The following is a 72,089-nucleotide window of genomic DNA, read 5'->3' as shown; positions in this document are numbered from 1 at the left end:
AGAAGAGCTTGTCTCTTTTATGTAAGCTGAGTGTCATTCAATAGAATTCAGCAGCCAGGCTACAGGGGAGTTGGAAAGCTCCAAATTACTCTTGCCCTTCCATGGGGCATTCCAGTCATTTTTACTTCTCTCTTTCCACTCCCATCCTTTCTGCTCATCTAGCACCAGCCTTGTCTCTCTGCCTTCACACATGTTGACCACTCGGTGCAAAAGCCACCTCCTCTGATGCTGCCATATATGGAATTGACTTTCTTTGTCTTTCTCCATGTCTTCCACTCCCCTTCTCATTTGAAATATTGGCTCAAATACAGAACTTCTCATTCTAATCCTTCTCCTCCTTGCTCTTCCTTCTTATTTAACTTGGCAACAGTAAATAACATGGTTACACAGAGCCTTATGATTCAGTTTGTCTGAAAGCAGCTACAGCCTCAATAACATTCTGTTGCACTCTCTCATAGGATACATCCAATGCCATACTATTCCCAGTAATAGAGCCTCAGTTTTGCAACTTTCAGACTCCATGAGGGTTTACTTGGCTAGGGGAATGGAGATTCAATTCCTATCTTTAAGAAAAACATTCCCACCCAAACATACACCATGGCTGCATGTGATTATAAAAGGCTGTGGATAAATCTTCTAAAGCAGAACCATTCGAAAGGAGGAACTGGCATATACACAGACAGAGGGGAGCAAATTTAAATGGCCACAATGTTACAAACAGACAGTGTGATGGGGGCATCTGCTCCACACTGGCCCATAAGGGGTTAATAGAGCTCTAGGCAGGCTGCACGGAAGGCAGCCAATTAGAGAGGGGCTGCAAGGAGCAGACTATCATGGCTCAGCCGGCTCATATAAGCGCAGAGTTCAGTAGCTGACTGGAGCTTGAGCGGAGAAGGACAGGCACCTAGCAGGAGGAAGGAGCGCCAGCACCTGGGACAAAGCAGTGCTGCAAGCAGGGACCGGGGGAGCTAGAGAGAGCTCCTGGCTGGCTGCTAGGGCCTGCAGGCTGAGGCCCTGAGGTAAGGGCAGAAGAGGGTGCTGGAACTGCGTGGGAAGTGGCCTCGGGACAATGGACTACAGTTGCCACAGAGGGAAGTGGCTGGCCAGGGATTGCAGGTCCCCTGGAATGGGGGAACACAATGTGTGGCATAGCTGGAGGGCAGTGTGACTGAAGAGGACCCTGCAGTCTTGGGCGTGGTGAGGGTCCTGGAACGGAAATGACGACAGCGAGGCACCATCAGAGGAGGGCACACTGGCGAACAGAGCTAATCCCCAGGACAGCCAGCAGGAGGCACCAAGGTGGCGAGTGAACCCTGTCACAGAAGGTTTTAAAAAATATCTGTCTATCTAGGTACCTATATAGCCCCCCATCACCTTAAAATCTAAGCACCTCCAAGTACAAAAGCTGAAATAAATATTAATAATAATAAAAGCATAAGGCACTCGTTAATGGGTCTCTTTCCTTGAGTGATAAACAGCACAAAGCCTGGAGCTGTTGTGCTATGAAGATGAAATGGACCATATGATCCTATTGCAATAGAACATGTGTGGAAAGTGAGGGAGCATAGCAAAAGATCATGAGCTTCTTCAGAGGTCAACCCAATTAGAGTCTCTGAATCTGTAACGCGAATTACCAATCTGTTTTGAATGGCTACAATTACATAAAATGAACGCTGATCCCCCTAAGGGCTGGCAGGGGTTCTTTCTTCTTTATCGCATTGAGGAAAGGTCTTGTTGTCAGCCTCAGAATAGCTTGACTCCAGTCCTCCTGCTTCTCTTTAGTGTCCTAGATACGGTTCTGTAGGCGGAAGCTTGGATGTGCTGTGGAACAGAATGTTGACGCGCAAACTCAAGCCGATGATAAAAGTCATGCTAGCTTCATGTGTTTCATTGTGAAATCAACAGACCCGTGAATGAACTCCCTTTCCCTGCATGCTCAGGGAAGAGAAAAAGGGGCATAGTAAGATCAGTACGAACAACCCATTTGAGATGGTAAAGAAATCATTTCAGCAGTTCAAGCAGCATGATATAATACCAGTGGGGGGTGAAAAGTCACAAAGTGCTGGAGTCACTTGATGAACCGGGAAATACCCACAATACCAGCAGAGCAACCAAGGCAAAGGTTCCTGTCTTGCAACAGATACATATGGATGCTAACAGCGTTTTCTTTTAAAAGAAGTAACCGAAGTCCCGGTCCATGTTTTGGTTTTCTGTCATAAAGGTAACAATGTACACTCCTGAACTTATCATCATTTTTACAAATACTATTTATTAGATCGCTACCGGGGAGCTTTTGATGATTGTCAGTTGTATGGATTTTATGAAAACCAAAACCTGTTGTGCTAATACACCATTAAGCTACAATAGTTTCTTTAAAAAGGACAACCCCAGCAAATATACACACCGCTCAGCGTGTGCGATACGTTCCCCTCTGTGTCCTAGCCACACAGGATATAACCCTGCTCCTTTGTTGGAAGCTGTTTGCTTTAGTGGAAGCTGTAGATGCTCATACTTTCAGCTCTGGAGAGTCCAGGTTCGGTTCCCAATGCTGACCATGATGCTGGTTCTTATACAAATGCTGATGTTTCAATAACAGCATTGAAGTCAGTCACGGCTTTGGAGCTGTGCTCCGGCTCCGCTCCCGCTCCAGGCAAAAACCTGCAGCTCCACTGCTCCGGAGCTGCTCCGCGGGCTCCACTCCAAAGCCCTGGTCAGTCTAGTCTCCTTCTGGCTTTCTGGTTAATGTGTCGTTTACGATAGGGCTGTTCCTACAATCAAACAAATGCCATTAAATGTACAGCAGGATATCCATTGTGCTCATGGTAAAGTTGCTACAAGAACTTTGATTTTCACTGATCTTGACTTTGTAAAGTGCAACGGTGCAAATCTTAATGTTGCATTAACACAGGGTTAGCCTGTGCAGAGCGTTACCATGACTCTGCAGGAGAATAAGGACTCCCTCCCCCAGGAGCGGCTCTGCCAATTTTGCCGCCCCAAGCAGTCGCTGCCGAATCGCCCCGTTCTGAATGCCGCCCCAAGCACCTGCTTGGAAAGCACACAAATAGATGGCATGCAATTGGGCTGCCTCAATCACGTCTCACAGAGGCTGGGCCTGTGTTACTTTCCTTAGGTGTGAGTAGGGAGCAGTGGTAAGTAGATGGAGTCAGAGCGCCATCCCCTCAGACACCGTTGTTGGCTGGACCTGGGAAAAGGAGTATGATGCACCCCATGAAGGAGGATCACAAATTTCCCCCCAGCCCCATGGAAAGAAGGGAGACCCAGGAAAGACTGGTTTCAGAGTACCAGCCGGGTTAGTCTGTAGCCGCAAAAAGAAAAGGAGGACTTGTGGCACCTTAGAGACTAACCAATTTATTTGAGCATAAGCTTTCGTGAGCTACAGCTCACTTCATGTGCCTCTGAGGCGTGTCTCTAAGCATGCACCGACAAACGTCCCCTGACTCAGCTGAACCTAATCAACCAGTCTAGCTCATAGTTTTCCATGGAAGACGTATTTTTTTTTTAAAAGGGCAGGCCTGTGGTTAATTATGTCAGTATTTCAATGGTTCCAGTTAGATTCTGATGCCCTGCGAACTCCCTATGAACTTCGCTGACTTCAGTGAGGTGGTATTGGAAAAGGAGAGAGTTTTGACCTGGCCCCATTTGTCTCCAGCAGAGGAGCTGCCCCAGGTGGATCTGCAGCACTAAGGTCTGGGGTCCATGGTAGTCAGAACTCTGATCCACAGCTCAGTGGCAAACATGCTTCATCTGCTCTGAAGATGTTACAATGGTGCCCCTCTCCCCCGCCTGGGAAATTTCTTCATAGGGCAGCCTGAACCTGGTAGACTTGCCAGTAAGAGTAAGTGCTTTTCTCCGAAGAGACATGTCAGTTCCTCTTTGCCGCTGGAGTTCAAGCACTGACCAGGCACTGCTGAGTCATTTCTGAAGAACATTTCATCAGAGTTGCAAGAAAGCAACTGGGAGATTCCCTGAGGACACAGTGAGTTTATAACTGACTTCATCGCCAAAGTGTTCAAACCAATCAGACTGTATGACCACATTCTGCTCAGTCAATCACATCCTTTGTCTCATCGCATGAACATGTGTGATGCCAACCACAATGGCAATTGACCCTGTGTGGGTCTGTAAGGGAACTCAGCTGGGGCTCGTCCCTCGGCGGGGTGGTGGGGTACCACACCACCTCACTACACTCTTGGCTGAGTTGGGGATTACCCAGTCTATGGCCCAGACCTTCAGGCTGGGCCCCGCAAGCTGTTCAGTATAAACCCAGGCCCTGGGTCAGGGCGGGGCAGCAAACAAACAGCCAAGGGCTCAGGCCCTCAGGCAGGGGCTGAGCAAAGTAGTTCCACAACAAACCCCAGGCTCCTAACTTTAGCAACCAGGGGGAGGGGGAGACGGCCACCCGCGAGGTGGGTGGCGGGTGGGACGCAGGCCCACCCACTCCACTGCGTCCCAGCCCGGGGCCCTAGCAGCGGCCAAAGTGGGGATCCTGGCCGCAACTCTGGCTCTGGCGGTGCTGCAGCCAGACTAGGGTCGGCTGCCCCCGGGTTATTTCCGGACTCCCCCTCGTAGGGTACCTCTGTCAGGGTGGCATCCTCAGGGGGTTCCAGCACCATGAGTTCCTCTGGGGAGCTGGTGAGGGGTAGGCTTGGCCGCTCCTCTGGGGAGCTGGTGAGGGGTAGGCTTGGCAGCTCCTCTGTGCATCGGTCAGCATCAGGCATTGGCCAGTCCTCGGGTTGGCTGCAGCTTGCCGGGGTCTCCCTAACTGGAGCCAGGCCATGGGCATCTAGCCTCTCCAACTGCTGCCACCCAATTGAGCTCCAGGGTTGGACTTTTCTACTTCCTGTCCTGCGCCTTGACCTCTGGGGGGCGGGCGCAGGATCCACTGGCTCCGCCCACTTTGATGTCTGGGGAGGTTCTTCCCTCGGCGGGGTGGTGGGGTACCACACCGCCTCACTACAGGGTCATTTTATATTTCCAGAAAGCACACAGCCTGAATCAACATCTGCTTTCCTGAATTAGTGGTGAGCCTACAACTCATGACAGCGGCGTATTATTCTACAGGGTTTTGTAGGTATTTGGTCATTGGTAACTTTTTAAAGAGACTTTTTATACCCAAAGGATTGGAGTGGTCAGATGGGGCCTGACTGACAGACAGGCAAGAGGCTGTTTTTTAAATTCATATAAAAAAACAAATGCATGACCCTGGTCTTATAGCGACACAACGGATTAGGTTGAGAGAACATGTTTCAAACCCTATGGACTAGATTCACCGAGGAATTTTTAGGGGTCTAGAAAATCACTGGGCTTCAAAAAGCCTGTGTTCAGTGCCTAGACTCTCTATACAATAAATGGAGAGAGAGAGAAGGAGACACACCTTAAAATGGGACTCAGAAAAGTCAGCATGCTTCTTGCTCAAGGTAGCCAATGGGAGATGGCAAGGTGTGTGCATGATAAGCCTGGCCCTTCTCTGGGGGACAGATGCCTAAATGCACACTGCAGGGAGCTGCCTTCCTCCTGCTGCTTGGGATTCCCCGGTGCAGATCCTCTCTTGGTCTTAGGTGCCGATGCCACTTTTGCTGCTGCTGCTGGGCAGTGACAGTTAGCCTAATGGTTAGCCCAGCGGTTAAGGTACTAATTGGGATGGGGGGGGGAACCCTCCTGTGCAAGGGCCCCTTCCTACTGAGGGGGAGAAGGGATCTGAATGGGGATCTGCAATCTCTCCGGTGAGTGGGCTGAGAGATAGTCTGATGTGGCGCTTCCTCGGTTCTCCTGTTGACGCTGTTCCACTGCGGGTAAATAATGAAAGAATCATTGGGTGAGTAAGAGAACAAGTGTGATAATGACTCTGCAGCCTGGTGCTTACAGCCTCTTGTGGGAGACACATGATCCAATTCCCCTGCTCCACTGGCTTTGTTTATCATTAGTTGTTATCCACGTTGGAGCAGCCTCACCAGCAGAGATGGGAATTTGCCTGTGTGACATTGTGGACATTGTGAAGTGAATTCCTTTTGGCCTGGCCCCATTTGTCGCCAGCAGATGAGCTGCCCCAGATGGATCTGCAGCACTAAGGTCCCTGGTAGTCAGAACTCCGATCCACAGCACATCCCTCGGCCCACGCCGCTTCCCGCAGCCCCCATTGACCCGGAATGGCGAACCGCGACCAGTGGGAGCTGCGATTGGCCTAACCTGCGGACGCGGCAGGTAAACAAACCGGCCAGGCCTGCCAAGGGCTGACCCTGACGGGCTGCATGCCAAAGGTTGCCGATCCCAGTGATACACCAAGGAACAAAGGAACCCAGCTCATGCCTTCCACAGCTAGAGACAAGAGGCAGACGGTAGCACCATTTGTTTTTGTCATTAAGCTAGGAAGTGATCTTACTGAACGGAGAGACGTTAAGGCCTGAGTTTCAAAACTCCTTAAAAACCCTTAAACTCCTTCAAAACCCTTAAAATGCCTCCTGTAATTTTACGTGTCCAAGAGTTTGCATGTTTGAAGTTTGGATTGGCACATGCAGCTCACGTACACATCTGAAATGAATGGGAGTTTAGGCACCTAAATACCTTTAAAAAGCTGGGCCAAAGTTTCTTACATTATAATCTCACTCTGCAACTAAGTAAAGAATAATAACTAAGGCTAAGATTTTGTCATGGTTATTTTTAGTAAAATTCACTGACAGGTCACGGACAATAAACAAAAATTCACGGACGCCACAACCTGTCGGTGGCTTTTGCTGCTGCAGCTCCATGGTTTCCCTCCGCCACTGTGGTGGCTGGGAGCTGCAGGGCTGGCTCCCCCTCTGCCCATGGCAACTGTAAGCTGCAGGGAGGCCCCATCTCCTCCGCCCATGGTAGCTGGGAGCTCATTTCTAAAAGAGACAATGGGACACCCCCAAGCCGCTCACCTGAGATGGCCCCATCTCCCACTGCCCCCCCACGCAAGGCTGCCATCCCTTGCTGGAACATTGCAGGGGGCCCCCTGTTGCTGGAACCCTGCCGAGGCCCCCGCTGGCTGCCAGCTCCTGCAGAATGTTGTGGTGGTCTCTGGACGCCATGGATCTTGTGACTTCCCTGACCTCCGTGACATAAACGTAGCCTTAATAATAACACTGGTCTCATTTACCTGTCCTGTCTCAGCTGCCCAGGTGTAAAATGGCAGCCAATACTAACTTTTCCCATTAAAAGGGGTGATTCAAGGAGGATCAACTTGCTCAGGGCCTGGTAAATGAAGGCGTGACACTATGCTACCCATGTGTGGGGTATGGAAGTATCTAATCAATTTTAACAGCAGCAATCAGGCATGACTAATGCTACACTGCTCTATTAGAGTAATGCACAGGGCCAGCCCTACCCATACGCAAAGTACTCAGCGGTGTAGGGCATGAGGAAATTTGGGGCACCAAATTTCCTGGTGCCCTACACAGCTGCGTGCTGCTCCAGCCACCTCTTCCCCATGGCCCCCGCCCCTGCTCTGCCCCAGCCCCGCTGCCACCCCCACTGACGACTCCAGCGGGGATTGGGCCTGCACTCACTGGCAGCGGTAAGAGCGACCCAGCCCGGGCCCGTACCGCGCCTCCGGCTCCCAGCCGTGTTGCTGGCAAGTGCTGGGGGGGGGGGGCGGTTCCCCTCTGCCCCCCAAGGCTGGGAGCCAAGGGACCAGAGCGGAGCGGGCTGGGGGCCAGGTCACTCCACTTCCCACCGCCCCGTGAGTGCGGGGTTGGGCCTGGCTGCCTTGCACTTACGGGGCAGCAGAAATGGAGTGGTTTCCCCCCTGCCCCTCAGCCTCCCGCCCTCCCCCCCATGGAGGACTGGGGCCCCCCACAACCCCCACCACGGCGGGGGAGGGGTGCATAGGACACCAAAAATGGCTAGGGACAGCCCTGGTAGTGCAGACTCTACCCAGCATTTTCAGGCCACTGCCAGCTGTCAAGCAATTCTTAGTGATCCTACTGTACGGGCTCAATAATTGCAGAACATTGACGTTTTGGTCATTCAACATGGCCTCTCCTTATGGGCCTGAAAACAGGCACAGTGCAGCATGGCTTTCTATTGTTTTGCCGTGCCAGCAATTACGCGGGTTTGCCCCCTCAACCCGCACTCTTTCCTTCATTGTTTCTGATCTGCAGACTAACGCGGCGAGACAATAAGCTCTAGCTGCTGCTTTCCTTCATGCCCGCTGCACAGCATACCCAGCGGCGTAGACTTTCATTTAGCTCACTGGGACCTTGCGACTAGAAAAAGAGAATGCCCTGCTAGACTCATCTTGCTCAAGGTCAAAGCCGGCTCACCCTGCTCTTGCCCGGTTTTAGTATTGCTTCATTCCCCCATGGAATAGTGTCAGTAATCAGGGCTTTGGGTTAATAGTTACGTCAATATGGGAATGGTAGTTTTGCATCTCTGTGCTGGGGAAGGGGAACAGGAGTCTCACAAGCCCACACCCTGGTGGTTCCACTGGGGAGGGTGTCTTTAAAAGTCGGGCCAGACTAATATAGGTCAGGGATTTTGCCTGCAGTGACTGCCTGCTCATCATTTGGCTGGCCTGGTCACTATCCCTGCCTAAAATGGCTCCACCCTCTTTTGGCATTCCCTCCACCGCTTGGAGCTTGCAGGGGGCTTTCATAGTTCAGCCTTCCTCCGTATGCCTGGCAAATTTTCAGCCTTGAAATCACAACCAAAGGTGCAACTCACCTGCCCCCAATCTCACTGGCATTGTTTTAGCTACTGACTTTGTGTTTGCCTGAGGTGCATGGGTCCTGAGACCATGCCAGAAACCAGAACAGAAAAAGGAACCAGGAGACTCCACCCACTGTAAGGCAAGAAAAACTCTGATAGCACTTCCATGCAGACCTGGTTCATCACACGTTGCCGAGTGGCTTGAAGAGAGACACCAATGGCTGTCTCTTTGCCCAGAAAGCCTACAGGGGGATGTGTGCAAAAGGGCCCAGACCCTCCAGGGTGTTTAGTCACCTAACTCCCATTGATTGAAAAGGGAGTTAGGCAATTAATACATTTGAGGCTCTGGCCCAAGAGCTTACATCCCATTAAAGTTCAGTTAAAGGGAGTCAGTTAAAGGGGCCTATTGAAAGTCAGTGATTGGATTTGTGCTCCTAAATCATTAAGGAGCTTTTGAAAAATCCCCTCCCTCACAGCCAATTCAAAGGGTACCGGCTGGGTTGGTGGGAGGAGACTTCAGCCTAGCTGGATGGTTTGGCTTCAGAGTATTAGCATTCCGACGAGTGCTGAAGCAGTATGACCATCCCACTTTATGATCCATATGGCCTAGCGCCACACTCCCAGTCACAGGGCTGTTGTGATCACCATGAAGGCATATGGGAAACTGAAGCGCTTCAACCCTCGTGGCATTCTCTCCCTCCCCCCCCTCGCTCTGTTTGCGTAAGAGTCAGGAGAGTGCGCCAAAGACTGGCAAGATTTCTACTCTCAATCTTGTTAATTTCATTCACTGGCTGGCTCACAGGAACCAAGCTGGCAAGAAGAGTGGTCTGATGGCAAATCCCTCCACTTCACTCACAGCAATCCTTTTTCCTTGGGTTATTCTTCTGCTAGCTCACCCACCCTATAGGCTGGGATTTTAAAATTATTGCATTTCTTCGGTGGGAGGGAAGGAGGAGCAGACAGTTCCAGGGACTGGTAATGAGCTAGAGAGCCTTTCCCCTGCTGCTCACAGTTAAAATCCAGCCAAGGCTAACAAGGAGTGGCAGGTGTTCATCCTGGCCAAAAAGCACTCAGTTAAGGTGTAACTAAAGTAGTAGGCATGAGTCCCTATTGCCCTTGACCATGTACACCGGCGCCAAGTATGGATAAAAGACTATTAAGCCAAAATGGTCACAGTTTACACCCACTTTACACGTGCCCCCCCCCCCGGTAAATACATTCTATCTAAGAGGAGTAGTGTTCTTTGTGCAAGGCGTTCGTCCCAGTCCAATTCCTTGTGGAAGATTGCCCAGGCCAGAACTAGTGTTAACGAGCATGCTAAGAGGCGGGCCCTACCAACTGGGGGAAAAAAGGGCACTGATTAAGGACTTTTCTGTATGGGCTTATGTCTATACTTGTCTATATAGCCGCAAATAGCTAGTATGGAGTAGCTATTCCACATTAGTTCCCCTTGTGGACATGCTTATTCTGCATTAAGAATGCCTTCTTCTGATTTAGAGTAAGCCACTTGCAAGGGAGACAGGCCCTAAGAGGCTAAATTCTAGAATTGTGACTATTTTTATTATTATCATATGTAGTGCGAGAGTACCGAGACTCAGCAGTCAAAGCCAAGGTCCCCACGGCCGACACTAGGCACGGGTGGCTGTGTAGGCATGAATGGGACCGCTGAACAGATTCTTGAATTTCATTTTCCTGCCATACTTGGAATCAATGTGCTTGCCAGGTCTGTGTGCGGAAGGCTCAGCTGTGTTCAAGCTGAATAGGTAGACAGAAGGTGTGATGGTGAGGTATGTAAATTACAGCCATTGTTGGTGGTGGAAAAGGATACTCAGGACTACAGGCTGGCTTCTAATTGGCCAATAGGGTGAAAAGAGATATGCAAATGCTATTTCTGTAAATATTAGTGTGACAAATCTCAGGCTGCCAGTCACTTCCCACAGTTAGAGGCATTGGCTCAGACAGAGTCAGGAGCTAGAGAAAAGTGCCCTGGGGCATGGGCATACTTGGATTTTCTGTGGCAGGGTCTCATTTCATACACTAAATGACCTTGACTTATGGCAGCTAAGAGAATCTGTTATATAGCTGAGAGTTAAAACTCAATGCATGTAAACAGTTAACTCAATTTTATACAACTGAACTTTCACTTCCTGTTTTACATGTTAAACTATTAAACAAAAATCAACCAATATTTAATCAGCAGCCAGCAGAAGATGATGGCCAGTAGTCATACTGCACCACCTTCTGCCGACCACCCAGGAGATGACAATAGCTAGCAGTTGTACTGCACAGTCTGCTGCCAGTAAGATGTATAAAGATAGATGAAGTGGCTCAAAACAAGAAATAGACCAGATTTGTTTTGTATTCATTTTCTCCTCCCTCCCTCCATGAAATCAATGGCCTGCTAAACCCAGTTTTGAGTTCTATCCTTGAGGTTTTCAGTTCTATCCTTGAGGGGGCCAGTCAGTTTCTCGCAAAGCCACCCCCTTTGTTGATTTTAATTCCCTGTAAGCCAACCCTGTAAGCCATGTCATCAGTCGCCCCTCCCTCCGTCAGAGCAACGGCAGACAGTCGTTTCGCGCCTTTTTTCTGTGCAGACGCCATACCACGGCAAGCATGGAGCCTGCTCAGATCACCACATGCATTATCCAGCAGCATATGCAGCACCAGAACCTGGCAAAGCGAAACCGGGCGAGTAGGCGACGTCAGCGCAGTGACGAGAGTGATGAGGACATGGACACAGACTTCTCTCAAAGCACGGGCCCTGGCAATGTGGGCATCATGGTGCTAATGGGGCAGGTTCATGCGGTGGAACACCAATTCTGGGCTTGGGAAACAAGCACAGACTGGTGGGACCGCATAGTGTTGCGGGTCTGGGACGATTTCCAGTGGCTGTGAAACTTTCGCATGCATAAGGGCACTTTCATGGAACTTTGTGACTTGCTTTCCCCTGCCCTGAGGCACAAGAATACCAAGATGAGAGCAGCCCTCACAGTTGAGAGGCAAGTGGCAATAGCCCTGTGGAAGCTTGCAACTCCAGACAGCTACCGGTCAGTTGGGAATCAATTTTGAGTGAGCAAATCTAGTGTGGGGGCTGCTGTGATGCAAGTAGCCCACGCAATCAAAGATCTGCTGATATCAAGGGTAGTGATCCTGGGAAATGTGCAGGTCATAGTGGATGGCTTTGCTGTAATGGGATTCCCTAACTGTGGTGGGGCTATAGCTGGAACCCATATCCCTATCTTGGCACCAGAGCACCAAGCCGCCGAGTACATAAACTGCAAGGGGTACTTTTCAATAGTGCTGCAAGCACTGGTGGATCAGAAGGAATTTTTCACCAACATCAGCATGGGATGGCTGGGAAAGGTACAAGACGCTTGCATCTTCAGGAACTCTGGTCTGTTTCAAAAGCTGCAGGAAGGGACTTTATTCCCAGACCAGAAAATAACCGTTGGGGATGTTGAAATGCCAATAGTTATCCTTGGGGACCCAGCCTATCCCTTAATGCCATGGCTCATGAAGCCGTACACAGGCAGCTTGGACAGTAGTCAGGAGCTGTTCAACTACATTCTGCACTTGCTGAGTCTGGTGGTAGAATGTGCATTTGGACGTTGAAAAGCACGCTGGCGCAGTTTACTGACTCGGTTAGACCTCAGCGAAACCAATATTCCCACTGTTACGGCTTGCTGTGCGCTCCACAATATCTGTGAGAGTAAGGGGGAAGACGTTTATGGCAGGGTGGGAGGTTGAGGCAGATTGCCTGGCTGCTGCTTACGCACAGCCAGACACCAGGGTGGTTAGAAGAGCACAGGAGGGCACGGTGTGCATCAGAGAAGCTTTGAAAACCAGTTTCATGACTGGCCAGGCTATGGTGTGAAAGTTCTGTTTGTTTCTCCCTGATGAAACCCCCCGCCCCTTGGTTCACTCTACTTCCCTGTAAGCTAACCCCACTCCTCCCTTCGATCACCACTTGCAGAGGCAATAAAGTCATTGTTGCTTCACATTCATGCATCCTTTATTAATTCTATCACACAAATAGGGGGATAACTACCAAGGTAGCCCAGGATGGGTGGTGGAGGAGGGAAGGACAAGGGCACACAGCACTTTCAAAGTTTAAAGCTTTAAAACTTATTGAATGCCAGGCTTTTGTTGCTTGGGCAGTCCTCTGGGGTGGAGTGGCTGGGTGGCTGTTCTTGGGCATCTGGGTGAGGAGGCTATGGAACTTGGGGAGGAGGGCTGTTGGTTACACAGACCACCGCTACAGCCCCTGTGCTCCTGGTGCCTTTCCTGCAGCTCAATCATACGCTGGAGCGTATTAGTTTGATCCTCCAGCAGCCTCAGCATCACGCTGCCGCCACCTTTCAGCTTCAGCCCTCTCTTCAGGCCGCCCTTTACTCTCTTCAGCCCGCCACCTCTCCTCCCAATCATTTTGGGCTTTCCTGTACTCTGACATTATTTGCCTCCATGCATTTGTCTGTGCTCTGTCAGCGTGGGAGGACAGCATGAGCTCAGAGAACATTTCATCATGAGTGTGTTTTTTTTTTTTCTTTCTAATCTTCACTAGCCTTTGGGAAGGAGAAGATCCTGTGATCCTTGGAACACATGCAGCTGGTGGAGAAAAAAGGGACAGTGGTATATAAAAACACACATTTTATAGAACAATGGGTACACTCTTTCACGGTAAACCTTGCTGTTAACATTACATACATAGCACATGTGCTTTCGTTCCAAGGTCGCATTTTGCCTCCCCCCAGCGCATAGCTAGCACCTCCCCCTTCCCCGTGGCTAACAGCGGGGAACATTTCTGTTCAGTCACAGGCAAACAGCTCAGCAGGAATGGGCACCTCTGAATGTCCCCTTAAGAAAATCACCCGATTTCAACTAGGTGACCATGAATGATATCACTCTCCTGAGGATAACAGAGAGATAAAGAATGGATGTTGCTTGAATGCCAGCAAACATGCACTGCAATGCTTTGTTCTACAATGATTCCCAAGTACGTGCTACTGGCCCGGAGTGGTAAAGTGTCCTACCATGGTGGACAGAATAAGGCTGCCCTCCCCAGAAACCTTTTGCAAAGGCTTTGGGAGTACATCCAGGAGAGCCACGAATGCCAGGGAAAATTAATCATTAAACATGCTTGCTTTTAAACCATATATAGTATTTTAAAAAGGTACACTCACCAGAGGTCCCTTCTCTGCCTGGCGGGTCCAGAAGGCAGTGTTGGGGGGGTTGGGGGAGTACTGGCTCCAGGTCCAGGATGAGAAACAGTTCCTAGCTGTTGGGAAAACCAGTTTCTCCGCTTACTTGCTGTGAGCTATCAACCTTCTTCCGTGTTGCCTCCATCTCCATTGAAGGAGTCAAACAACACGGCTGGGGTAGTGGTGACTGAACCCCCTAAAATGGCATGCAGCTCATCATAGAAGCGGCATGTTTTGGGCTCTGACCCGGAGCGGCCGTTCGCCTCTCTGGTAGGCTTGCCTCAGCTCCTTAAGTTTCACACGGCACTGCTTCGGGTCCCTGTTATGGCCTCTGTCCTTCAGACCCTGGGAGATTTTGACAAAGGTTTTGGCATTTCGAAAACTGGAATGTAGTTCTGATGGCACGGATTCCTCTCCCCATACAGTGATCAGATCCCTTACCTCCAGTTTGGTCCATGCTGGAGCTCTTTTGCGATTCTGGGACTCCATCATGGTGACCTCTGCTGATGAGCTCTGCATGGTCACCTGCAGCTTGCCACGCTAGCCAAACAGGAAATTGAAATTCAAAAGTTTGCAGGCCTTTTCCGGTCTACCTGGCCAGTGCATCTGAGTTGAGACTGCTGTCCAGAGCGGTCACAATGGCGCACTCTGGGATAGCTCACGGAGGCCAGTACCCCACATTCGACCCAGCAAGGCCCAGTTCAGCGTTAATCCCCTTGTCAGGGGTGGAGTAAGGAAATCGATTTTAAGAGCCCTTTAAGTTAAAGAAAGGGCTTCGTTGTATGGACGGGTGCAGGGTTAAAATTGATTTAACGCTGCTAAATTCAACCTCAACTCCTAGTGTAGACGAGGGCTGACTGACATACGAGCAAGATGTGACATCAAACAGTACTATTTATATAGAACCTAGAAGTGTGCTAGGACCTTCACAGCTATCTGAGAACAAAGGGTCACTCAACTGAAGTGCTTATAGTCAAAACAGATGACAGATGAGGAGCACACAAGGATTAAAACATAAAAACACTTAAAAAAACCCCCTGCCCTTTTGTTTTCTGACCATTATCAATTTTGCATCTTTAACTCTCACCTACTTCCATTTTTTCCCTCTTTCAAAATTCCTGGCTATTTGGACAACAGTATTAAAGAAAAAGTGCTCCTACTTTCACCAAAACATATAACTATAGGGTTAGAAGGGAATTGCAAGGATCATCTAGTCTAACCCCCTGCCAAGAGGCAGGATTTGTTGTGTCTAAACCATCCAAGACCGATGGCTATCCAACCTCCTTTTGAAAACCTCCAGCGAAGGAGCTTCCACAACCTCCCTGCGCAGTCTGTTCCATTGTCCTACTGTTCTTAGGGTTTTTTCTGAGATTTAATCTAAATCTGCTATGCTGTAGTTTGAACCCATTGCCTCTTGTCCTACCCTCTGTGGCAAGAACGAACAACTTTCCTCCATATTAAACATGGAGTATCATTATTAGACATGTTTAGTAGAGGTCCAGATTTCATACTTTAGGACAGGGATCAGCAAACTTTGGCAGCAGCCAGCACATCCCTCGGCCCCTGCCGTTTCCCGCAGCCCCCATTGGCTTTGGACAGCGAACCCCAGCCTTGCCGAACCTGTGGACGGGGCAGGTAAACTAATTGGCCTGGCCCACCAAGGGCCTTACCCTGGCAGGCCACATACCGAAGGTTGCCGATCCCTGCTTTAGGATATAAAGACAGATGATCAGGTCTACTGTTGGCTATGTGATCTATTCGACAGCTGTGGAAAAAAGGCAGAAATTCATACTCAAAATCATGTCTCAAGTTTTTTTTTCTTTGCCTGGTATTACACAACCTGCTACTGATTTATGAATAAAAAAGCCTATTGTCCGTTTCAGAGTAGCAGCCGCATTTGTTTGTATTCGCAAAAAAGAAAAGGAGCACTTGTGAGTACTCTAAGGTGCCACAAGTACTCCTTTCCTTCTGTCTGTGAAAATCAAGTTTATAATTCGATTGTAATTTTTTTTTGGGTGGGAACGGTTTCTTTCTCTCTCTCTCTCTCTGTTTGTAGAGTGCCGTGCAAAACAGGACGATGATCCTCATGGGAACTTCTGCATTATGCTAATTAAATGATGTAAACGTTGAGCAGCCAAAACAAACATTAGCTTCATTTAAAATTGGAGATAAGTTGAACTTGGAACAAAACAGTAAACAACACTCAGTCCCTCTAAATCAGCTAATGCGCTTAGTTTACATGGTACAGATTTTTAAAATGTCATTTGGCTATTCTATTGGAAATTAGCAGTCTCTCTCTGAATCCAATATACACATACTTAACCCCCTGCCTGGCTAAGCAGCCATGTTAATGCAGCACACTTCCATTCCTTTTTGGTGGGACTTCTAAAAAACATATACACAAGTAGAGACTATCTAATGAGACTTACATTTGAGCATTTCAAATTACTGGCTGATGGGACAGAAGTGGAAAAATAGATGAGATTACAGCGTGTCTAGAAAAGCCAGACCATCTTGCTTTACAACCATAAAAAGTGACCATACAGAGTCTTCAAATGCACCTGGCAATATATTAAAACAGCAAGAGCCTCAATGGATGCAGTTGATAGTATAAGCAGAACTCTGTATCCTAATGTCTTATTTTTCTCTGCTATTGATCAAGTGCATGTATTGACCTGAGAATGTACCATTTGTAACCCAGTATGTTGCTTATGTTCATTGTTAAATGACATGAGAGGAAAACAGTGTTTCCCTGTGAGTCAGCAGGGAATGATATAAGAGGCGCAGTGTTCTGGATAAGGCATAGAACCAAGGAGCTAAGCAACCCCTGGCTCTTGTAGGTTCCGGTTTATTCCTTGATAGACTAGGGGTGGCAGTTGTCTTTTGGCAAATTGCGGCAACGTTGCACGTTACTTCTGCATGCTGCTGAACAGATGCTGCATTCAACCACCACCGTGACTACATCTCAGGGATATGTATAGACTGCATGATAATTTGTGGAGTGGTTTTTGATCACAGGTGTCCCATATTAAGAATACTTTACAAGTGTAGACAGATTCTGAATCAAAGCTTTGATTGGTGTAAAATTCAGCATACTCCCACTGAAGGCAATGTCAATTTATGCCAGTTGAGAAGCTGCCTCCTATGTGTTCTGCAACCTTGTTCTAGTTTTCCAGGCTCAGATTTCATTGTTTTTGAACATTAACATTATCCAGTTAGGTGGAATAAGTTATTCTATATTCCATTTATTATTTCTGAATGCATTTGATGAAGTGAGCTGTAGCTCACGAAAGCTTATGCTCAAATAAATTTGCTAGCCTCTAAGGTGCCACAAGTACTCCTATTATTTCTATGTATGTACTCTTCACTAGTCAACAATATGGTTATGGTATGGTTAACAGCTCAGCTCTAATTGTGCTGCTCAATGAGTTTTGATAAAAATCTTTAAAAAACACCCCCCCCAGAACAAAGAAACCCCCACTATTTTAGTTATCTCCATCCTAAAATTCTAGACTAGACTGACTGCTAGTTTGGTCTCTCTGCAATCATTCCCTATTTGTAACCAGAATTATGAAATCAACCAAATTACTTTAAATATTTGCTGAGATTCTGTAACTATCCACTTCCCAGTTTGACTCAGGAGATACTAATAGGTATATCAGAATCAGCAGTTTCTACTCTTGCCTTGTACGTTTGTTTTTCTTGCCATAAAAGATGTCCAACTGGCTGAACACAAGCCAAAGCTAAAGATTTCTTCTTGTTCTCTGAAGAGAAGGTTGCTGAGATGTATCAGTAAGTCATATTACAGTTGTAATCATGTGTCATTAAGAAGGCCCTCAGCATAAAGACTAAGGATCAAATTCACCCCTAGTATAAACAGCTACAACACTACTGAAGTCATGCTTGTGTCTGCAAAATTTGAGGGGTATAGTGAAGGCATAGTACATATTTCCTACCCTAAATTAGATCTGGATTTCTGTATTGCCATGCTGAACTGCAGATAGCAGCTCTTCTGTGCAATCTATACTTTTTTTAAAAAACAAAGAGATTAGAAGACACTTTATTATTAAAAATCAATAATGTTATTGAGTTTGTTTAAAGGGCACATTAAAATTAGAGATGTCAAATTTGTTTTTAAACCCATCTTCATTCCCGCCCTGTCAAGGGCTCGACAAAAAATTGGAGGCATTTTTGCCCAGAGGGAGCACAACTCTACTCAATGCAGTTGGGTGTTTTAGGATGATGGCCTCCGAGAGCTGTATAAAGGCTGAAAAGCAATAAAGCATCACTTATTCTTTGTCCAGTGAGTGCTACTAAAAAGAACATTCTCTCATTACTATATGTAATATATAGGACAGTGAAACCAGAATACAAGTATCTGCAACCAATTTAATCTTGCCCACTTACTGCGACTTTTCACTATCAGAAGTTCCATGGCACCAGTTCCTCTAAACACTATACAATGATGAGGCTGCACAGGTGCTACATTTATTTTCTTAACAAGATTTGCAGCACAACCAAACAAAAATAACTGCTGTTTTCCAGCTATTTAGCTTGTTTGCTTGCATTTTTAGGAGCTTCACAGCAGGTGAAGGGTATGACAAGACTTGGGAAGAAGGGGTTTAAGCTGTCTAGAACCTTATTTTTAGGATATTGGCATAGCAGACACTTTCCTAGTTGGAACAACTGGTAAGCTTCACCGAAACATAACTTTTGTGGCTTAGGAAGATAACATGACAGTTGCGCCTCTACACAATTCTTCACCCCCTTCTGATGATTCCTGTTCCGTACACCACAATCTCAGGAGCCACACTTCTATCTTTTGAGAGTCAGTTAAGCTTTGCCACATAATTCAGTGCAGCTCTGCTGCATTTATTTAGTTCTAACGAGCTGCTTAGTACAAGAGGCTTTGCATAAAGGCAATGTGTGGTAAAAACCACCACAGCAGACAGAAAAGCTAGTACCACTTCAGAGGTATTTCAAAATATGCTGGGAAAAGACCAACAAAATTCAAAACGTATCCTTCTACTTAAGTCATTATGGGTAAGAGATACAGGATTGAGTTGTTGCATTAATTGGCTGTACTAATATAGCTGTTCCAATTCTTAGAGACAATATATGGGTAGTTTTGGGAGATGGGAAATAGTGACAAGAATTCTCCAGTAATACACCATTGCATATTTAAGATTAAAGATCTATTCTTAAACATTGAGTATGTTGGAGTAGATATAGCTGTTCTAAAAGAGAGACTTCACAACCAGGTTTATGTTACTTAGTTCTAAAATACTAAACTCTAGTTTTCAGAGTAGCAGCCACATTTGTCTGTGGCTGCAAAAAGAAAAGGCGGACGTGTGGCACCTTAGAGTCTAACAAATTTATGTGAGCATAAGCTTTCATGAGCTACAAGCTCACTTCATACTATAGTTGTAATCAATTTCTATAAATAATCAGGACAACATAAGTTTTACATTTTTATTAACCAAAAGAACCCACAGGGCTCATAAATACAAAATACAATCATATCCTTGTATGTTAAAGTTTTGAATAGCAAGGTTTTTTTTTTTTAAACCTGTTTCACAGTTATTAAAAACTAACCACGTGCATGCTAAATTTGTTATCGTACAAAGGACCGGATTCTACCCTCTAAACCTGGTATTAGACAGCAGAACTGGACCTTCAAACTTTCATCGTTTCCTTAAAAGATCCTTGTGTGCTTAAAAAATCATCTTTTTGCGACAATGTAAGGCCACAGTTTTCCTGCAAACAAAAAGCAATCCAAGGATTTTGATTTTTTTTTTTTTTTTTTAATTAAACTAGAGATGCTTCTTTACCTTTCATTGACACATACTCTTGCTTGCATGATCAGGTTTGTACCAACATACTACCCAGATAACATATCAACCATTAGGTTTTATAGTCATTATAATCACCTCGTATTTTTTAGGCTAATATTCTGTATTACTAACATGAAAGTTAAACAATAGCCTGGCTATCAGTTTAGTTAGGACGGAAATGATATTTTCGTTGGGGGGATAGAGAGCGCGAGCGAGCGCGTGTTCGTTCCCTGTTAAGGTGCTGTAAATTAAAATACTGCATTGACTAAATGGAGCATGCCATCAAAAGGCAAGACAGCTATATTGAACTTGAGACTTTAAGACAACTCCAAGTGTCTTCTAAAAGATGGAGTCAAATTTTGGTTAAAGCTGCATTTGCTAGAGAAGACAATAGTTAAACTTGCAAATGAAAAAAACTGCAGTTTTAAAATATATGTATCTGCATCAGTACCACATCTATTATACAGAATGGTGAGTCAATAGTTAACTGAAGAGCTAGAAATTAAAGAAAAAAAGTGATAAAGGATGGAGACAAAGTGAAAATAAATATGCCTGCAGAAAAATCCCTGTTTCACTTAAAGATTTTTTTTTAAATAAAACCATTTAAACACTTAAAACTGTAGTTTGATAGAAGTTGCTATGACACTTACTTTTAATCACCAAAAAAATACAGTGTTCTACCATATGAAGCACTAGCATCTCTAACCCACAACCCTTTTGTCAGAGATACAAAGTGGTTTTAGCAGTTCAAAAAACCATATATCTAACACTACTGTAAACTGGACATTTGCACATTGAGAATGCCATTTTTCTGCTGCTTTTTTTCAAGTGAACTGCTGACAGTGTGGTCATCTGTTAGATTATCTACAAATTCATGCTTAGTAGGAAGCAAACATTCTACTCTAGACGAAGGCAGTAAGGGCAGGCAGCACCTTCATCCTTAGCAGCAAGAAAAATCTCACTGTTCTAAGTTACCTGAGGAAGAAAACAGTAAAATATTGCACCAAAGCAAAATTAGACAAGTAAAATACTAGAGTATGGATAACAATGAAGAGTACAGCCTCCGATGACAGACTAGGTCTTTGAACAAAATCACAGAAACCAGTGGAAAAAATGTGCGCCTTTACAGAAGAATGTTCCTTTGCTGGTTGATTGTGTCCAAATACATTTGCTTTCTGCTTTGTCTTCAGATCTAAACTAAATTTATACTCCTCCCCAAATCCCCTGCCTCTTTTTCATTTGTTAACCGCAGAAATTATTTAGGGTCCCTTTTAGAACCTTGCAGATTAGTGCGAGTCTTAGATGTTTTTGGATTCAGTCTGACCCTTAATAGATATCCAAAACAGAGGTAGGCTTAAAAGGCTTTTGAATAAATTCACTTTGATAAATATATCTGCTACTGGCAAGAAGTCATTCTCTGTTCCTTGCCTTGCATCCCATTATCATGCTATCCACAAGCTTAAGATACACACACAAATTATTATAGGAGCACAAGAGGCAAGAATAATTCCCTTGAGATCTCTTAAATCCCCCCCCCCCCACAAACCCCCACATAGTGCATAAGCTGTTATCGAAGTAGTTTATCTTTCACACAGTAAAGACTTGCCTTCATAATATTGCAGTAATAGCTATATTTTGCCATCCATGACAACTTTAAATTCAGCATGAATGATGAAATAGTACCACTTGACTGATGTTAGAAGGATATGTTCCCATGAAAAGTTTGTTTGTAGCTGGAGTTAGAGCTGGAACTCTAGTTTTTAGTTAGTGTTCCTTTTCTTGATTACAGACAGCGCAAAATGAAGTCCCTGCAACACAGGAGAATCTTTTGGAAATTCTATCCTACCTCTCATATTCTTGAGATACAAATGTACTTTAATTCAGATTCTTCCAAGCAGTTCTTAAGTGTAAGTACATTTTCATTCCTCTTTGATACATACTTAAAACTCTTGCTTGTACTTTATGTAGTATCTCTTCTTTATGAATATTCTCAAACACTTCCCACACCTCGAATCTTGGCTGCTCCCACTTAGCCACATACATTTGACACCCACATCTCCCATGCAGACTAATCCAAAAGGGATTCTTTTCACGCCAAACATGCTCAGATTTCCAACTCCAATTGCCTTTGCATTTTGTTTCTGAACTTAAGCTCTTAACGAGAAAGCAGTTTCCTTTTAGCTTTACTAACAGCTGAAGCATAAGGGTTTCCATTTAATCACAATACAGCTATTTCGAATATTGTTTAGAGCATGAATGAAACAGACTGGATCTCTTCTATATGAGTAGGATGTGGATCAATCTGTAGACAGAAAAAAAATCAAAATGTTTACTTCCTATACATTCATGTAATATTTAAACCTTTTATGTAGTTTGACATGAAACTTATTTACAAATCTAATAGCAGCATGTTGTTTTATTTACCTCTGAATAGAGAGGTGGAGGCTGAAACCGGAACTCCTGTATATAGGCAAACATGTGACCACATAATTGTTCTTCATAGTCAACTGGTTGTGAGTAAGCAGGAACATGTCTAGAGAACTCTTCTTGTGATACTATATCAGCATAATTTGGTGGTGCTTAAAAAAAGAGAGATGCCACTGTCAAATAATAAGTTCATTGAATGATTCACTTGTTTCTAGATTGTGTATGTATCACAATTCCTGATAACATTAAGAAATTTACATCCCAATAGAACAATGAAAAATTCTACAAATATTAGGTATTTTATTTTAATGACACTACATCTGGTGAACAGTAAATTCATAAAAAGAACGGAAGTACTTGTGGCACCTTAGAGACTAAAATTTATTAGAGCATAAGCTTTCGTGGACCACAGCCCACTTCATCGGATGTGTGCATGTGTGTTCGTACACACACACACACACGTTTGAAGTTACCATACAAACAGAGGCTAATTAGTTAAGATGAGCTATTATCAGCAGGAGAAAAAAAAACTTTTGTAGTGATAATCAAGATGGCCCATTTAGACAATTGATAAATTTGTTAGTCTCTAAGGTGCCACAAGTACATTGTCAACTGTCTAAATGGGTCATCTTGATTATCACTACGAAAGCTTTTTTTTCTCCTGCTGATAATAGCTCATCTTAACTAATTAGCCTCTCTCAGTTGGTATGGTAACTTCCAGCTTATCTATCTATATCTTCCATTCTATGCATCCGATATAGTGGACTGTAGTCCATGAAAGCTTATGCTCTAATAAATTTGTTAGTCTCTAAGGTGCTACAAATACTCATGTTCTTTTTGCAGATACTAACATGGCGTCTGCTCTGAAACCGGTCAGTAAATTTATAGGGTATGCCAATTTTATGGTATTAATAAACTGAAATGATTCAAAAGGCAAATTACAAGAATTGAAGCTTTAAACTGGCATAACAGTCCCTGCTTCTATTATAGATATCATGAATCCAGATGAGAAAAGTTCAAAATACATACCTTCAGGGTGTTCTGGCATGGTCAGTGCCAACCAACTCATGTCCACGCTGAACTGGCCGGCGCTGGAGTTTCTGCTTGAAAACCCAGTACATGGAATTGTGCCAATCACCAGTGGCAATTCAATCATCAACTTGTTAGCACCAGGAATATGGATATACACCTGTGTGACAAATCCCACCCCACCCACATACAAAAGAATGAGAGGAGTCATGAAGATACAATGGAACTGAAGTTTATAGAAGCAGACTTCCTTTATGTAAGTTATTAAAAAAACAACAAATTTAGTGATTCCAGATAAGAAAAGTATAGCTAGTACTTGATAAAGCATAGAAAAGATAATAGTTTTAAGGTTGTCTCTAGATGACCTTTTCCTCTTGTTCTGTAACAAGTTTTGACAGAATCTTGATGCAAATAACTTTCAGGTTTACCTTTCCACTTCTGACTTGTCTCCATCCATCTAATCACACATTTCAGACCCACATTTTTCCCTGATAAACTTTACACGTGTAAAGCCCAACTAATTATTCCCCCTAAATTCTCTGCACTTCCTCCATCACAATAATTCCTGTCATTCAGTTTCAATAACCCGGTAATAACTTCAATTCCTTTCTTTGCCCCTCATGCCTGCAGGCCATGCCCCATTCTTGCTATTTCCTTCTCCATAATATACTGGAGAGCTGTCTGCAAAGAGAAAACTCTTCCATACCCTGCTCACCTTCCATCTTGTTAATTGAAACTTCTTCCTCTCTGGTCTCCAATACTGACAGCAACCAGTCACTATAAATTATCTTCTTTACCTAATCTGACATTGTCTTCTTTGTTGGAAAGAGATTGTGCCCCATTCTTGCTGTTGTCTATGTGAAGTCACTGATATGTCTGTAGTCTGATACATCTGTAGTCTGTTTTCCACCTCTATACGAACGTTTATTTTACTTTAAAGTCTTAAGATGTAACATGAAACATTCACACAACTGCATAACTATTAAGCATATAATTTGAACTTGATTATTTTGAAGCACTAAGTTTATTGGTAACAAACCTGTACTTACAGCTAAAGAATACTCTACTCTGATGATACAACAGTTAAGAATGGAAGGGGTTACAGGTGGGATTTTCAGAGTTTTCCCATTCCAGGTATCTGTACTCCCAGAAGCAATAGGGTTTCCTCGTACATTGGCAAGCATCTGACGGAAAGTCTTTGTCTTCCCACTGGCTAGATAAGTCTGTGTCTGGAAAATGGCAGCTTTTGGAACAATCAAACGAGAGGAACAATTCTCAATTTCTGCATAGATCGGTATGGCTTCCTCTAAAAATAGAAAAGTCTTGTAAATAAATGTGCAGTTTTCTAGCATCTATTATTTGAGGACAACACACTTTACGAAGTCTGCAAGTCATATGAATGTAGGATATTAGTTTTGTTCATCCCGTTAATGTACTCTACCTTTGTAAACTGGTGTCCAGAGTTAACACCTTTTTTTTTTAAATTTATCAATGTTTATAAACTAGACATGTTGTAAAAGTTTGGTTTGCTAGATGTATTATAGTGTTTCTCTAAGAATATCAGCAAAATACTTGCACTTCGAGAAGGCCTGTGATAAGCACTTAGATACATTGGGACATATTAGTAAATATATAGTTCTACAGAAAAAAACTAAACATACCATCCTAATAGAACAGTCTGCCTGCCTAACAGATTTATTCTGTTGTCCTTTACACTCCTGGTATCTCAAATGTAGACCACCTTTGGAATAAGAACACTAGCTTTCAATTTGCATTACCAACAGATGTAATCTTTTAACCAAGTTTACACAGGTCTGATTTCACTAACTGCTAAATGAGAAGTATTCATTTAACTGTTGTTACAAACAAGCGTTGGTTTTGCACTGCTTCTGTGTTTGAAGACATGACCTAAAAGCTTGATTATTAGGATTACGGGAATATTCACAAGCTTACTTCAGAGTTGAAGAAAATTCTTACCATTACAATATCCCTTCCTCTCAATTTTGGCACTCAGAGAGACTGGACCAGAGGTGAAAAACCAACAGCCAACCATCTTCTCCTGGCTTCTCAAAACAGGTATCTACAAAAAACACAATAATAAAAGTTTTTAATTTCAAATGGCAAAAGTTTGCCAGCTATTTTCACTGTGAAATTAAAGTTAATGGATACAGAGTTTTGAAATCTAGCTCAGAACCATTTTGGGATGAAATCCTGGTAGTGCTATTGAAGACTGTAGGAGTTTTCCCATGGTCTTCAACCAGAATGTGGTCATTTCCAAGTTAAAAAAACTCATCCAAACTGAATCCAACATAAAAACTATTAAATGTAAAAGTTATTAAAGTGACCTACGTACATTTTCAATGAATTTGAATTTCATCTGTATGGAAAAAGTTTAATGCATGGAAGTTACAGCCAAGTTTTACAGTCACTGCCTTTAAAAGGGCCAAGAGAAAAATATCTTCCCCGAAGGGCAATCATTGTATTTGGTTGTTTACGTTAATATTTAATTTTTATGCAAGAAAATGAAAGTAATTAGTTTAGCTTTTATTTCACCCATTAGCCTGGAACCAGCAACTATTTGGCAGATAAAGAAAAAGTAAATTATATTTTACCTATCAATCAATCATAGTGAAGTGTGGGTGAGCACGTTTTGTGCCTGAGCTGGTCTATTTTCATAGTAATTTTGCAAGGGCTGAGTTAAACTACAAACAAACATTAAAATTCAGACCTAAGCGATGAAAGCAACAGCTCTCCCACAGCAGGACTGTCACGTTAGCTGAAATTCACATTACCTGTGCAAAGCTCCAAAAGATTGCTACAGTAAGCTTACTAAATGCAACTAAACTAAATGGGTGATTGACATTGAATCCCAGCTTACCATAACTCAAAGTCAGGATCCAAGGCATCTACCTATCTAGCTCACTGTCACTAATATAGTCCTAAAAAGATTTGCAGCAGCCAGTATTACTGCAGTCCATGAAACCGGAGCCACAACCCCGACACAGTCTTTGAGACACCTTGATGCACTGCTCCATGGCATTCAAAGTATTGCTCTCCCAGTTTTGGTGCACTATGGCAGCCTGTCCCCCATGTACTACAGAACAGTTGCAGCTATGAATAGAATGCAAAAAACAATTATATATTAGGGGTTCCCAAACTGTGGTACGCAAGCTTGATGTTCCATCCATTCACTTAACACTACATTTTTAAGATGGTGGTATGTGAATCAATGAAGTGTGGGAGCCACTGAAAGGCCCCAATCTTGTAACTTGTTGAGCACAAGCGGAGTCTCATTGACTTTCACCTGTGTGCAATGAGCTGTGGAATCTGGTCCTAAATATCCAAATTCCTGTTCTCTGTAATCAAAGTTGCATAGTATCATCAAATACCATCACGTCCTTAACCTCATACCACCATTATCAACACATAAACAGATACATTTTGGACAGTCACTATAAATTTCATTGAAAAGATACCTGATGCTCAAATCGGATTCTCTATTTTAGGCTATTGCTTAGAAGATGAACTGTGCTTTTCTTTACGATGTATGGATATGAGCGAAAATGTTTTTTTTTTAAATTAAAAAAATCTGCTTTTTTTAAAATTAGAAATTCAGGTTGCGACTTCAACATCACAAGTCACAAATGAAACGTCAATCAACTGAGATGTGATTTTTAGTTGGATTGTTTGAAATTTTAGTTTTAGATTGTTTGTAACTACTTATTTAACATGAATGGATAATTACATTTTGAATAAAACCAGACTTTGTAAAAGAAACAGGAGAGAGCCCACAGTAAACGCAGTCTGAGACATCAAGTAAGTCTTCCAGCAAAACACAACGATTTGGGTAAAAACATATCCAGCCTTCTTTACTTTTTCTCACACATACACACACACTAAAAGGGGCACAATCCCAATGTTAGAAGAAGGTTCTTTGCAGAATGAATTTAAATGATGTAACTTTAGATTCCTGCTGAACAACTCTTCATATGGTGTCCTTAAATGATTAAGTTTGAAAATCCTTTTTTAAAGTTTATAGTAACAATGCAAGTGCCTTTCAAATAAATAAATATTCAATATTATCCACATTAATTAGACAATATTGCCTATTTGATTAATAGAGTTGTGTATAATGCAAGGACTAGATCTGCTCCTTACAGATGTCACTGCCAAAAGATTTACATAAAAGTTCTAAATTTTAAAGAAAGAAAAATGAAACAAGAAGGATATACTATATTAGGAGAAAAGTAAATAATCTAACATAAAAAACCCCACATCTTAGCCTCATCAGTATTATGATGGAACGTTAAACATTATCTTAGGTATTTCTATGAAGCAGATATTCATTCATTCATATTCAAATGAATAGCCATTAGGTCCTAGCTGCTATCATGAAAGTGCAAGGTATAATTTTATATGATTTTGATAATATGGGTTTAGATAAAAGAATCTAGCTCATTAGCTTTCATCTTGCCTATTCTGTTGTTACTTATAGGCTGATGTTTCTTACTCTACAGTATTTCTAGTGATTATTAGAAGTTCAGTGCTTTAATGTGGCCAAATCCGTTATAAGAAATAACGGAAAAGATCTCTGAAGCAGCTGCATTCATGCACTTAATGTTAGAAAATGACATGCAAAATGGAAGGATACATAGCATAATGGCCAGAGCTTAAATGACAGTCTCAGCATGATTAATACTCTTCTGTAATTACTGTTCCTCAACCTACTATTATTGGAGTTTAGGACACTGCAGCCCTGTGAATGTAGCTGCTCTGGTAAAAGTAACTACTTTAGGCTTGTGCATTATTATTATGAAGCCTTATTAATGCATTTCAAGCCTGCATAACTTTTTGGCAAAAGCAGCCCTGCTGGCAGGGATGTAATCAATGGTATTAAAAAAGCCACTCTGTTTGCAATTCACACAACCCAAGATCAGCTATTTATAGAGAGCTTAGAAGGGAGCTTATATGCTTTCAGAAATCAGCAAATGACAGGCCATGGTACCACTGAACTGGTTACAGCTGGGTATGAATACTTCTTGAACACAGGTTTAAAAAAATTGCTCTTACCAATAAAGCTGGCGAGTTGACATCAACATGGCTGATAACCTGAAGTTCTCTCTTTACACTTTGATCAGGTACTACAGGCCTTTCCAGAACTGCTTTCACACAGTACTGAATACTGCCATACTTTCCACTAAAAGAGGTCACCAAAGGTCTGAAACAAACAGTCATAAAAACATTTCCACATAGAAGCTTATAACTTAAACACTAAATATCTCTCTCTCACACACCCCCCCCCCACCTTACTCCTTATATTTACTTTTAAATCCGCTTAGACAACAAAAACAACCACACCAGTTTTACTTTGATTCTCATACATTAGCACAATGCTGCAATGATGGAGTCAAATATGGTAGTGTTATATTTCTATTGGATTCTCCCCCCCCCCCCCCCCAATGTTATGGGAAGATTTCTATTTAAGCCTTTGGGGAAATGATAATACATAAGGCAAGCCTATGTGATGGCTGGTCAAGATAACCATATAAAAGTTGATTAATCTGATATAAAGAAATCAAAACAAGAGATTAAGTTGCTCCAGTTACTTTAGTTATTCTTCAAGAGCAAAAACTTTCAAAATCATCATTCTGCGTTATATTATTTTACTTACTCATGTGGAAGTTGAAAGCTGAATGGGAATTCATGTTTTCCAGCTTCTAACAGGAATAAGCCATCTTCACCTGTAGACGAATGAGGTTATAATTTTTTAAACAAAATATTAAAAATAGTTTATATAATTTATGGAGTTTTATTTGGATGCAAAAGGGACTCACGGTGACTTCAATGGGCTTCAGCTCAGACCCCATATATTCACCAAGTTCACTGGTGAACTAATGAAACTAGGGAAATGTGTAGAACTGAAGTTTCAACACTTAACTCTAGCAACATTCTAATAACATTTCCCCTTAAGTAATTTATATAAGGTTCTTGTTTTTGGGAGGAAGGGGTTAATCCACTTTTATAATTAGCAATCCAAACTTTATCAGTAAAAGATGGTTAATCACAAAAGTTCAATATTCAATACATACTCAGGTTACTAATATAAAAAAATCTTACAGTATGTTACAAAAGATGTTCTATTAAGACAAAATATTTAAAAATTCTAATTTTCTCCTTATATTTAGTTTTCACTTTGCTTAGACAACGAAAACAGACATGCTAGTTTTACTTTGATTCTCATGCACTAGCACAATGCTGCAATGGCTGAGTCACAAACATGGCAGTATCATGTGAACAAGTGTTTCTATTGGATTTTCCCCTCCTCCAGTTCATGGAAAGATTTCTATTTTGTTTCAATACTCACCTTTCATTCCAAACTCAACCATTCTTTTAAATCAAACCAATGTAGCTTTGGAAAAAAACATTATTTTTAAACTACTCATCAATTATCACCTCAAATAAGTGTACAATATCCCATTCTCTCAAAAACCATACCATACAATATCATTAAATATACAAGAACTTTGTTCTTGTGTCATTAAAGAGCCTACCAAACAAGTTTGAAATTCCTTATATTTCAACTTTCAAGCATCCAGCATGGTCTCATTTCCAAATAAAGGCAGTGCAACAAATTTAGCTTTGTTTTAATGATTTTTCAAACTATAAACAAGGAAAATAAGCTTTTCAAGCTTCAAGTTTGGTCCTGTATTCTTGAAGAAACACTATAGTACATAATTGAATTTCCTTAAGACGGTATAAGGAGGCCAGCTGCTCTGAGAGTCTCCTTGCTGAGGATTTGAAAAACTGTTTACAAGGTACTCTAACATGCCTAAGTTCAAATCATGTGGATTTTGAACTAAGAATGTAATTGAATGGCTACATAATCAAACAAATATAATGCTAAACAGGATAGATTCAGGTGGAACACAAGAAAGGGATGGGGAAAAAGGGAAAGTTCAGGCTAACCGGGCACACTTTAGAACTAGATAAGTTCAAATAGGATAAGATCAATGGCTATTAGCCAGGACGGGCAGAGATGGTGTCCCTAGCCTCTGTTTGTCAGCAGCTGGGAATAGGGGACAGGCGATGGATCACCTGATGATTACCTGTTCTGTTCATTCCCTCTGGGGCACCTGGCATTGGCCACTGTCAGAAGACAGGATCCTGGGCTAGATGGATCTTTGGTCTGACCCAGCATGGCCATTCTTATGTTCTTTAGTATATTTTGGGTGTATTGCTCCAAATACACCCCAAAAACCGCTTGTGTTGGAACAGTTAATAAAAAGCAGCATTTCAAACAGTCACAATTGAACAAATCCCCTTCAATTGCATCAATGAGGACAAGTCAATGACAAGTTTGACTTCTCCAAATAGAAGCTGACAGCACATAAAATGTTTCTCAACAGGTGTAAGTTACTGTTTATTAACCCTCAAATCCCTCCAAACGACAGATAGGATTTTTTCAACTTCTATGGACCCAGAGAAGGCCACATGGCAATTTTCTAGAGTGTTACAGACACTCAAGGAGTGGAAAAGGGGACTGCTACCATGTATTGCTCTGAACTGTTAAAAAGTTAATTTAGAAATCTAATCAAAGCATCTGTATTTCTCAAACAAATGCATTTACTCAAATTTTACTAGATACTTCTTAGCAGCTTGAAAGAGAAGTGGATCAGAAATGCAAAACGTTTGGCTAAAATCCCACAGTGAGCCAGGAAGACAGCTCAGGAGCCTCATCTCTCATTTCCCCAGCTACACCTACCCAGGAAACGTCACACCTATTTTGGGAACTCACTTCCCAAGTTTCCCACTGATGACACACCTGAAAATAAAGGCCAGCTGCGGAAGAGAAGCGGCAGCTAACCCATTACCATTGCAAAAGTCAGAGTACCGCGGGCGTGACACGGGCACTGGACATCTCCCCAGAGCACGGCTGGCTCCCCAAACAGGGTTAGCAGGGAAGGCGAACAGGAAGACACAAGAAACAAATCACCAGAAAACCAGACAAGTCACCAGAGGGGACGCTTGGCTCCACAAGGCCAGCCCCTTGCGCAGGAAAAGATTACCATCAACCCCGCCTACGGAGCCCCCTCCCGGCTCACCCCTTCGGACCCCGCCCGCCCGCCCCTCACCTGCCGGGGGCTGCCGCAGGAGGCTCTGCCGGACGTCCAGATACCGCACTTCGGCCTCCCGCCGGGGCCCCGGGACGCCCCGCCCCGCGGCCCCGCGGGCCCGGACGGACGCCTTGCTCCAGGCCGCCCAGGCCCGGCCCGTGGCCTCGAGCCGCAGGGCCCGGAGAAGCAGCGGCCCCGCCAGCTCCACCAGCACCTGGCCCGACACCGTGTCGCCGCTCGAGTAGCCGCCCCGCCGGGCCTCATCCTGGAGCACCAGGGCCAGCTCCTTCACCTTCCCCGCCGCCGCGGGGACCAGGCCGGGCCCTGCCGCCTCCGCCGCCATCGCCCCACGGCTGCCGGGGAAACCAACCGCCGCCGCCGCCGGTCGCTTTAAACCGGTCCGCCTGGGCCGGCACCTAGCTGGCGAAAGTCCCACCCACCGCGGCGTCTTATTGGTCACCTTCCGTCTCTCTGGTCCACTATTTGCCGCCTCCCTGTTCAGTCAGGGGCCTTTTCCCAGCACACGCCTCGAATGCGTCACCCTGCGTGATCACTCATGTTTGGCCAATAGGGTGGCAGCAGTGTCGCGTGAACAAAGCTTTGATTGGAGGACAGGCGGCAGCGCGGCCAATCAGAGGGCACATCTACCATGTGCCCAGGCTGTGGGTAAACAGGATGGGAGGGGGGGAAGGCGAGGGGGCGGAGCTAAGATAGGGGGTGGGGCACTCAGGGAAAGGCTTTTGCCAGGGCTTCCCTGCAGCTCGTGCGGTGTGGTCACCACGGTGCCTCAAGGGGGGGCGGGGAGGCTGGAACATGCAGGTCAAGCTCCTGACTGTCTGGAGGGCAGCAGGGCCTGCCCCATATGCAATAGAGAGACCTTGGCATCCTCGGGGGTGGTTTTGGAAACCACTGGCTCACTGTTCAGCTAGGGTTGACGCCCATCCGGGTTTTATCCAGACAGTCTGGTTTTGGACTTCTGTGTCCGGGTGCCTAGGGTTGCCAGGTGCCCAGTTTTTGGAGACCTGCCGACCCTCCTGGTTTCGCTGGGAATCTCCCAGAGGATACTGAAGCCAATCCGGGAGATTTTAGGGCGCTAAAAATCTGTTATGTTCTCATTCCTAGCACTCCTCTTATTACCACCAAAACCCAGACGCTGTGGGATTTCCTCTTTGTAGTAAATGTGCACGACCTGGAACTTTGCCCTATATTTGGGCTTTATCGCAGTGGTGGGCAACCTGTGGCCCATGGGCCGCTTGCGGCCCGTCACGGTAATCCGCTGATAGGCCTCCAGACAGTTTGTTTACATTTGCAAGGCTGCCCGCAGCTCCCAGTGGCTGCAGTTCGCTGTTCCTGGGGCAATACTACTAAAATTACCCACAGATATTCCTTTGGATTTTCTAAGCAAGGCTTGCGTTGCCTGTGTTCACACACCTTTTTGTCTTTGCTCTCTGAGATTATCCCAGCAAACAAATGTTGGAGAATTTTCAGTGCAGGTGAATTTTGCATCTGAAACCATGAATACTTGCACGAGAAACTTGGTTCTAACAGTTAGTTAACCTATAAAGCTCAAATTTTGAATATAGTGCTTGTAAGTTGCAACTAACTGTTCAAACACCATCAGGACCAAGTATATCAAAATTATTCACTGCTGCTCATGAGCAGAAAAAAAAAAAGAAGATAAAAATAGGTTAACTAAGTTATTTGCAGTGGATTATTTGCTCAAATTTGGTACTGAATATACATTCTCCCAATAGTTTCACAGTATCCTCATGACTGGCTACTCTCCACCAGTATAACCTCAGGCTCTTTCTTCCACAAAACCAGATACACTGCCATGGGAGAGACTGGGCAGCCAATGAAGAGCAGGAATATAGGGAGGAGGAATGGGGGAACACTCAATTTTCCCACACAAATGAAGAGGGCACTGCAAAATGAGGAACATTCGAGATGCCTAGATAGGAATCAGACTGAGAATTTGTCTGAGAATTTCCCCTGATGATCACATTACTAGCAGGAAGAAAAGGAGTACTTGTGGCACCTTAGAGACTAACACATTTATTTGAGCATAAGCTTTCGTGAGCTACAGCTCACTTCATCGGATCTGAAGTGAGCTGTAGCTCACGAAAGCTTATGCTCAAATAAATTTGTTAGTCTCTAAGGTGCCACAAGTACTCCTCTTCTTTTTGCGGATACAGACTAACACGGCTGCTACTCTGAAACCTGTCATTACTAGCAGGGTGATCAGTCTAGTCTTAGAGTTCACAAGAAAGTGGCAAGAGGCTCAGGTCCCCTGAGAAGGATACACAGTGATGTAAAAAAAGTTTTCCCAGAGTAAAAACTAAGTAAAATGGAAGATCAGGACTTGGCTCATTAATGGTGGTTTTAAAGAAGTGTCTGACTATATATAGAAATATATAGAGGTGGTCAAGGCAGAATACTGGTGAGAAGAGTTATGGGGGAATTATATCAATTATAAGTAAACTAGCTTCAGAGTAACAGCTGTGTTAGTCTGTATTCGCAAAAAGAAAAGGAGTACTTGTGGCACCTTAGAGACTAACCAATTTATTAGAGCATAAGCTTTCGTGAGCTAGAGCTCACTTCATTGGATGTATACTGTGGAAAATACAGAAGATGTTTTTATATACACAAACCATGAAAAAATGGGTGTTTATCACTACAAAAGGTTTTCTCTCCCCCCACCCTACTCTCTTGCTGGTAATAGCTTATCTAAAGTGATCACTCGCCTTACAATGTGTATGATAATCAAGGTGGGCCATTTCCAGCACAAATCCAGGGTTTAACAAGAACGTCTGAGGAACGGGGGGGGGGGGGGGGGGGAAATGGGGGTGGAAGGAATAAACAAGGGGAAATAGGTTACTTTTTATAATAACTCAACCATTCCCAGTCTCTATTCAAGCCTAAGTTAATTGTATCCAATTTGCAAATTAATTCCAATTCAGCAGTCTCTCATTGGAGTCTGTTTTCGAAGTTTTTTTGTTGAAGGATAGTCACTTTGAGATCAGAAATCGAGTGACCAGAGAGATTGAAGTGTTCTCCGACTGGTTTTTGAATGTTATAATTCTTGACATCTGATTTGTTCCATTTATTCTTTTACGTAGAAACTGTCCAGTTTGCCCAATGTACATGGCAGAGGGGTATTGGTCGCACATGATGGCATATATCACATTGGCAGATGTGCAGGTGAAAGAGCCTTAGACAGTGTGGCTGATGTTATTAGGCCCTGTGATGGTGTCCCGTTTGCCCACATATCTATTCAGGGGCCTCATTTTCTTCCTTGCACTTTTGCAGCCCACCATCAAAACAGATCAACACAGCTTGAATTTCTGATACCAAATACAATGAACTATTTGTGCACACGTAGGTATTAGCACAAGCATGTGACCAGTTCGGACTTAACCAACCATGTGCGCATGCAAATACTTGATTGCACATGCACACTGAATATTTGCCTGCATACATTACTGTGACCAGGACAGCCGCCTCCTGTGTGCCCCCTCATGGCCTAGGGCAGTGGTGGGCAACCTGCGGCTGCCAGACAGTTTGTTTAAATTTGCACGGCCACCCACAGCTCCCAGTGGCCATGATTTGCTGTCTTGGATTGTTCAAATAAACTTCAATTCTGTCTTTTTCTTGATCAAAAATACCCCTCCTTGGAGATTGACGCCACCCTGTTACACTTATGTACAAGTATATTTTGCAATTTCATACAGCTGACATAGAAAATATGGACTATGCATGATAAAAGAGAAAAAAGCTGGCTACATTTTCTATGTATTAGATAACAGGGAAAAGTTGTTTCACTTACGCATATTATGGAGTTTGATCAAAATTTGCAAGTTGTTTGCTCTTTGCTGGTATAAATTAATTAAAACAAGATTGCATTATAAAAATGGACAATCACACATGAAAAAATACCATGTATAATAAGTAAGAATTACGGGGCTTGAATAAATATAATTAGAACCATACAGGATATAAAATCAATGGGAAATGCTCATCTGTGACCAAATATTATTTATTCTAGATAATTACCTTTTAATATTTTTTTCAGAAGGATCCATCGGCAAGTACTTCCTGAATTGAAATTACCATGTGATAAGTGACCCTTTTATCAACTTCACAAAAAAAAACCCTCCTTGCAAATATTTGGTTGCATATAAGACATTTTAATTGAACAATATGATGAAATTATAACATGAATGTTGAAAATTGTAGCACTGTATTTTAATTGTGCTTTATAAACCAGAAAGAGCAAGGGCTGAGTGTTACTACACAGTCAGAGAGATGATCAATGAAACAAGAAGGTATTCATTACTGCACGACCATTGGGTTTTCCTCTCACTTCTCTTACATATTTATTTTGGCATGTGTAGGGAACAGCTGCTTGACCAAATTCACTCAATAATATATAAGTTAGTCTGTTAAATAGGGAACTAATGCTATAACAAACAGTTGTAATTATTGTTTCGACCCAGCCCCAAAAACTTATGGTAAAAAATCATCACTCAAGATAATTTCTTCTTTGAGAAACTCCACAGAGCAGTGGTCATATCTAGCAATTGGTCTCAGGCTAATTCTGAATCAAGGTGAAAACACCACAGGGACATCTTCCCAACAGCAGCTTCTAATAGCCCAGCTGCAGTCTGTTAACTTGGAAATAATTTCTGTGATCAAAGCATTGAATTGAGATGGATCTGACCATTTCAGTTTTAAGATGGTTCAGTTATCTTGGATTCAGTTCCAGTACACAGATAAAATAAGTTATCAATACTTTGAGTTTGATCTCATCAAAGGAGTTCTTGAGGGCAGGGCATGATGTTAGCAACAGACAACAGTTGCCTACATAAAGGACATGTCTAAAGTACTGTTCTCTTGTAGGGTACAACCTCTTAGAAAAGATGACTTCTGCCAAGAAGTTGCTGCTTTTGAGAGCTCCAACCTGTAGCAAGTGGACATGAATTGAAAATTTGACCAGAATCTGCCATTCTCTCCTTGCTTGAAGTAGTCTAGGAGACAGAATTATTAGCCATGAGACATTCAAAACCACTAGGGGGTTGCCTTTGCCAAGAAAGCCTTTCTGACATTAATTAATAGACTATCAATAAGGAAATTGATCAGGAGTCTCTGCCATTGAAGGAGGACTTTGAGTCGTCTACACAGGGAGAAACATAATTTATAGTGTTCCTAAAAACTGCTAAAGTGTAATTCAAGAAATCTGGATTTCATAATTGCATTTGTTGTGTTGTAACATGTGTACTTATGCTTAAGTATTGTTCATATACTAGCAAACAAACTGAAGGTCACAGGAATATACAAAACTATTGCATAGAGAGGGGTTCAAGTTCATTGGGACAGCCAGCCTACTGATTTTAGAAAGCAGAATTGTTTTGCTTTAGTATTGAGGAGGGACCATGTCTTCCCATGTGTTCTGTACAGCACAGGGTACATAAGAGAAATGGGAAGCCAGTAAGGTGGGACTGAATCTGGTCTGCTCACTTAAACAAGTCAATCCAACAGATATGTACGATTGATTCCTACTTAAAACCCCCAAATAGGGCGTAGGTGGTGCATAAGCCTCATGTGAATCTCTGCACTTGGGTGAATTTTGTCTGTTCATTAGTACCGTACTCTGCAGGCAGTCTCATCGGTTTCAGTGGGAATGTTTGTGGCATAAAGTGTTACCAAATGAAAGGGCAGCAGAATTGGGCCACGTGGAGAAATTCACCCCTCTGCAGAAAGTCAGCACAAATGCTACGCATAGGGCTTATGATTTTAGGTGTTAACTGAAAAACACCAATAAAACACCCTGATTAAAAAAAAAAGAAGAAGAAATCAGTGTTTATCAAATAAACACTGGAAAAGGTTACCTGTACCAAAGGACTTGTCCATCTGGAGCAGTAATGGGGACTGGGGAAGTGTGATTTCTAAAGCACACTAACATGTTCCATATTAATTGGTCATATAGACCCTGCTGGTGTTCTCTTTAGGGTCTCTTGTGTGCTTTACCGTAGTGCTGTTTAAAACTACTGTAGTCCGTGATTATATAATAACCATTACACATTACAGTATATACAAAGAGAAAGTCCAAAAAATCTTGATTGACATCTACATAAAACTCAGAAATTGCTAAAAATAAACTGCAAAAAATGAAGTTAATAAACTCCAATAAACAGAAGTCCTAACTATGCATTGTTTAGGTTCCACATAAGTCCTCAGACTCCTGGTCCACACTCTGTACCAGGCTTGCAGAAGAGCCCCTCTGCAGGTTATTCTGGGGAGCTGGGATGGGGCAGAAAATTTCCATCCCTTTGCTGCATGTGAGTTTTCTGGTGAGTGTCACTAAGCACTGAACTGTCAAAATTTTGCCCTGGGAATGAAGTGCCAGTCCTCTGAGACATCCCCTGCTGAGTACCATGTGAAGAATAATGAATATTGGTGACATTTCCTATCACATACCGTCTTTCATTACTTTTATTCTGTAACTGGTAACCGAAAGGCCAGTCAAATATTTTTCAGACAATTAAGGTGACATTTACACACTGTAGATTGTTAGTAGCAGTAAGTGCCTTTTCAAAAGCTGAAGCAAATACATTGTGCCCATCTGGTCTGATATGTGTCCATCAACAATGTGCTAATGTCACAGATCATCTTTCTGAGTGTCACACTATCCCTGGTATATTTAGAAAGACAAATATTGAGTTATTGGCCCAGAAATTTAATTGTGCACATTTTATCTTGACAGATGTTTGTTCTTGAAGCCTTCCAGAAAAGGCCTAACAGTATTTAAAGCAAAAAAGTAATGTTAATACAAGGTTAAGTTTGGAAATTTAAAATGACAAATGTCAGTAGTGTTGCATATGTGAGAAATCTGGCCAACAATAGGAAGTGTATTGAATTAGAAGGTAATTTACTAGTGGGGCTGTAAATGTATTATTTAGTATATATTGGACTAGATTCTTGGATCTGTTGGTGCTGGTCCCCTGGCACAAAGCTACTGTATACCCAGCACGTCCACTCAAAGATAGATTCTCCATGCCCAGGGGAATCACTGAGTGATGTACAGTTTCAGAGGGCAGGGATGGAGAAAAATGGGTGTGGCTGGAGGATTCTTTCCTCCTGACAATTCCTGGTTTGATCTCTATTTACATAGCTTCATATGGAGGGCTCTTTTGAGACATAAATTAAAGGAGGTAGGCCTAGAAATAGACCCACACCAAAACCTCAGATCAGAACACCCCTTAACTTTAGGTAAGTTCAGGTCTGGATCTGGACCTTTAATTAGGACTTACTATAAACTAGAATCTCTGCTCAACATAGCTCCTTTGAGTTCAATGGAACGACACCAGTTTACACCTGCTAAAAATCTGGCCTCTTATTTACAGGTAAACACTGGTGGCATCTCCAGACTCTTTGAAAAGATCAGAAGTGCACTATTTGCTAGATCATTTCTGACTGAAGAGCTGCCTCTTGGCCATGGACGACTCTCAACACGATCCAACAAAATACTGTCTTTAACAATGCAACGGAAACATTCATGTGCAGCAGCTACTCCGCAGCACGGTGGCCGAGCGTTCATTTGCCTGCTTTTGTTTGCCCCTGTTGTTGCTATGGATTATTAAAGACAGGGGTTCAGCAAAAAGCAGGCACAATAGAATGCTTTACACCAAAAGGGAAAGCAGACGCAGAGCTACCATAGCTGGGGAAGCAGAGTCAGCAGCCTGAAGCAGCAAGAGCAATCTGCAGGAGAGGAACAGCCCTGGAGCCCTTGTGACTCAGTCTAAATTGGTAAACAAGCTTTAACTAATACCAGAACATTTGGTCCATACCGACCATTACAATGTGATTTGCAGAATGGATATGCGATGACTCTGTTATAAAAGGAAAACAGGGAAAATGGTCCCTGTTATTTACAATGTCAGATCATTTCTAGTAGTGAGGTCTGTGGTGTAATAGGCTTGTTGGATGTGGGAGTCTCCAGCTCTCAAACCTGCAGGGCACAGCAGCAAAAGCCACTGCAAAGTTGGTGGTAGCTTAGCCTGCTTCACATTCTGTGCAGTAGGACCCCTCCATCTGTCCCTAATTCTGAGGGAGGTTTTGGGGTAACTCCGCTAGTGGGGAAGCTGTGGAGTCACTGTAAGCCAGGGGGTAGAGGAAGTAGTTCAGACGCCTCTTTCCTCCAGTGAATGTTGGGGGATTTATGGGGTTTGAAGGTGGGGGCAAGGGGATGATGGTGACAAACCATTCAAATGCCAGAAGAATTCAAAGGTAATGCTGAGGGTTTAAAATCATCGGGCAAAATCCTGGTCCCAGTGAAGTCAGTTTCAAAATTTCAGTGCGGCCAGGATTCTACCCTCACCACTATTCCTGTGCAGAGGATAATGAAAGTCAATATTTCCACAACCTCAGGTATAACTTCTAACAAACTTTGCTGGAGAGTCTGTCTTCACCACTGGAAACTAATAGATTTGTCTATTGATGGTCTCCAGCTGGAATCCATATTTCCACTTTTCCCAAACTGCTTTTTTTTAAACCACTGCTATGTTAACTGAGAAATATTTTAACCAGCTGTTGGAGAGATTACTGGACAATCAGTTCACTTTGCAGTTCAAGCTGCAATAAAGACAGTGCTGCCGCTAAAAACTAGTTAGCCATTTGATTCTGTTAAGCAGAGAGTACTCAAAAATTCTAGAAGTCACGTACTGATTTATACCAACAGTGATCATATATATCCACAATCATCAATCAGCCAACCATACCAACAGATAGGATCAGGAAGAAACTTTCTATATGCACTAGTTACTCCACAGATCTATATCCAGTTTAATATAACTTGTTATGGGGTTTCTTACATCTTCTTCTAAAGCAGAAGATATTAGCCACTTTTAGAGACAGGTTAAGGGATGGTCGACTTCTGGACTGCCTGATATAGCAACTCTCATCTTCCTTTGGAGTAAATTTGCATATTTTGGATCAATGAAATATCAACATCAAGAACATACACATTCTTTTCTTGTACCAGAATAACACCACACTTCCTCTTTACTGTTATTATACACACCAGAAGATTATATCTCAACCGTACTTCCACATTAATCACAGACTTCTGTGTGGGGAACTGGCTCTTTATTACATTTTTCAGGTGGCAAATTTCTCCACCTCTCTTTATTCTTAATTATTATTCAGAAACTGGTCTAAAAAAATTATTCAGAAACTGGCCTCATTTCTGTTGATTGCAATACTTAAACTTATGCTCAGGCTTTACCTTCTCCTATGCTGTCACGGTTCCTCCCCCACTCTGAACTCTAGGGTACAGATGTGGGGACCTGCATGAAAAACCTCCTAAGCTTATCTTTACCAGCTTCGGTCAAAACTTCCCCAAGGTACAAAATATTACACCTTGGACTGGCCGCTACCACCACCAAACTAATACTGGTTACTGGGGAAGAGCTGTTTGGACGCGTCCTTCCCCCCAAAATACTTCCCAAAACCTTGCACCCCACTTCCTGGACAAGGTTTGGTAAAAAGCCTCACCAATTTGCTTAGGTGACTACAGACCCAGACCCTTGGATCTTAAGAACAATGAACAATCCTCCCAACACTTGCACCCCCCCTTTCCTGGGAAATGTTGGATAAAAAGCCTCACCAATTTGCATAGGTGACCACAGACCCAAACCCTTGGATCTGAGAACAATGAAAAAGCATTCAGTGTTTTACAAGAAGACTTTTAATAAAAAATAGAAGTAAATAGAAATAAAGAAATCCTCCCTGTAAAATCAGGATGGTAGATATCTTACAGGGTAATTAGATTCAAAAACATAGAGAACCCCTCTAGGCAAAACCTTAAGTTACAAAAAAGATACACAGACAGAAATAGTTATTCTATTCAGCACAATTCTTTTCTCAGCCATTTAAAGAAATCATAATCTAACACATACCTAGCTAGATTACTTACTAAAAGTTCTAAGACTCCATTCCTGTTCTGTCCCTGGCCAAGACGACTACAGACAGACCCAGACCCTTTGTTTCTCTCCCTCCTCCCAGCTTTTGAAAGTATCTTGTCTCCTCATTGGTCATTTTGGTCAGGTGCCAGTGAGGTTACCTTTAGCTTCTTAACCCTTTACAGGTGAGAGGAGCTTTCCCCTGGCCAGGAGGGATTTCAAAGGGGTTTACCCTTCCCTTTATATTTATGACATATGCATCTCCAATCGCAACATGCACGTGCAAAGTCTGCATTTCACTCCACTGTAAAGTTCTGACTAAGCTGCATAGATCAAAGCGTCTCTTGACGGAGATCATGGCTGGAAAACAGTAGGACGCAGTACCAGTATTTTTCTGTGTTCAGAGATAGCAATCACAGAGTACTTCATTTAAAGTATTTGATTAAGAACTCAGTATATACAGTACTGTTGCCATTCTGCCAAGAATGTGTTTTCTTATAGAGGCATTCTTGTTAACAGATACTTTTCAGTACTCTAAGAAGGTTGGACTGTTAATATTTCAGCATAAGGAAGCTTTGAGAAGTTCTAAAGTTGATTGCTTTAAAGCTTATATTTTTTTCCATATTTTCGTTAGTTACCTAAACAAGGAAACATCCCCCCCCAATATTATAGCCAGTTTAAAGCTCTGTCTACACTACAGAATGGGTATGTCTCAGGATACAGGGTTTCATAGTGACTAAGGTCCCATTTACAGCAAGGTGATCGAGCCCAAGATGATGCAGTTCTCTCAGTGACCTCACTCCTGTTGTTACATCAGCAACAAGCTACAAGAAAATGCGATGTCCTTACAACAGGGCTCTCATTAATGTAGGATCTGATTCTTCTGCGCTCCCTCTTCTGCTCACCATTTTTCCCTTCACACATAGGGCCCATTTATCTAGGGGAATTACTACGCTGATTAAAAACCTCTATTATTCCAAATAAGTGTCCATGTAGGGAGTTATGCCAGTATAACAACAGCAGGATAATTATACTGGTAAAGTAACACTGGTAAATTTCCCTGTGTAGGCAAAAAGAACAGGAGGACTTGTGGCACCTTAGAGACTAACAAATTTATTAGAGCATAAGCTTTCATGGGCTACAGCCCCTGACAGATACAATATTTTGTGTTCATGTTGTGTAGGGTGACCAGATGTCCCGATTTTATAGGAACTGTCCTGATTTTTGGGTCTTTTTCTTATATAGGTTCCTATTACCCCCCACCCCCATCCCGATTTTTCACACTTGCTGTCTGGTCACCCTAGTGTTGTGTGAGATCAGGGTCTACATATAATCTATGAACAGGCTGACTGATGTTGTCTTCAAGATCTGAAAACGTGGAAATGGATAACAAAGGATGCTGAATGGCTACTCTGAACAGTTCGTTGTTACAAAGAACAAAATCCTTTTTCTCCATGATACAACATAGTTCCTTTCTAACTCAGAAGGCTGTGGCAAGGAGAAGGTAAATGTTGTTATAATCTAGGAATACAAAGTTATTACAAAGATTTGTTTTTCAATTTCTAAAATGTGACTGTTGCAATCACTTGGTGAATGCACATTCAAACCTAAAATGACCCAGTGCTATCTAAAGGAACTCAGACGAGGGTGAGTGAACGACCAAGCAAAGCAGCTCAGTTTGTTAGACAGTGTGTTTCTGTGACATCTGGGTGACACACAGACCATGGGCGGCGGATATCTTAGGCAAGGGAAGGCGTTGCCTTTACAAACAGCCTGACGTCCCCCGCCCATGCTACACCCCCAGGCCCCATCCTGCCTGCTGTTCCCTGGGGCAGGGAGGCTGGGGGCCGTGGTAAGCCCCTGGGGCTGCCCCATGCCACCTGTTCTCCCGATGCTGGGGCTGCGCCGCCTGCCTGGCACTAGGGCTGGAGACACTCCGGCTTAGCTGCCCGCCCACCCACCCAAAGCTGAGGCTGGCAGCTTGGCTGGGGGGCACCTTCAGGGTTGGGCCCGGCAGCACAGCCCAGGAGGCTGGGGCCACACTGCCTGGCTCTCTGGCACTCCGGGGCTGAGGGGAGCTGGGGGCACTAGCCTGGGGCAGGCCAGCGGCCACAGTGGGGAGTGGGGGCTAGGGGCGGTGGGCAGGGGCCAATGGCCACAGTGGGGCCTGGGCTCCTGTGGGCGTGGAAGGGGCAGGGCCTTGGGTGAAAGGGGCGGGGCTGGGGGTAGCATCCCCAAGTCAGAGGTTCACCCACTGCTCTTGTCACAGAGTGACAGTAATACCTTACTATGCCCTTTATTTAAAGCCTTTAAGCTCCCATCCAAGTCTTTGAACTAGAAACCTCTTCAAAAGACAAGATTTGATAAGTCATTCGGCACTGATACCCCCACATTTTAACTTCATGTTAACATCATTCTTTGCGAGTGAAGCACCTATTCAGCAAGGCCATTAAGCGTGTGTCTAACTGAGAAGTGCCATTGAAGTCAATGGGACTACGCACATGCTTAAAGTTACAGACATGCTTGAGTTTCTTACTCAGTCAGGGCCTTAAAGCATTTGTTTATGGGCCTGCTGATCCTATGTCTTGAACCCTGCGTAGTCACTTGGGGCCTGATTTTTAAAGCTATTTAGGCACCTAGATTTGTATCTTTAGGCAGATGCAGATTTAGGTGCCTAAATACCTTTAAAAATCTGGTGATTCCTCCTGTGCAAAGTGAGTATAAAATGCTACCAGACTAGAAGGGTATGTTATTTTACCCCTGGTGTGCCCAAATGTAAATGACTACACAGGCAGCAAAGTAGTAGAGAATCAGACCTAATGGGTGCAATATTTATTTATCCGAAGGCCACTTTCCCCCATTCTGACAGCATAAAGGGGCCTTAAAGTAGGTGTAAATGTAATTGTAGCGGTGTGTAGAGCAGAGGGTCTCAAACTGTGGTCCGCGGACCACCACTGGTCTGTGAGCTCCATTCAGGTGGTCCGCGGATAGTTCCCTCTAAGGTGCATGCCTGGGCAGCCACACACAAGAGAACGAAGGGCCACCCACCCATGCAGGCGTGGCTCCACTAATTAAGTGCCTGGACCCTGGAGAAAACGCACATGTAAGGTGAGGTGGTGGGAATAGGGGGTAGGTGGGAGGGGGCAGTGGGGTGAGAAGAGGGGTGGGGGGAATTTGGGACATGCAGGGCTGCGGCAGCCAGAGAAAGAGGCGACTTTCCCCAGCTCCAGGGCTGTGGCTGCCAGGGAGAGACGGCCCTTCCTCCCTCCCAGCCTCAGCTCTGTGGCTGTTGTGGCAGGGGAAAGAGGGAGAGACCCCCCACTCCTTCCCAGCCCCAGCTCGGGGGCTGCCATGGCTAGGGAGAGGGCACATTCATCGCATTAGAAAGGTAAGATGACTGATATTAAAATGAATTGTGTACTTTTATTTGTAGAACAAAAAAAGTTAATTATTATGAAGTTTTTTTTTATATAGCCCTTTTATCCAAAGCGCTTTACAATAGTTAGCTAATGGTACAAAAACCATTTGGAAAGATCATTAAGTGGTCTGCCAAGACCCTCAGCAATTTTCAAGTGGTCCGTGGGAAAAAAAGTTTGAGAACCACTGGTGGAGAGTGGTGCTGGAGTAAATGAGCATTAGGACCTCTGGGCTTTTTATCGGCTATGCTTGTTTGAATTACAGTGTGTCAAATTAAATGAAGTCTACCACAGAACAAAGCTCAGCAACTAGACCGTTACAGACTGAAGAAAGGGTGATCACAGAAGTGACCACAGCTGCTAATTTGGGCCCATAGGTGCTGTAACGATAGCCAAATCTGAATTAACACCTCCACTATTGCAGTTATACCCAGTTATGCCACTTCTACTGCTGCTGTAATGCTCAGTGTCACTGGGAAAACATCCAAGGCTCTTTGCTGTATTTGCAAGAAAAGAGGGAATTTTTCAGGCTTGGGATTCGTGCTGACTCATCCACATTCAGACAGAGACCTAGGATCAGTGGGTTCACAGTGATATGTCTACGTTTTCCAGCTTGAGGAAACCAGCAGTGATACTGCTGAACACCGCCAAGAACCACTGCCCCGCCCTTCCCCATCGAACAGCTGTTCAAAGGCCAAGAGTTGTCACTGAGCTTAGTTTTTTACCTCCCTGGAGTAAAATTTTGAACAGTGAGTGTAATTAACCATTGGAACTATTTACCAAAGGGCTGTGGGGAATTCTCCCTTACTGGCAATTTTTAAGTCAAGACTGGGTGTTCTCTTAGATGATATAGTCTAGTTCAAACAGGAATTAAGTCAGGGAAATCCTGCGTTATGCAGGGGGGTTTTGCTAGATGATCACAGTGGTCCCTTCTGGCTTTATAATCTATGAATCTATAAAGGAAATCTTAATAAAGAGACTCCAGTTTGTCATTGGAATCCTGCACCACCCTCTCCCTTCTCTCCAGCTCCCTACACAAAAGAGTTGTATCAGTTTTGCAGCATCCAGGATTGGTGCAGGTACAGGAAGGTTGTGGGTAGGACTGGGCTTTTATGGCTAGATTTTTCAGGAGCTCATCTCCCATTTATGCACTTACATGAAGTAGCCAGATTTGCAAAAGTACTCACCTGCAGCATCTCCCATTATTCTTACAAGCAACTTCATTTCGGTGCCCAAGTAGGAGTTGAGTTCCTTTGAAAATCTGCAGAAACAACAAGGAGTCCGGTGGCACCTTAAAGACTAACCGATTTATTTGGGCATAAGCTTTCATGGGTAAAAAACCACTTCTTCAGATGCAGAAAATCTGGCCCTTAGTGTCTCGATATAATAGGTAATGATTTTAGAAGGGCCGAAGTGACTTAGGAGCCTCACACACATTTTCAGAAGTGACTTAGGTCTACATCCTCAAAGGATTTAGGTGCCTAACTCTCACTTATTTCAATAGGAATTAAGTGCCTAAATATATTTGAGGATCTGGGCTTTAGGCACTTATGACTCTAAGTCTCACTGAAAGTCAATGGGACTTTGGCTCCATCCAACGTCACTTAGTTTTTTTGAAGATTATCCCTAAAATCACTTTTGAAAATGAGACTTAAGACTCTTAAATCATGTTAGTGCTTTTGATAGTTTGACCCATTAATATCTCCACCTAGTACCCTTTTTTGTCGAAACTTTGTGTATTTTCCCACTGTTTGCTTGGGATTAATTGCCTGGAATTTCCCCTCCTCTCCCATTCTATACATAATTTTAAAAAAGAATTGAATTTGATTTTTGTACAGCCTTTAAGTTTCACACATTGCCAATCTGTAAGACTTTCTGAGCAAAAACAGCCGTTATTGTATCGTTTTACACCTTGACATTAGGTACATATTTCACTTATAGCCAATTTAAAAATCAAAATAGAAACTTTGTAATAATCTCCCTTTACAGTTTGGGTTATGAGAATCTGAGAATTCCCTTAGGCTTGATTGATAAAACATGGCATTTATCCTATTCCTAGGATGATGTTCAGCAAACTTTATGACAGAGGGAAACAGCTGGTAAAGTGGGTTCATGGAAAGGTGAAGGTAATATAGACATAAAAAACAAGAGGATAATGATTTTAAAAGGGGTAATAGTTGTAATAACACCATTAACCTTTTGCTTCAAATTATTCAATGTGTGGTCTTTTCAGAAGGCTAATCAAAGGTTTGCATTAACTGCAATGCAGGAGGAAGTGGCAATATACAACCTGAGGTGATTTTTTTTTCTCTTCCAATTATTCTTTATTACCCGAGCCTTAAAAAAAAAAAAAAAACTTGGTTGCTGAAGTCCCTTCTAATTTTGAAACAAACTTTACTTAATTTCAGAAGTAATTGATTCCCATCCCCTCCTCCCCCTTTGTAGGAAACAGAGTTTTACAGGGAAAAAGCAAATAATAAAACTGCTTTGTTATAGATGTAGCCAAATAAAGGTAATGGATTTTAATGACTAGCACAGAATTTCAGTAAATAGCCATCTCAAAGCTTAAACATACCTCATTGTTTTGTGTAACAATCATGAAGTTTAGACATCAGCAGAGACAGATCCCTGAACTTCCAGCTATAGAGCACAGCTACAAAGCACTGCAGAGTGATAGGACTAAGATTTGAGCATATCAGATAGCTAGCTCTGTGGATTAGCCAAAGACACACTTTGCTAGTGCTTTACATTAACACATGACACATCAGGTTATAATATTATGGTCCTAAAGGGAGAAGTGCAAAAAGAAGTTTAGACTGTGACTTATTGGCAGAAACCCATTGTATCATCAGCCCCATCCTGTAGAACCAGAACATGCAGAGAGGCTTAAGGAGAAGGGTTCTTTGAATCTCAGACTAGTCAGTCAATAAGCCCAAGGAGATTTGCAATGAGAAGCCTGAACGTCTAGAGGAAACCAAGAACTACACAGGGAACTGAAGGTGAAAGAAACACTCTGCCACATGGAAATTCATTGCACAAAGGATCACCCTTTCCCTACCGTGTACCTTTGCTTAGAAGTCACCCCCAATTAGTAACTGAGTCAGACCTTTCCCATGCACCTTCACCAGGCTGTTTCTAATAGAAGTATTCCTTGTTTTGCAGCCACCCATTAATTCAAAGCCTTAGGTGGGAAGTAATTAAATTAGAAAAAAGCCGTGTCCTCTAAATGAAGATATATTGTGCAGGAGAGGGTGGAATCAATTTTTCAAAGGGTAACTAATGCACACACATGTGAATCTACTATATTATATCACTCATTTGTATGTGCACTCATGTATATATATGTACACACATTCACACATGTACATATGTATGTGTTCCTGCTATATAATGAACTGTTTTGGCTCCGCTTTGTCAGAATATCATTTAAAGGGTTAAATCCCTTTAATGCACCATCGTTTAATCAAACTCCAAGATTCTTACTCTGCAATAAACCCATTAAATCATCTTAAATATCATGTCATAATGACAATTTGATACCAACAGATGTGGTATTGGGGATTTTTTAAAAATGCTTTCCAGAAGATATAGCTTCCAGAATTTTAAATCCTTGAGCCTGTTTGCACAGCTGTTAGATCTCACAGCTCTGCCATCTTTTTGCTTTGCATTGGCTATGCATTAAATCATTGGTGGCATGACTGCAAACTCACTTCGTCTAAAACACGTAGGTTTATATCCACCCCCGTAAAGCCTGAGTAGCTGGGCTCTATGGGGGTGCAATGCGGAGGGATTGTGAGGTGAAATTCCAAGACCAGAGTGCAGTGCTGCTGGGCAGCTTCCCTTCACTACTATTCCAGAGTAGCAGCCATTGTACCTGCTCACCAGTTGCACAAGATACCAGTGGCACTGGATCTGCATAGATGTGGTTGTGCGACTCCTTCCCAGCCTGCCCCGCCCCTATTTCAGCCGTCTGCACTGGGCTATTACGTAGTGTGTATGGGTTGCATATGCCAGGTGACCCCGAGTACAACACCTTATGTGGGGCTTAAGTAATGTGTAGGGCCTTGAGCTTGCCCTGCACACAACATGTGAATTCCACCCTAAGAAAAGCAGTTGTGTATAATCCAGGCTGGCACAAACTAATTGCAAGGGTATGGTTTTCTCACAATTAGAATGTGCTAATAAGTGTGATCAGATCTCAGACTTAAGAACACTGACAACAAGACTTGAAGATATACATTGCCCTACACGGGTACAAGTTAGCATAGCTGGAAGATCACGGTGCACATTTTCCAAAGGGTCTGAGAATAAAATAAATGAGCACTGAACAGTGGAACTATGAGTGTTAAAATGTAACATCCGTACACCTGAATTCAGCATTAATGTGATTCAGTATTGTCAGAATAGCAAGCTTTTATCTACGGTGAAGAGTTTTTCATCTGTGATTTTATGTAAACTAGAAACAGTGTTCTTAAAAGCCCGACCCAAAACCCACTGAAGTTAGTGGAAAGATTCCCATTACATGAATGGAGTGTCTGATCAGGCACTTTGATTTGCCACATTGATTTTAAACTTGAACTTCTGGGCTGCTCTGTATAGCAGTAAGCTTGAAGTGCGGTATAAATGACCCCTAAACTAAGCTCAATATTCCATAATATAAAAAAACTGAGGAAACTCCCCCAAATGCTGACAATAGTTGAAAACCTGATGATTCCAAAGGAGATGGAAGCTGCATCACTGACACTGAAAGGAATCCCAGATCACTGTTTGAAGTTGATATGGGCCTGCTGTCAGCAATGAGACTACTGGGCGAGGCTTAGCTGAGGGAATGCATTTCCAGTCATGAAATTATAAATGGGCATGGGGCTCTCAAACTTTTTTCATAGAATGAACCACATCTGAACAGAGAGATTCTCTGATGGGCACCTTCTCTCCTGTTCATGGTTGAATACACTATCTTCTATCTATCCCATTGGCAATAGAATAACAGCCCTGTGCCAGCTACAGCAATGGCTTATGCGGGGAAAAGCAATTTTAGGAAAGTAGTTAATGTATTTTTGGCTTTGTTTAATGTGACTTAGCAGCTGTAAACAAAGCGAAACAACCAATAATGTGACCACCAGTGGGGATGAGCAGAAGCTGCCGAATTTGAGTCAAGAAAGTACTCCCAGACCTGATGCAACAAATCAATTGATAACAAGGAATTTTATAGCTTGTCAGAGAAAACAGAAACAATAGAAAAGATAAGTGTGTCAAGTACATAAAACAAATTGCTCAGATTAAAATTAACTACACATTAATTTCTCAAAAGAATTACATTTTCAGTGATGTATTTACTACACAGCAAAAATTATAAGCACCATTAAAAGAGTATAAGTACCATTTTAAAGGGTTGTTGGGTTCCCTCCCTTTACCCACACAATAACTATGTATAAAATATAAAAATCAGGAAGGGGAAAAATGAAGTGGTGGAAATAGCCCATTTTGTGAATTGTGGGGAAAAAATACCATCTGTGATTTAGTATAGTTCTGACTATCCCATCTGTGATCTAAGCACAGTTCTCATTGAAGGCTGAATTCCAGAGCCATTCCATATGATAAAATGTTTCTCTCGGAAGACTTCTGTGTGGATATACTTGTCTCTTCAGGAACATGTCTCTTTTAGATGAGACATAAAACCCTATGGGCCCAATCCTTCTCCAAAAGGAGTCAAAGGGAGTTTTGCCATTGACTTGAGAAGGTCTGCATCAGGTCATATTTCCTGGCTAACTTTGTTTATTAAAGTTTCCAAGGTACTTTTAAGAAACCTAGGGTTTCATCCAATGTCTAGTCTGCATGATGTCATATTTTTGGGCCTAAGGCGCTCTGTATGGATGCTGTGTACTCTTAAAGGGATACTGTCTATTAAAAAATCACATCTCAGTCTGCCATTATTCTACCTACTATTGCTACAAGTGATACCTAAGACCTTGCGTCCACTAGACTTCTAGACCAGTACAGCTCCACTGGTTAGTGCCAACTATGGGAGTGTTAGTATAGACCAGGGGCTGTGAGCCACAAGCATTTTCAGCACCATGTTGTCTAGACCTGCTCTAAACCAGGACCACATGGCATGGTGCTTAAAATGCATGTGGTGGATCTATACTGGCACTCCCTTCACTGATGCTGCACCAGTAGTAGCAAAGGGAGGCTTTTAAGTAAAGCGTGTAGGCCAGACGCAGACCAGGAGGACTGTATCTGAACAAGACTAGTGACAAAAACATTTCGCTCTGTTTTTTCCCCAATCTGGTTACTTTGTGCATAAGGCAGCACTTTGTGTATAGTCAGTTAGGTTATCTTCCTGCTGCATCTACATGGACAGAGCCCCACCGACGTCAACAAGGCACAAGGGGCCACCTATGCAGATGCACTGGCATAGTCATTTCCCCTCATTGTTCATGTAGGTCTTTCAATCAGTAACAGGACACAGAGAGAGAGAGAGACAGAGACCGATTTCAATGAATTAGGAGAGATTGATTCTCCAAAATTGTCAGAGGGACTCTGAGGCAGATGCAGATGCAAATCTGGATTTGCAGATGCAAATCTGGATCTTTTCTATACATTGACTAGATTTCAAGTTGACAGTGCCCCTTTAATTATCTGCTGTGCCTCAGTCCAAAGGTAGCTATGGCTGAACTGAGTCATAAATGTGCAGTTTATAATGTGCATCAGGTACTTATATAAATGTAATATTAATATAACATTTGTCATCCAAGAGCACTTTACAAACACACACACGCAGTATTTCAGTGACCACTGACATTATATATAGATAGTCTTAGGCATTTCAGAACTGCATTAAAGATGTATCAGCTTACCACGGTGTGAGGTTTCCTGCTTTAGCAGAAGGCGATGTACTTTAGGAATGTACGTGTTATTTCTCTTATCACCTGTGGGTGAATCCAATAGTATCACAAATGGTTTTGCTTTTATTTTAAAACACCTGCAGTAAGATGGTTCCTCCAAACTGATTGCTTGCTTGACTGAATCTTCTCCCCATCACCCATTCCACCCTGATTGTGGGTGCAGTCCATAAATTTATGCAGGAGTCTTCTTACGGCTAGATCCTTTCCCATCCACATCACAGGGGATGCAAAAAAGGGCCCCAACACAGGGGACTCTCCTATGTTCTACTGTGAAGGAGTCAGGCCATCTAGGCTGCATCTTCACTGGTGCACTGAAATTCCACTGGTTTAAGCACAGCCAGTTTGGTGTGCCCATGCCGTCCACTGCTACTGTGCCCTGCATCTAAACTACTGCTGTTCTAAACTGTTCCAATTGCAATGCCCTCTGAGGTCCTCTCTCACAGTTCCTAGGCACATCTTGGGAGACTGTGAAAGGCTGCTGGTGCACTGTGGGACAGGGGTGGGACAACTATCAGAACCGTTTCAATCTGTGCTGTTTTAGTGTTCCCTGCCCTGGCACTAAACGGATGGATGCTGAAAGGGTATTTTGCCCTACTGATAGCAAGTCTAATCCTGCCTGGAAACCATTTGGTGCATTCTTGTGTGCAGACGTGATGTGTGAGGATGACACGGCTCTTAGCATGATAACTATTTCTAGTATAGACAGGACCTTCCAAGGGAAGCAGTGGGGGAAAAGACATATCTGGCTTTAAGATTAAGCTTGATAAATTTATGGAAGGGATGATATGATGGAATAGCCTAATTTTGGCCATTAATTGATCTTCACCTATTAGTGGTAGATATGCCCAATGGTCTGTGATGGGATGTTAGATGGGGTGGGATCTGAGTTACTACAGAGAATTCTTTCCTGGGTGTCTGGCTGGTGAGTCTTGCCCACATGCTCAGGGTTTAGCTGATCGCCATATTTGGGGTTGGAATTTTCCTCCAAGGCAGATTGGCAGAGGCCTTGGGGGTTTTTCGCCTTCCTCTGCAGCGTGGGGCACGGGTCACTTGCTGGAAGATTCTCTGCACCTCAAAGTCTTTAAACCACGATTTGAGGACTTCAATAGCTCAGACATAGGTTAGAGGTTTGTTACAGGAGTGGGCGGGTGAGATTCTGTGGCCTGTGTTGTGCAGGGGATCAGACTAGACGATCATAATGGTCCCTTCTGACCTTAAACTCCATGATTCTATGACCCTCATGGCTAGGTCACTGTTCCACAGTGTTTCTTTCTATGATAGCACAGAGGATGGAGTGGAAAGATAAGGGAGAATGGGCAATGGGTCTATGACTATGCTGATTTAATGGCTAAAACCCCACGAGGAGGGAGAGCCACTACACATCTCCAGTGCAGTGCTTGCTTCCCTAGGCTTTGCTCAAAGGTTTAGTTTTTTCCCCAGCTGTCCCCTGTTTTCCCAGCTCAGCACACTCTCCTAGGTGATACAGTCAGTTGCAGGTGTCTAACTCAAGCTCCAGGCTGTTCCCTCTTGGTGGCTATATTGGATGATTTGCTTGTAACGGCGAGAACACAACTGTGCCTAACAATTTTTTGACATGCCTAATTTGGCCCAGTTCAAAATCCCTTAAAGAGTTATGGCCCAGTTGTGCTCTGTCTCCTGGAAATGGAGGGAGGTTAAAGGAGGATCCAAACACCTGGCTGAGTCTGGGCTAGTGAATCTCCTGAAGTAAAGCAGAGCAGTCAAGAGCTACTTTAATGTATAGCACTCTTCCTTCCTGGGCTGCCTATGGGCTACTGGGCAGCATCTTGGAATCACTGTTGCTGCATATAATGTGGGGACACCCTTCTCAACCAGGCCTTACTTGAGGGCTTGGACTACACAGTGCCTGTCCATATGGCTGTCCTATGCAGTACCTGTGCCAGAGGGCAGGCCTGGGAGGGGGCTGGCCATGAGTATCCTAATGACTTTGCATCACATTCTGCTCTTCTACTTATGTGCCCGCCCCGCTTCCCCCCCACAGTCAGGTCTCAATAGAGCTGATTGGGTACACCAAAGCAGAATCGGTGCTGTTTTTCAAAAAGCACATTGGCAGATACTGTCTTTTCCTTCCAATGCATGTGAAGCTCATTGGGCCAATCATATAGCCCTGCCCTCCTGTTTGTGAAGTTTAAATCCCAGAGACCGTCTAATAATAATAATATGATTCTCATTCATAAAACCGTGCTCATCTCCAGGCTTTGAGCCTTGATTGGGGTTCCTGAGCACCAATATAAGACAAACTAAAAAACAAACAATAATACTAATAGATGGCATCGTTCTCTAAGTTATCGTCTACTAGTGGAGAAACTAGTTGGAGAAGTTAAGTGACTTGTCCAAGGCAACACAGTGAGTGGCAGAAGTGAGAGCACCATACAAGTCTCCTGCCTGGCATTCCCATACACCATCTAGTACTCTGCACCGCCTCCCTCTCTGGTACCTTCAACTCAGAAAAAGTGCGTACTCAGGTGACTTAACAAGTGTACAATACACTGTTTTCCTGTGCATTATCATGGCACTGGCCCTGCCTCTCCAGAGCTTTACATGTCTGGCACCCAAGGGGTTAACGAGAATGCATGCATTTTTTGCTCTTCCTCACTGAGGAATACACAGTTTGAACACGAAAGGGCAAATTGCTTTTTTCTTCTTCTTTTTTTAATCAAACCCTCAGCCTGTTAGGATGAGGCTAATGTTGTTCCATTGAATAAAATAATATGTTCCTGCTCTTGTTTTTAATAGAGTAAGACCCAGCATTTCCATATCACTACTTTACTGACACAAGATCTTACTGAAAGCAATTTCCGGCCCCCTTCCCATTCTTTGATGACATAATTCACATTGTGTTTCTTTTAGATACACATCTCATCAGCTTCTGCTTTACTCTTCTATGAAAAAGACCATCAGAACAGTTGCATCCTCTAAAAATGAAACAAAAAAAGGGAAAGAACAGAAACTGTAAGGATAATTCTTTATCTCAAGCAATGGTAAAACTTGCATGCAGAAAATCCATGCTAACAGCGAGTCAAGGGAGATCTCTTTGGAAACAATACAGAGAATTCTCCTAGTCTAAAAAGAGAATGAGGCCTTTTGATTAGTTTAATTGGACTGCACTATGTGTTGAAAGAAGAATGGGCCACTGCATGACTATTATCATTCAGGGATTTTTTTGATACTACTATGTGAACTGCTAGAGTGCCATATTTTGTTGGAAATGGTGAGACATCATGGCATTCCATAAGATCTTCCTGGTGCTCCATGATTGGGAGTTTCCCCTGGGCCAGCTGTGAGTCAAATGTTCTCCTCTGCATCTTACTCCAGAATGGAGGCAAGGAGTGGCAGTTTCTCCTCTTCATTCTGCATGCCTCTTTGCCACATTCTGGGGTGGTGGACCTGGTGCGCGGGCTCTTCAGGACTGGCTTAAGGCCTGTGCGTGTAGAGAAGAGAACATGTTTGGGCCCAAGGCACCAACACCAGAGCAGAGGTTATGGGCCTGTTACAGGAATGGGGTGAGGGTGAGGTTCTGTGACCTGTAATGTGCAGGAGGTCAGACTAGATGATGGTCCCTTCTAACCTTAAAGTCTATGAGTCTAATACTGCTAGAGCCAGGCCTATGTTTTCCTTTGTATTGTACTTCATTCATGATGAGATTGAATCTAAAGGTTAAGGATGGAAAATTAGTGACGGGCACTATTTGGCCAGCTCTGTGGAGTTCTTTAGGGCAAAATCCTAAAGTCCTTCCTCAGACCAAACTCCCACTGTGTTCAACTGGAATTTGACCTTAGCATTTGGCCTATGGGGAGAAGTATCATACAAGGTGCAGCAAAGCAGGTGAGAAGAAGTTTCTGAGAAGCTAGACAACAGCGTCTGAGAAACCTAAATGCAAGCTGGGAGGAGGGTTTAGTTTTGTGGTGGATTGTGGCTCTTTTTGGAACAGGGGATACTTTAGCCCAACTGATACAGATGTAGCTCAGGCTAACTCAGAAGCTGAACAGCTGTGGTGGAGAGTTTAAGCCAGGTGTTGGAAAAGGGGCAAGAACATCTGGGAAGCCAGGTCCACTCAGATACCTGCAGAAGAGAAAAAAAAAAAGAAGAATCCAGGAAAGGGATCTGTTGGATGGAGCGGGAAGAAATCATATTAAGGAGTGAAACAGCTGCCACAATGGCACCAACTGAGAGAATAAAGAAGAATGTTAAAGGACAAATAATCCAGGTGAAGCATTTAAAAATGAGGAAAGTATTACAAGAGCAGAAGAGGGAGGACGTGTAAAGCAAGATTTGAAAGTCACTGAGGAATACCTTGGGGGAAACGGAGGCAGTGCAGGAGCAGGGCAGCTCTAATGATAGCTAATAGAGGGACGTCAGTCAGCAGGGGGCATCTGATCAAAAGAGCATCATGGCGAAAGAATGATGATGACGACAATAAGAAAAATCAAAACAGTTCCTGAGAAAATGAGCACTAATGGGGGATTTCAACGACCTGGCTGGAGGGAGCAGCAGCTCAGTGGAGCATGTTACAAGACTGTTTCCTCACACAACACAGGGGAACACAAGTTCATCACTGCACTAGTCTTCAGGGAACAGGGCTCATGCCGTTTCCAATGTAGGCACTGTCCATTTACCTTAACCCCTAAATCCTAACCCTAATTAAATGCTAGCAGGCCTAATTAAATGCTAGCTGAGCCTGCTCTCCTTTGGTATGCCGAACTCACACGGAAGTTAGTCAGTTATTAAGGGCTCCGTTATACCTTGAAGGCACAGCCTTCAGTAAGGTGTTTAGAGCACTGGAGGCAGAAAGGAGAGGCATTGTGTCTCAGCGAGAGGACCTCCTGGAGCGGCTGGGAATGCAGAGGCTGTATGCTGCTACATCCCTTTGTGGGGGAAGTTTATTACTCCCATGTGGCCTCAGGGCTAAATAAAGGGGTCACAAATACAGGCCTTGTTAACAGCGAAAGCGGTCAGCTGGGAGAAGGATGATTCCATGCTCTGAGATAGCCCGGAGAAGAGGAGGTGAAAGGTCTCCATCCACCCCTCCAATAGTTAAGACGAGTGTGTTGTGGGGAAAATGCTGGTCACAGATCCAGTTCTTACCCTGGCTCCTGCCAGCCAGCCGTGTTCTTACACTGATCTCCTCACACCGCTACATGGTGGGCAAGAACGATCTTTGCCTACTTAGTCGCTGAGCATGAGCTTGGCACAGCTGAGGAGCCAGCCCTATGATTTTATTAGCATGCAATAGGCAGAACTGACCAAAAAAATAAAAAAAAGCGAATGTCACATTAAAGGCCCCTTTGATTTGCTCGTGGACTCCATGAAACATTTGAGGCAATTATTTCATCTTTCCAGGGTAACTGGTGACAGCATGGGTGGCGGGAGGGGATTCAGCTGTTTTGCTATCGTTGTGATTTTTTTCCCCCCGTACAGTTCTAGGAAGGACAGTGACATCAGAAACAGAAAAGGTTCGGAGCGGCCTGATGTGACTCTCTTTTCTTTCTTGTTGCTGAAATGCTTTAGGGAACACACCACCCATGCTGCACATGCGCCGCTCCCCTTGACATCCGGGGGACAGCCAAGTATGGTTTGAGGGCAACATATGGCCTTTTGAAATGATCCAAGAAGTACTACACACAGCCCTGCGTAAGAGGGGGAGGGGAAATCTGTAAACCTGAAGCGTCGTTCATGGTTTCTGATGCTTCAATCCACTACATGGAAACAAGGTCACTGCTAGGTCCATTTTTTTAATGTAAGAGTTTACAACTTTCAGAATATTCAGCCTAGCAATTATCACTCTGATGTGCCAACCTGATATAAACCACTAAGTACTTTGAACAGTATCTGTACAAACTAGCGCTGCTCATCTCACATTCATGGATCAATCCCTTTGGATGGAGGAGAATGTGCTTGGGAAATAGGCATGTTTTACATTGAACGAGGAGCAGCGAAATGGGGAGGGAGGAAGGAAGGGAAAAGTCATGTCGTGTGAGTGGCATCCATAAATCTGGTTTTCATTTAGTTACATAAGCTCTGCTAACCTTCCTGACAGTGCCACCTAGTGTTCACAGGGTTTCCTACTGTCCCCTATATATTCCAGGAACTTCCCATTACATTTTTATTGTTAGATTGCAAAATTTAAACAGCTTGAAGATATGAAATTAAAAATAAATAAGAAAAGAAAAATCAGCCTTTGCCCTCAGTCTCAGTCATTCATGCATCTGATGCATATGTTGAGATTGTGGAGGTTAAGGATAGATTTCATCCCTCCCTTAGGCTTAGGGATCAGGAATTACCAGGAGTAGAACCCCTGCCCCTGCCCCTGCCCCTGCCCCTGCCCCTGCCCCTGCCCTGCTGGATCAGAGCCTGGATGACCTAGGCCTTTTCTGTCTATAATTCTAGGATATCCAACTTCAGTTCATATTCATCAGTGTTTGCAATCCAGGTTGTCATCCGTTCTTTTCTAAGCAGATCCCTGAGACAATTCCTTGTGTTTGAACAAAACATCAGAGTTTTTCCAAAAGCAAGAAGGATTGTTACCATTTGTAAATAATTCTGCCCTACTGTAATTTTTTTGAGCCTGAATCATCCTCCATTTCCAGCAATGCACAACAGCTGGCTCAGAACTGGCTCTGGTAAGCAGCATCTGTGGTAGAAACTTATGGCAGATTCAGCCCATCTGTATCAGAGCCAGTGCAGGACTTCTGTAGTACAAGTGGGCACTTAGGGGACCCTCTTCTCTCTTTCTCCACACACATATATGCACACGCACGCGCACGCAGAGAAAGAGACAGAGCGACCGACTCTCTCTCTCTATGCTCATTTAGAATGACCAAAAAAAAAAATAAAAAAAAAAATCCCTGTTCTGCTTCTCAGTGATCTGGTGTCTGTGCCCAGCACTCTCCTTGTCCCAGTCACTCTGCCTCCTCTACGTGAGATCAAACAGAGCAGGCAGCAAGGGAAAATAGAAATCAAGGGAGATGCAGATTGTGAAGACTCTAAGCAAAAACTGGTGAGAACCATAAAACTTTCTAAACAATGGTTTAGATCAGATCCTATTATTAGAATTTCAAAATATTTGAATTTTTGATGAAGATTGGAAACAAACTCCCAGGAAATTTTAAAGCAGATTCCCTCCCTCCCCCAATTTTTCAAACCCGCTCATCTGTTGATTGTCTAGTCATATGCCTATTGCTACTGATCCATCTCTGACTTTAGATTTTTACAACATTCTCAGTCAGGAGGGCAGGTAAAATATGGATCGGAAAGTGAAAAGGCAACTTTCAAAAGTCTTCATTACTGTGAAACATTTCCCATTCCATGTGGAACCTTCAGTGCTTTAATAAAAGCCTAAGTGAGATGGAGCATATGCCCAAGCAGTACAGAGCGTGCAGAGCAACTTGAACTGGGTTTTGTTTATTGTCATGTTCTCAGCACAGCAACATTTGTGCAGATCTGAACTGAAGATGAAAAAGAAAAAAAAATCACCTCTTAATTAGTTACAGGCAGATTGTGTCTCTTTAGTGCCACCTGTTGGTCAGCAGAATATTAAGTCACACATGGATTGCAGCTTCTAGTTTGATCTGAATGTATTATCCTCCTGCTCTGCATGCCTGTGTTAATGGAAGGAAAACGTAGAGGAGGATATTCTATGTTTGATATAAAATCATACCCTACAATATTTGTGTGTTTCTGATTTGCCAATACCGCTTTTTATAAAAATGTACCTACCTTACGATGGGTGCCAACAGTGGTGGGCTTTGAATGGATTTGGATTTAGAATCCTAATATCTGCTGCATGGTCTTTGAATATTATCTATTAAAAACTAGCAGGTTTTTTGGAGAATAAAATATAATATATTTTCAAACATGAACACAAATTGTGAAAGGGGAAGGACATTAACCTTCTATGATACTTGTTTTGTTATCCTCCCTCAGCCCTTGTCTATTACTTTTCTTTTAGATTCTTAGACCCTTAAGGCTGGAATAATCTAGGCTGATAATCTTTGCATAACACAGGCCGGAGAATTTCTCCCAGTAATTCAGCTCATAACTTTTGGTTGAGCTAGAACATATTTTTTTAGAAAAGACATCCAACCTAAATTTAAAGATTTCAAGTGATGGGTAATCCACCATATCCATAGGTAAATTGTCACAATTCTTAATGTACCCTCCTGGTAAAATAAGCATGCTTTATTTCTAGCCAAGGTTCATCTAGGCTCAACTTCTAACCACTGGATTTTGTTATATCTTGTCTTGTTAGATTGTGACCTCTAAGCAAGGACTTTGTCCTGCTATTTGTTTGGATATTGTGGGTGCTAATGTAACCCACACACCTCCTCGGTGTGGTGTTCTGTCCCATCTAGTGGCACCAAGACTACTTAGAGCAGGGATTGGCAACCTTTGGCACATGGCCCGCCAGGGTAAGCCGCCGGCGGGCTGGGCCGGTTTGTTTACCTGTTGTGTCCGCAGGTTCTGCTGATTGCAGCTCCCACTGGCTGCGGTTCGCTGTTCCATGGCAGTGGGGGCTGCGGGAAGTGGCACGGGCCGAGGGATGTGCTGGCCGCCACTTTCTGCAGCCCCCATTGGCCTGGAGCGGTGAACTGCGGCCAGTGGGAGCCGCGATTGGCTGAACCTGTGGCCCGGCCTGCCAGGGGGCTTACCCTGGCGGGGCCACATGTTGCCAAATCTCTGACTTTTAGAGAGAGAGAGAGAGAGACAGACAGACAGACACACACACACTGCTCTACAGCCTCAGCTAACATGCAGTTAGCTTTTAGCTCATGCTGTAGAGGCTCATACACTAAGCTCCAGAGGTCCCAGGTTCACTCCCCCATGCTGACACCTGGGGTCTGTCGGTGTTAAACTAATATAAACACAATCAGGAACAATACTAAAAAAATGAGAACAATATATTTTAACAAACTTTAAAGTGTTAATTACACGTGGTCCAATTCTCCCACCCTTGCCCATGCTCAGTAGTTCCATAGGCCCCAATCTAGCAAAGACTTATGCAAGTGCTTAACTTTATACATGGGAGTATTCCCATGAACTCAGAGGGAGAAGGTACTATGTGGTATACAAAATAAAATCACGGACCCTACCACTGTACATTATTAAGATCCTGCAAACTAACTGTTTTGCCTACTCTGAATATTCTTTTTTTTTTAAATTTTTGCTTCTCTTTGGCCTATTATGTGACTCTAGTGTTATTCATTAAAGTCTCAGATTGCGTTTGTTTTTTTAACAGCTCTTAGGGCAGGGGGACTTACTCTTAATTGGTACCATCTGGAAATGAGATGGAAATGAACATGAAGAGATGGAAGGCCTTGCACTTTTACCCATTTGCAAAACTTGTTCCATTTATATGTTTTATCTGCACTGATTTGTGAAGTTGATTTCCCATTATGCATTTTTTTGTGGGGGTTGTTTTGCTTAAGGAAAGAGATGACCTAAACTTTGCTAGGAGCCCTAGAAAATAATCATTTTGAACCAGAAAGTTATACAATTCCGGCTGTTAGCGAACTAGGCCTTTTTATGCAAATTGAATATCTTCATTCCCAGTTTTTTCTGATCCTGCATCACTTGTTCAGCATTTCTTCATTCTCCAGCACTGGTTTCCATAGCTGCATGCAATCACACTCTCACACAGATGCCATTCTGTGTTCAAAGCACTGAATGCTACAGGGCATATTAGTGTTTTTATGCTTTAGATCTATCTTTATGCAATTTGAGAGCTCATTAATAGATACCATTTTGTGTGATTAAAAAAACAACAACCTGGTACATGAGAATCTTTGAACAGGAGAATGGATTGCGAGTAAAATGACTTTCTTCTCATTATGCAGATTGCAGTCTAGAGTCGACTGGCCAGGGTATGTGCAGTTAGTGCCACCAAGTTAATAATCCCCTGACTACGGCCGTGTGCAAAATATAAATGCCTCCACCCCGAAAAAAAATTCTTACACATTTGTAATGCGAAGGTTTTCATATTTTGTTTTCACAGAAATGGATCCAATTTAAAACCCCATGAGATTAATTTTACAGGCTTTAAAAAAACCAAACAATGACACCTCTTCTCCCTTAATAAGTGAAATGCCTGAGATCCGATCAAGGTGGTCCACATTAAAATCTAGTGAGAGCAGACTGAAATGGACAATTTAAGACACCTGACATTTCATGTAGGTGAAGAGCTTTTTTCACATGGGGACATCTTTTGGAAATTTCACATGTGAAAATGCCATTTCATGAAAACTGCTCAGAAAGCAAGATTATGGGACTGTACAGCCTGCTCCCTTTTCTGGGGATGCATTCTTTCTCTTTGGGTTAGGTGGGGTGAATTTCTTCCCTGCAAAGTAGTAGGCGATGAGCCTTTTTGTGACCAACACTTCTGGCTTAATTAGGCAGGATGCTGCTTGTAATGTCACCACATCATCATCTAATCACAGCTCAGTCTCTGCTCCCTGTTCATCAGTTGCCTCCCAAATAAAAACTTGGCTCCTTTGCCAGTGCATCCTGTAACCCCTTAAAATGAAACCACCTGCTATTTTCTTAAAGTCTCACTTTGGTTTTGGTTACTGCTTTTCGTGGTTATAGTCTTCACTGTGTATTTACAGTCCGCAAAACCAGACTCAGGATAAGGAGTCAAAATGTTCAGCGCTGCAGAGCAAAAGCGGCAAGAAAAATACTCAGTTACTTTAATTAAGTAATAAACAATTACTCTGTGTACTGAAATTATTCAGTGCACAAGGGAACCCTCAAAAGGAAGGAGGGAGGAGTGCATTTCCAAAGCGATAGAGAAAAAGGCTAAGAAATATTCTGGGGATCAATGCAGCATATAATGCTGAAGTGAAACAAAACTGAAGACCAACACATGATATCTTACTTGCCTGTAAATGCTGCAGTGCTCTTCTAGGTGGCATGACTGAGCAGACCAAGGGACTCCTCTGGAAACAGCCAAACATACCCCCTTTAGGTACCTAAGTTTCCAATTAGCAATTTTCCAGAAACAAAACAATCTGTCTCAGGAAGGATACCAATCTGCGGCCAGTGCAGCTTGCAAAATGGCAGTGATGTAAAATCTCGTGCATAATCCACCCAATGACCACTAACAAATCTTTCAGAAATGGGCAAGCAGGCACATTTTTCATTTCTTAATCCTTAACGTTGGATTAAAGGTATGTGTCTTGGTTAGCACTGCAGCTCAGGATGGGCCAGAGCAATGAAAGAAATCCAAATGTCTGCATGCAATCCACACAATGTGCCTAGATTTCAAAACAACCACCCAGTATATTTCCCCAATCTTTGTTTCCCCCCTGTTCTTGGTGGTAAAAATATAGGCTATGACCGTGAATCGTGACTGACGTATGAAATGAAAAACCCTGCCTGATGCACAGAGATGATAGACTAAATACTCTGCAATTTCTACCTTGCTCCTTTTTTTACTATGCGCTGCTTACTCAAACACACTACTGAGCTTGGGCAACTTACCACAGAGGTTATCAGAAAACCACATTAAATGCAGAAGGCTTAAAACCAGCTGGTTACACCACCAGGCGAAGGCACACGCTGGGCCAGATTCTCATTTCCGCTTGGTGCAAAAAGTGTTCAGGTTCTGGCTGTTGCTGGCCAGTGGAGAATTCCTCTGGCGTTAGAAAACTCGCCGCTGGTATAAAGGGGATCTGCCAGAGTGCAGGAGAGGAGTATGGCAGGAGCATGGTAAAGTAGAATTCTGCTTTAGGCAGGGGAATCCTTTAATACAAAGCCAAGGATTAAGAAATGAAAAACATCCATTGGAAGTGAGGGGTTGTTCTGTAGCTTCCCTCACTGGGGTGCAGAATCTGGAACCTGATTGGGGTCCCTCCCCCAGCTCTGAGTTCAGTTTGGATAGTGAAACCATTGGATTGTCATTGCCCTGTACTAATCTCCATCTCGCAGTTAGAGACAAACTGGACTATAAGAATATTCTGCAGACATTGGACCAGGTTCACGTAGTGGCTGTGCAAGGCACCTATAACCCCAGGTGTATCACAGGCCAACTCAACCTCAAAAGGAGGCAGTGCTGGCTGGCTGAGGGGCATGGCCTGGGCAATGATGAAATGTGCCGATTCAGCACATATTCTGGGTAGCCTCTGCCAAGGAAGCCCCTGTGAAGCCTTAGAATGAAATTAGAGCTGCCTTCCCACAGTGGGATCGCTTTGGGGGCACAAGTTGCCTTCCTGTTCTTAAGGGGTGGATCCCCAGGAGGTGAAGCCCCATCTGCACCAATGGGAGAGAATCAACTAAATGATCTTTTAAAACACTAACCAGTTATCAGAAATTGTGCACCCCTTAGGCCTGGCCAGTTTCCTGTGTTGTGGGGAAGGGGCACGGTGCCACTTAGGAGAAAAGGCTTGTGGCAATAAGGGAGCCAGAGAGGACAATGCTTCCATCCATCCAGCCAACCATCCAGATACTTACATGGCCCCATCACTGTAGCCTGTGAGTAAAAACTGCCCAGAAAGCAAGATTATGGGACTGTACAGTCTGCCCCCTGTTCTGGGGGTGGATTCTCTCTCTCTCTTCTGGGTAGGTGGGGTGAATTTCACTTGTACTGAGTAGCATGAGATGCGTCTTTTTGTGGCCATCACTTCTGGCTTTACATACAGCATGCTGACTAATAATGTCACCCCATCATCATCTAATCACAGGTCAGCCTCTGCGAGCTGTTCAGTGCTTTCCTCAATTAATGCACCTGAGCACTGTCCCTTCTGCAATTAGCTGCATGCCCGCAGCTAGCACATATAGCCCAAAATTAAGACAAGAATAATCAGATTGGTGTAAGAGGCCACTGACGGTGAATGGGCAGGAAGGACAATGATAGGAACAGGTGATTATATAGACTAACCATGTGGCAACTAACAGGTACCAAGCCCCAAAACAATTTCAATAAATCAACCAGAGATATTCACTCTATTGGTAATTCATCTCTCTGTCACATAAGACTTGGTTCACTCTGAGAGAGGCTAACATTCTTTCACTAACCATAGATGTTTAACAACACTAATAAACATCCAGAACATTTCTCAAAAACCACATTTATACTGAGCTCTCAAAAGAACGCAGTAGATTTATTTCAAATAAGTTTATCGCCCACTCCCCATAGCCCACCTCCTCTCCCGAAACCAGGCTGTTTTCTGCCAGGGAGCTTTTGTGTTTCACTGAAATATTACGATTTGTCGAAACTGTTTGATGTTGATGGGAAACATAATAATATCAGTTGCCCAGGGAGACAGATTTGTATATACAGAGGGAATTTAACCTCAAACATTCAGTTCACCTGTTCATGTGTGATTTATATCGCCCCAGGCTCTTAGGCAGACTGAACGTTGACACCCTTTGAAGCTGAAAGAGGCCCCGTGACTGGTCTTTAGAGAGCTCTATGATGTCTCTATCAGCCTGTCAATGAAAAACCAGGCAGTACAGCCAGGACCCCTAAAGATTTCAAGGCCTTGCAGGCAGGGGAATGGAGCAAGCATTTTACTTTCACCTAGAACTTGAGAGGCCAAGTATGAGCTGCTGGTCTAATTGATTGGTAACAGATTAGTGTGCATCTACCCAGATCTGAATGACAGCATGTCCTTTAGACATGGATCAAGGAGGCAGCATCGGAGAAAGTTTCATTTAATAGTCGCACAGTCAGGTGTGACGGGGATGTTCAAATTGGGGCAGATTTGTAGGGTTTGGTAACCAGTGGCCAAGACTGCAAAGTGCCAACTAATTGCTCCTTATCTGGAATGAATGAGCCCTTGTGTCTTATAAAGTCAGAGACTTGATCAGAAAGAGGTGGGTGTGGGATTGGTATATATAGCTGGTGGATGAGAAAAATCAACTTTTTTTGCACTTTTTTGCACTTTCTGGTGTGTGTGTTTGGTGGGGGGGAATAAGCATTGCCAGGAGTCTCTATTAGTTTTAGTATGATCAGGCCTCTGTGGTCTTCCAACCACTAGAGGGTGACATAGACCTGAACAGTCAGACATTCCACCCAGAAAAGGTCAGTGCTGCAACATACAGAGTAGTCAATAATACATTACTTCATTGTGCATATCTAGCATGTAAGCATTCGGTTAACGCTCACTTTAGCAAAAAGAGGAGGGTGGCAGAATGGAAAGGTAGTTTATGCTTCCTATGCCACCTCAACTTTCCATGCAATGCACTCAGTAACACTCTGGAGGACAGGATTAAAATTCAATACACTGCTGACAGATTGTTTTCAACTCAACTCATTTTCCCCAATTAAATGTGATATAATAAAGACAGCTGTAAAGTGGTTTACATAGAATTAGGGAGTGCTGGCAAGGCAGAGCAGGGTCTGAGGATTAAAGGGAATTACAAACTGAAGATGCATCTACAATATGATGCAATGACAAAAAAAAAAAAAGCAAATGCTACATTGGGTTACATTAAAGAATACAGTGTGCATAAATCCTGTGAGGTAATTATTTAATTTTGGACACTACATGGCCAAAAAGGTGCAGCCCAATGGGAGAGTAACAAAAATGATCAAAGATTTTGAAAATTATGACCTAAGAGAAGTTGGTACATTCCATCTGTCAAAGAAGAGACAGAAAAGCATATATATGTAAAGGGTGTTCTTCCCAACCAACGAGAACAAAACAAGAAATGAGGCTGCAAATAATTAGATTGTAGAAAGTCAAATTTAGGATAAATAAATAAATTTAGGACAAACTTTTTAACCGTAGGAACAACTGGGCAATAGAAGAAAGCAATCATAGGAAGGGATGTCACTGGAGATATTCAAGACTCGACTGCAGACGCTATCATCTACTGGTGATGCTGTAATGATAATGAAATCAGTCTTGCTCCAGTACAAGAGGCAGCCCACCAGGGAACAAATCTATAATTCTCTCACAGGCTGCAAAGTTCCAGTCAGGAAATCTTTGAAACTCCGGTGCCAAGGCTCCTAAACCTTGACTAAATTCATGTTAATATAGGATGGAGATGAGAATTATGAAATTCAGTGGGAGGAGAGAATACGAGATGAAGATGAAGAGCCAGATTGTGTCTGTCAATCCACTGGCTGTATTGGTTGCACTGTGGAGCTGTGTTGTCCCAGTAGGAGCTCCAAGAGGCTCTGGCAGGAAATCCAAGCTGCTGCTATACTCTTTGCATAGGTGCAGTACACACACTTCCTCACACAGGAACAGCTCCATGTGGCGCATGACCACTGATACGGTACCCCACTTTCCTCCCTCCCTGCAGGCAGTGGAACCAGTCTGGTGCTCCCTGAGTGAAAGGACTGGATTGTGTGAAGGAACGAAGGACATGGGCAGAGAGGATAGAAGGGGTACATTTGCTTTAGTGAAATGACGAAGGTTAAATTGTGGGTGCTGATTTGCTACAGAGACTGAGGGGAAATGGTAGTCAGGACTGAAAGTCATTTAAAATGAACTTGTTTTGTCTGAGGCCTAATTGCATCTCTCCATAAGAAACTGTAAACCAAGAGTCTGGAGCATCACTGGGGAGAATGAAAGCCATCAGCCCTGTCCTCTGTATTTAATAGGATGTCAAAATCCAAAGCACAGTCACTGGTTTTTGACTGAGGTTAGGGAAGAAAAGCTGAACTAATTAGGCCATTTCTGAGTATCCCTCTCTACCTAATAGCTGTAGACTTGCAAATCGTAACATATTGGGATTCTCAAATTCACTGATGGATGCCGCTTCCCAGCCAGGGAGGTTACTTTTCATGTTGATGAGATACAGGCTCCGCTTCAACTATGCCACTGTTAGTGGGGACAGTTCCCTGATAAAGCTATTGTGTATTCTTTCTTCTCCATCCCAAAGAGATGGGAAAATAGAACTAGAGCTTCAGGTTGTGAAGACCCAGTCCTGAGAGGCACCTTGAGGAAAGTGCTGAATACCCTCAGCTCCTCATACACTGCATCTTCCAGCAGGTGCTCAACACCTTGCAGGATCCAGCCCCAAGTGATTTGATAAGGCAGCAGCAGGCTTAAGTGCATTTTCTGTTAAATATTTATTTGCCCTCCAGATACAATGAATCCCACTCTGAAAACAGCAGACACCTTGGTCTTTGGCTCAAGCAAACAAGTATAAAAACTTGAACTGAGGATCTTTTTGCTTCAGTACCACATGCATCTTCTACTTGTCCTAAAGGAGAATCTTCCTTTACTGCTAGTAACAGTAAGTCTTAGATGTAAGTTATACTGCTGGGATGGAGTGAATGACATTTTTTGAACAGGACTAAAAGGTCTCTCTATCCTTAATTTCTATAGGATAGATACCTTTTTTGTATGTCACACATTAGAGGACAACATAACCACATACCTTTAAGCATGTCTGATCCAGTTGAAGAAAGTGGCACGCATTTAAGTTAGCAAATGCATTACACGTGGGGGGTCTAGTCTTGGTTCTGCTGTTTCTCAGAATGAGAATGTGTGTCACATAGTTATGCAGCAGCTTCACACTATCCCATGGAAGTTAATATGAAGGTTTTCCTGGTGAAATCATATTAAGAGAGTGACCTTCAGCAATTACAAGCTCCATTTCCTTTTTTTTTTTTTTCCACATTGCCAGCTTCACATTCATAGTCAGTTGCGCTGGTACCTGGTACTACAACCGGCTGCCCCTTACATATTTACAGATTGTATATATTCATACTTGGTTCTGCTAGGGCCTTCTGCACTGAAGTTAAGCTTGGGGAGGAATCTGTTTCACTGGGGAGAGAAAGATCAAAGTTGAGTATAGAAAAGTACCAGTACAAAGCATTTTAACTCTCTCCACTTTTTCTTAAATGTACCCTGTTTCTGTTAGCAGAAGGCCGACTGCCTTCTGATTTGAATTTCAGAGGCAAGGCAAAGAGGAGTTTTCACCCTTCTTTGCCCACCTTATTATTATGTATTGATTGTTAACTGTGTAAGATACTATCACTGCCTCAAAGTCTAATTTAGACAGATAATACAGTTCACAATCTTAGTGCACCAACTGAGCAGATGAAGGTCCAACTCCAAAATGGTGAATTATTAGGGGATCACCCTTGGAAGGTCATGAAGCAGGAATGCACAATCCACTAGCCTGCAGGAAGTGGGAGGTTGTTCCTAGTACAGGGCACAGCATGGAAAGTGGTGCAAAGATAACTGTGGGAGAAGACTATAAAAGGAGTTATTAGGAGGGATGATTGGGCAGACCAAAGGATGCTCAAAGGGGAGTTGGAAGACATGAGAGAACCTGACTCCTTTTGGCAAGAGCCAAAATTCTAGATGATTTGGCCGGACACTTCATCAGAGATTAATAGTCATATATTCCAATAGCTTTCTTTATTTTGTGCTCTAATATTTGCAGGCAAAAACCAACTAATTTGCACAAGTGCCTGTTTGCAGACACAAACATTGGTTTCTGCAGCCATCATGAAGCCAGGCTGACCATTTGTCCCATAGAGTGGTATAGATGGAGCACTCCTCTGCACCAGGGACTCAAATACATTGGGTCCAATGCTGGGAGCAGAAGCAGGCCTCTTAAGAGGAACCCACTTCCCAACAGAACACATGTTTTTCCAAGTAGCCCGTTCTCCCCGAGTGTTGAATCAAGAAGGCCTAATTCTGCTGTTGGCATGGTTTCATAATTTTCCTCCCCTCTTCCCCCCATTTCACAGAATAAAGAAGAGAAAATGACTTGCGAGTAGGAAATCTACAACCCTAGGCCCATCCTGCATTATCCTTGTGCTTCAGTGCCTCTCCAGGATTAAGAACAGTAGTAGAGATGGATTCGTTAAGTTAAGGCTGGCCAAGTTGTGGCCTGCGGGTCAACTGCTGACCAGTATGTTCTTCTGTGAGACCCTTGACCATCCTCCTCTTTAACAGAGCAGTTTGTGCAATGCTCCATTTTGATCTGATCCAAAAGTTGCTTCTATCAAAAGGCAGCGTTTCATGCATAGACTTGCAATCTTTCTTGGACACCTCTCTGTATCCAAGATGGGGCCACAATCTTTTCCATGTTACACAAATGTAAGCAGGGCCCAGCAGTCCCTGGGAGTTGCTACTGTAGGGCCTGATTCAGGACAGCATCCCTAGTTAGCACTTAACGGTGTGCTTAACTTTAAGTGCTGGTTAAGTCCCACTGCAGGCAAGACTGTTTTTCTAAATAGGGATGTGCTGAAATGCTGTTGGCCCTTTTTGGAAGCTATGAATTTGTGCTTCTTGTATCAATAACCAAGAACCAAATTATAAATCATATTTTAAATGTGTTGTGTTCCCCCCACCCCATCCCCAGCCAGCTCTCTCCTAGTGAAGATATATAGTGGATTTCTCTACACTCAGCACAAAATGCATCTCAGCTCTACTATACTTGACACAGCTTGTCAAGAGCTACAGAAATCACATACAATGACACCAAGTTGCAGTCTTTTCAAGCCTTTGGCAAGGATTGAGGCCAAGCTGGACAAGGATGACACATGCAATTAAAATATAGCCAGTTACCAAGGTAGCATAAGGGGGTGACTTGTTAGGCAGCATGAATTTAGTGTAAAAAGTTACAAAACTAGAATTAGGCTGAAAACAACCAGGTTCTGGGGGTTTTTTATTATTATTTTTTTCTGCACTGGTTGCTATAGGTTTTTTTGGAGGAAAATCTGCTCAGATAACGGATACCTTTCGCCTTCTCATCTACAGCTACAATCTCTTCCCTACTTACACTGATCAACATCTAAATTAATGAGTCAAATAACACACAGGATGTAACAAAGCAACCCAGACCTAGCCTTCCATGCAACATAAATCCTAATTTGTGTCTAGAAATGGTAGGAGCTGATTCTCCCCTGCCCCCCAGGCCCTCAATTTCAAGAATTTACCACCCCATAGAGCCCCCCTCCTGGAACTAAACAACGCACCTAAAAATAAATAAAAGGTTGGCAAATCCATGTTAGATTATGGCACAGATTCCTCAGCTACAAAACTAAAAGGCCAAGCAGAACAAAGAGATTTGCATTCTAAGTGATGCAGAAGCAGCCAGCAGTGTTTTAATGTTCTGTTTGGTCTGTGATGTCTTCATCAGGCACTCAAAGCAAGTGTCTCTGGCAGCAGCAGGTCCCTGTGAGCCTGTCAAATTCCGTTTCCATGGTATTCCTTCAGGCAGCACCATAGGCAGACAGCGCTGAAATGGACCCCTGCAACCTGTTTTGAACACTGTCTCTGATGTAGGGCCCCAGAGCGGGCATCAAACTAGCAACAAGCAGCAAGGAAAATAACAATTTTGCTTTTCACAGGTGTCAGAACTGCAAACAAAAGACTGTTTATAAAAGATGCAACATCCCCTTTTTTGTCAGTATTAGCAATCTAAAGTCATCTGGGCAGTCATCAAGTTAAGAAAGGGGTTTTGGAAGCAATACGCTACTAGAGAGGGAGCCCCTCTGGAGGAATTCTAATTGTTTTCCTCTTGAATCTTTTAGATGCACTTAATGTGTTTGGTCAGACTGTCCTGCTAATCACCGAGCTAATGGACTTTAATGGTGTTTTAATTATTCCATTAAAAAGCAAAAGGACTTTTTTCTTAAAAGAGATACAACTTTTTACATACAACAACAGTAGCATGCTTGAGCGGTTATTCTGCATTGATGTATAATTTTGTGTTTAAACAAAAAAAAAAAAATCAGAAAATTTCCAAAAGTATCTGAAACCTGTAATTTAGCAATAGGCTGGAGAGTTGAGAAAAAGGCATCCATGGTCTTTGAAAAGCTACAGAGCTGGGTGTGATAATAAAATTGGAATATACCTTAATTTGATCAGAATACCTGGCTTCTATTTCCAGCTCTTCAGCTGACTAGCTGCAGGACCTTGATTAAGGTCACTTATCTACTCTGTGTCTCAGATTTACCATAAGTAAAATAGGAGTAATGAAACTTTTCACCTAAGGCATTTTGGGATTTGTGGCTGAAAATGCTATAGTATTACCATTGTTATTGCCATTATGACCTTAGTATCTAAGCACTAATAAAGTACCTTAATATAGAGCTGACAACTGAACCCAAGGTTTTGTCCTGCAGGACTAAAAGTGTTCTGGAGTTGATCAGAATGCCTGCAACAAACTGCACCCGCCCCTCTCGCAAATCACAAAAATCAATGGTAATCTTCTGCTGTATCCTACATTACTAGGTGCCTTCAATATGGACTCTTAGGTGAGGTGTGTTAAAACAGGGCCTTGCAGAATATGTTCATTCCAGTAATTAAATGACTAGTTATTTCACAGGGTATAGACTGAAGTCCACGGGAGTTGTGGGTTTCCTATTGCTTAAGAGTGCCAGGGAGCAGTTAAAGGTGATTCACTGTTGCAATTAACATTCTAACCTGACCCTGTGTGTTTATTTAAACACTCAGCAGATAGATCTATGTAGAATTATGGCTTGAGAGCCGCTAGTGTGAAGGCTTTAAAACTGGCTAGACTGATGTACTGCTCAGGAAATTTCTTTGGACTTCAATTGCTGT

At 43.3% G+C, this 72,089-nt stretch overlaps 1 protein-coding gene across 1 annotated transcript; it reads right to left on the bottom strand.

The window, feature by feature from the left end:
• Positions 1–19,347: 19,347 nt before the first annotated feature.
• On the bottom strand, positions 19,348–31,714 carry ARRDC4 (arrestin domain containing 4). The gene is made up of 8 exons (XM_073304249.2): positions 31,312–31,714; positions 28,851–28,920; positions 28,250–28,397; positions 25,157–25,259; positions 24,229–24,485; positions 23,180–23,339; positions 22,148–22,302; positions 19,348–22,025 (listed from the first exon to the last, which is right to left on the bottom strand). The coding sequence occupies exons 1-8, from the start codon at positions 31,634–31,636 to the stop codon at positions 21,969–21,971; spliced, it is 1,275 nt and encodes a 424-aa protein (XP_073160350.1). The 5' UTR covers positions 31,637–31,714; the 3' UTR covers positions 19,348–21,968.
• Between the last annotated feature and the right edge of the window lie 40,375 nt (positions 31,715–72,089).

The sequence above is a fragment of the Lepidochelys kempii genome, chromosome 10 (assembly GCF_965140285.1).
Source record: "Lepidochelys kempii isolate rLepKem1 chromosome 10, rLepKem1.hap1, whole genome shotgun sequence".
Lineage (NCBI taxonomy): Eukaryota > Metazoa > Chordata > Testudines > Cheloniidae > Lepidochelys > Lepidochelys kempii.
The sequence above is the reverse complement of the archived record's forward strand: the minus strand, read 5'-3'. Positions and strand labels throughout refer to the sequence as shown.

Coding starts and splice junctions, on each gene's coding strand:
- ARRDC4 (XM_073304249.2), bottom strand. CDS start 31,636: ATGGCGGCGGAGGCGGCAGGGCCCGGCCTGGTCCCCGCGGCGGCGGGG. Junction 28,921..31,311: donor CCTGCGGCAGCCCCCGGCAG/GTGAGGGGCGGG, acceptor ATTCGTCTACAG/GTGAAGATGGCTTATTCCTG. Junction 24,486..25,156: donor GAGGAAGGGATATTGTAATG/GTAAGAATTTTC, acceptor TTCTATTTTTAG/AGGAAGCCATACCGATCTAT.